The following is a 72,089-nucleotide window of genomic DNA, read 5'->3' on the forward strand; positions in this document are numbered from 1 at the left end:
AGCGTGATAAATAGTCTAGATGTAGACTTAGTCTTAGTGCCCTGTTACATGAGCCGGTGATGGTGAATGAACATTCGTAAGCCACCAATCGCCCAACAGCAAACATGTTTGTCAGGTAATTGCAGTAAAAATGTTTCCTTGCTAGCAGCACATCTTTCTGCATAAATAGAGGATGTGCAGATGATAAATGAAAACTGGTTGGGGAAAACAATCATATTACTGATCGTTCATCTACATACAAACGATAATTGCTGCATATAAATACAGATAACAAGCGCTGATATACATGCTGTTATCAGTGATAGGCGCTCATGGGCCAGAATATCTGCCCATCTAAAATGACTCTAGCAGTAAGCTCTAGGTTTAGGTAGAGGGGCAGCATAGGGGCCAGACTAATAAAACATCTAACTGTAGTACACTATCCCATACTGTGCTGTAAATTGTTATGGATTCCACAACACATTGAAATGTATTCGCTTTCTTCACACACACTTTTTTTGTGGCAATTGTTTTGGGCTTGTAAAGAATGCCATGAGATTTATGTGGGTTTTTTTTGGTCACACATTTTTTCCATGTGTTTTGTATTCAGGTGTTTTTTTTCCGTATACATAAGTCTATTGAAAACAGATTTAAAAAAAACATATTAAGATCATGCTGCTTTTTCAAGAAAAAATGCTATTCATCCAAAAAATAACAAAGTGAGAAAAAACATCATAAAATGCACCTGTTGGCTTTAAAAGTATAAGTTAGTTATAAGAAGTTATCCCATATCCACAGGAGCAGTGAAACCTCCACCAATCATGAACCCTGCTGCACCATTCAATCTCTATGGGACTACCACAGACGCATGGGCCACCCATTCTCATTATGGGTGGGGTTTCCAGCAGTCAGATCCAGCCAATTATCCCTTGTCCAGTGGATAGGAGATAACTTATCCTCACAGGAATAACCCTTTAAGCAAATATCTAGCCACAGTATTTTTTCCTAAAAAAAACAAGACAAAAAGCACAGGAAAAATGTCACAAAAAGAATTTCTGAAAAACGTTGTGTGACACAACTCTTATTCGGATTTGGTGAAAGCAGAATGCTGCTTCCTGCTACAATCCTAGAGAGTGATGTGTTCCGAACGGCTTCCTTGCGCTGGTGGTGATCGGCTGGAGCCTGCTGGAAGCTACAAGGCCTATCACAAGTATATTCTCATGGATGCTTGCAGGTGGTAGTGCTCCATAAGAATATACTGAAGAATATACTGAATCTAAAGATCAAATGTTTAAGGGGAGTGAAAAACAAAAATGTAAAAAACGAGACATCACTGCGTCATTAAAGGGCTTCTGTCACCCCCAAAACACATTTTTCATTTTTGGGCTTGTTAAAATCCTTATTTAACTACTATTCCCTATATAGGGATCTTACCTTTGGTCTGTGGCTTTGTTTCATTAAAAATCGATCTTTTAAAATATGCAAATCACTTCATTCGGCGCAGGCGCTCTGAGAGAAGGAGGCTCGTCTCCTCAGCACTCCCTCAGTGCGCCTGCGCCGATGACATCACTGAAAGACAGACGCGGGATTTGAAATGCTGACAGGGCCAGCCGGAGGAGGAGAGCGCTCGCTGGCCCTGTCAATCAACAGGAGGAGGGGGCGGTTTTTTTGCGGCGGCTACCAGCAAGTAGACGCCCTACTTGCTGGTAGTGAAGTGATTTGCATATTTTCAAAGATCGATTTTTAATGAAACGAAGCCACAGACCAAGGTAAGAGCCCTATATAGGGAATAGTCGTTCAATAAGGATTTTAACAAGCCCAAAAATGAAAAATGTGTTTTGGGGGGTGACAGAAGCCCTTTAAAGGGTTATAGACTCCTAGATGATCTTGTATACCCTTATGTAGGGGCACAAAGTGTAAAAAAAATAATAATAAAATAAACACAAAATAAAAAATAATAAAGCCCTGTGTATCACTGAAACATCACCCAAATTATTTATATCCTCAAACAGGAAAAAGTTCTGGCTTTTGTAGCTACATGTACTAAAGAAGACAAAAAGCTATCTGGTCAAAATGTGAACTGGTAACAACAAAAAGGAAACATGCCAAAATAACTTTTTAATGCTTATTGAACAAGCATACAAAACAAACATGCAATACAAATAATATGAAACCTACATATACAACACTGCTTCTTTTTTTTTTTTTAATTCAGGAGCAAAACGTAGGATTAATATTAAATATTAATAGAACTGAAGAACTGTATGAGAAAAGCAAAATATTCTATTCCTTTTCACTTTGTGCCACTTGCTCATTTAAAACCTAAGATACAAAAAAGACAAAGGGGATAAAGATTTAGTGAAAATGACTTGCTGTTAACCACTTACCGTCACGCTAACGCCGAAAGGCGTCATTTCTGCGGCGCTCCCAGGTCACACTAACGCCGATTGGCGTCATCTCGCGTGAGCCGAGATTTCCTGTGAACGCGCGCACACAGGCGCGCGCGCTCACAGGAACGGAAGGTAAGAGAGTTGATCTCCAGCCTGCCAGCGGCGATCGTTCGCTGGCAGGCTGGAGATGTGATTTTTTTTAACCCCTAACAGGTATATTAGACGCTGTTTTGATAACAGCGTCTAATATACCTGCTACCTGGTCCTCTGGTGGTCCCCTTTGTTTGGATCGACCACCAGAGGACACAGGTAGCTCAGTAAAGTAGCACCAAGCACCACTACACTACACTACACCCCCCCCCCGTCACTTATTAACCCCTTATTAGCCCCTGATCACCCCATATAGACTCCCTGATCACTCCCCTGTCATTGATTACCCCCCTGTCATTGATCACACCCCTGTAAAGCTCCATTCAGACGTCCGCATGATTTTTACGGATCCACTGATAGATGGATCGGATCCGCAAAACACATACAGGCGTCTCCCTGGAGCCTTCCAGGGGGGGTGATCACCCCATATAGACTCCCTGATCACCCCCCTGTCATTGATCACCCCCCCTGTCAGGCTGCATTCAGATGTCCGTATGATTTTTACGGATCCACGGATACATGGATCAGATCCGCAAAACACATACGGACATCTGAATGGAGCCTTACAGGAGCATGATCAATGACTGTGGTGATCACCCCATATAGACTCCCTGATCACCCCCCTGTCATTGATCACCCCCCCTGTCATTGATCACCCCCCTGTCATTGATCACACCCCTGTAAAGCTCCATTCAGACGTCCGCATGATTTTTACGGATCCACTGATAGATGGATCGGATCCGCAAAACGCATACGGACGTCTGAATGGAGCCTTACAGGGGCATGATCAATGACTGTGGTGATCACCCCATATAGACTCCCTGATCACCCCCCTGTCATTGATTACCCCCCTGTCATTGATCACCCCCCTGTAAAGCTCCATTCAGACGTCCGCATGATTTTTACGGATCCACTGATAGATGGATCGGATCCGCAAAACACATACAGGCGTCTCCCTGGAGCCTTCCAGGGGGGGTGATCACCCCATATAGACTCCCTGATCACCCCCCTGTCATTGATCACCCCCCCTGTCAGGCTGCATTCAGATGTCTGTATGATTTTTACGGATCCACGGATACATGGATCGGATCTGCAAAACACATACGGACATCTGAATGGAGCCTTATAGGGGGGTGATCAATGACAGGGGGGTGATCACCCCATATAGACTCCCTGATCACCCCCCTGTCATTGATCACCCCCCTGTAAGGCTCCATTCAGACATTTTTTTGGCCCAAGTTAGCGGAATTTTTTCTTTTTTTTTCTTACAAAGTCTCATATTCCACTAACTTGTGTCAAAAAATAAAATCTCACATGAACTCACCATACCCCTCACAGAATCCAAATGCGTAAAATTTTTTAGACATTTATATTCCAGACTTCTTCTCACGCTTTAGGGCCCCTAGAATGCCAGGGCAGTATAACTACCCCACAAGTGACCCCATTTTGGAAAGAAGACACCCCAAGGTATTCCGTGAGGGGCATGGCGAGTTCCTAGAATTTTTTATTTTTTGTCACAAGTTAGTGGAAAATGATGATTTTTTTTTTTTTTTCATACAAAGTCTCATATTCCACTAACTTGTGACAAAAAATAAAAACTTCCATGAACTCACTATGCCCATCAGCGAATACCTTGGGGTCTCTTCTTTCCAAAATGGGGTCACTTGTGGGGTAGTTATACTGCCCTGGCATTCTAGGGGCCCAAATGTGTGGTAAGGAGTTTGAAATCAAATTCTGTAAAAAATGACCAGTGAAATCCGAAAGGTGCTCTTTGGAATATGGGCCCCTTTGCCCACCTAGGCTGCAAAAAAGTGTCACACATCTGGTATCTCCGTACTCAGGAGAAGTTGGGGAATGTGTTTTGGGGTGTCATTTTACATATACCCATGCTGGGTGAGAGAAATATCTTGGCAAATGACAACTTTTCCCATTTTTTTTATACAAAGTTGGCATTTGACCAAGATATTTATCTCACCCAGCATGGGTATATGTAAAAAGACACCCCAAAACACATTCCTCAACTTCTCCTGAATACAGAGATACCAGATGTGTGACACTTTTTTGCAGCCTAGGTGGGCAAAGGGGCCCATATTCCAAAGAGCACCTTTCGGATTTCACTGGTCATTTTTTACAGAATTTGATTTCAAACTCCTTACCACACATTTGGGCCCCTAGAATGCCAGGGCAGTAGAACTACCCCACAAGTGACCCCATTTTGGAAAGAAGAGACCCCAAGGTATTTCGTGATGGGCATAGTGAGTTCATGGAAGTTTATATTTTTTGTCACAAGTTAGTGGAATATGAGACTTTGTAAGAAAAAAAAAATCAAAAAAGAAAATCATCATTTTCCGCTAACTTTTGACAAAAAATAAAAAGTTCTATGAACTCACTATGCCCATCAGCGAATACCTTAGGGTGTCTACTTTCCGAAATGGGGTCATTTGTGGGGTGTTTGTACTGTCTGGCCATTGTAGAACCTCAGGAAACATGACAGGTGCTCAGAAAGTCAGAGCTGCTTCAAAAAGCGGAAATTCACATTTTTGTACCATAGTTTGTAAACGCTATAACTTTTACCCAAACCATTTTTTTTTTTACCCAAACATTTTTTTTTTTTTATCAAAGACATGTAGAACAAAAAATTTAGAGCAAAATTTATATATGGATCTCGTTTTTTTTTGCAAAATTTTACAACTGAAAGTGAAAAATGTCATTTTTTTGCAAAAAAATCGTTAAATTTCGATTAATAACAAAAAAAGTAAAAATGTCAGCAGCAATGAAATGCCACCAAATGAAAGCTCTATTAGTGAGAAGAAAAGGAGGTAAAATTCATTTGGGTGGTAAGTTGCATGACCGAGCAATAAACCGCTAAAGTTGTGGAGTGCCGATTTGTAAAAAAGGGCCTGGTCTTTAGGGGGGTATAAACCTGTGGTCCTTAAGTGGTTAAATTTCCCTGTAGCACCACTGCATGGCAAATAAAAGGGCTTCTGTACATTTTTGATTACTAATCTATCCTTTGGATAGATCATCGGCATCTGATCAGTTGGGGTCCCACACCCGACCCCCCGCCAATTAGCCGTTTGAAAGGCAGCGGCGCTTGCAACTATTTGACATTGATGGCATATCTTAGCAAGAGACTTCTTTGTAGTAGTGTTCCACTCTGGCTGAACCCTCTCCATAAACCCATTAATACCTGTGGGCTCTTTGACAACACTTCTCCTTCTTGCACACAGTGCCATTAGCAGGACAGTAAACAGACCTTTAAATGTTATAAAGCCTCCTCCCCCAAGGAAATAGGACAAATATTAACAAAATCTATTCATCCTATTTATGCCCACCCCATGGCCTTGTCTCTGTGCCATTAGCCTGTCAGTTGATATACTTCATTGCAGTGCATGCAATGAAATTGTTGGGACTGAGCTGTCTTAGGGCTCATGCACGCGGATCCGCAAAACATGGATACCAGCCATGTACGTTCCGCAATTTGCAGAACGGAATGGGCAGCCCACGATAGAAATGCCTATTTTTGTCCGCAAAACAGACAAGAATAGCACATCTTCTATTTTTTGGGAGCAATGGATACGGACAGCACACGGAGTGCGGCTCAGATGCGGACCCAAACAACGGTCATGTGCATGAGCCCTTACTGACAGCCCAACTATTGTATGTTCTGTGTCTGTGAACAGAAATAATCAGTTCTGTTAGTACAAATCGATGGTTTCATAAGGATTTCTGATCACCTTATTAATGATGGAACACAAAGAGAAAGTAATAATTGGTGAAAGATCATAATGGCTTAGCATCAACATACCTGTAGCAACTCCTCTACATCTCTTTGTATCTCCAGGGCTTTCTGGTGAACAGTGTGATAGACGCTGTTGTACATCACAGCATTTTGGAACATTAACAGAATGTCTCTCTGGAACTCTGCACTTGTCCTTATATTTCCCTTTATTAGGCCCCGTTTTATTGTAGAAAGATCCGTAGGTCTAGAAAAACAAGCACTCATTTCAATACTTGCCTCTATGCACATATTTCATTCTAATCCTTTGTACGGTAACTGATCAAAGATGTGAACGGATGTTGGGAGGGGGAACGCATTCTTCTTTTAATTTTTCATTTCATCGGTATAAATATTCTGGTAAAGGAATTTAAACTTGTAGATGTCCAAATATTGTAAAAAAACTGAAATTCTATGTCAGTACTGGTGACTGAAGCTGGTAGTCCATCTTCACAGAAAACCATGTATGTAAAGAAAAGTGTCTCACATTACAGATTGGTAAAATGTAATAATCCGCAGCACTCGCCAGTGTGAGAAATCAGGGTGGTGATTTATTCACAAATCAGCATGGTACAAGAACAGTTGCTTGTACCATGCTGATTTGTGAATAAATCACCACCCTGATTTTCCACACTGGCGAGTGCTGCGGATTATTACATTTTACCTAGACGTTGGGACCACTGGCCAGGATCCCCATCTGCGTGCACCACCACCTTTAAAGGTATCTTTAATGACCTTCCCAATGGGATGAGTAGTGCTGCCAAAACTTTTTTGTATCCCATTACAGATTGTTACTGAAACACAGATAAGACATTTCTAATGGGGGAAAAACTGGATAATGGAAACCAGAAAAGAAACTCCATAACCATACATTATTTAGAGCACACACTTATATTATACACCTATACACTATATTGAAAAAAAAACACCTGTACTAACCGTTTAACAATCTCCTTATATCCTGGGGCCTCTTTGTCTGTCAGCGGCTTACGAAACGGTCCTGCATATCTGCAATAAAATGCGAATGAGACAGACATAATAGCTTATTGCTTGCATGGATATTAAAGGGGTTATCCTAGAAAAGATAATCATGACTAATCCTCAGGATAGGTTATCATTATCACACCAGAAGTGGTCTGAGTCCCGGCACCCCCACCGATCAGCTATTTCAGGAAGCCGCAGTACTCACCGGAGCTTCGGCAGCCTATCAAGCACAGCGCTGTACATCGTATTGTGGCTGTGCTTGGTATTGCAGCTCAGCCCCTTTGACTAGAATGGGGCAGAGTTGCAACTAGGCCATGTGAATGATATACGATGACGTCACTTGCCGAGAAGGCGGTTGTGATGCTCATGGGGCGCCCAGCCTCTTCTAACAGCTGATCAGCAGGGGTCCTGGGTGTCGGACCCCTGCAGATCTGATATTGATGAGCTATCCTGAAGATAGGTCATCAGTATCTTTTTCCAGATAACCCCTTTAGCTGTACTATTTGAATACTGTTACATAACATAGTTCAAGACATTTGTTTTATTATCTACAATTTATGTAAAATAAAATTTTTCCTATACTAGTAAAAAAATATCACTTCAATTTTTTGCAGACTATATTTTATTTCCATAAGGTCTTTGCTAGACTATGTAATTTAGTCGCAAATTACAATTTTGTCCAATTTCTGCTAATAATCACTGCTGGCTGCAAAGTTCCATAAATAGATAGTTGTGTGTATTAATTATTAGGTTATAATTTTATACACAGTGTGTATAAATGTAGATGTAGAGAATGTAGATTTAGGTAACCTAGAAGCGGTGACGGTACGACAGTATACATTTTTAACACATATGTGGATGATTACTATATATCGCATGGCCTCTGTTCCAGTGTTTGCTTTTTTAATGGTAAATTTATTTTATTTTTTAAAGGTTACAAATAATAATTAAATTTATCATATATAATAAAGAATATATGTTTCTAATTTACTACAATAAAGATTTTTCTATAACAGAATTCTTTGTGTTGTGGTTATATATGTATAAGAATAAAGTATAATTGAGGTAGGAAAAAGGATAGTGCAAATAATCAGTCTATTTTGATAATTCTAAGGTCGGGTTCACATCAGCATTAATTTGGATTAATGGATCTAAGTAAAACTTCTTCAAAAACAACTTGATAAAGGGGTCAGCAGTACCCCAAAACCCGTCATTGAATAAATTGAAATTTGTTTAACAACTGGTTGTGAAAGTGCGCCCCCTGTTGTCCACACGCTTGACTTCTATGGTCCGGCGTTTTCCTATTTCCATTTCTACTGTTTACTCAATTGGAGGTGTGGCTCCCGCCCAAGATGATTGGACAAGTTCAGGCTGCATCAACCATTAACCATCTCCATTAGGCCCACATTGTGGTTGCGCCCAATTTGGTGCAACCAAAATTGGTGAGCAAACCATTTCCCACTATTGTTGATATAGTGTTTATTTGACATACTCACCCTATGAGTGCCTTTCTCTCCTCATTGCCACTATTTGCAATCTGTCAAGGCAACTGCAACCATCTGGATATGTGCTTTCAGGAAATATATAGGTTTTGGGGGTGCACTTACTTTTCAAGGACTGTAATCCCTGTATTGTATAGGCTGCTATTTTTTCATGAAAATATGTGCATGTAAACTTAGGCCTACGGTAAGTGATATGTATGAACTCTACACATGTTGAATGTTTATTTTTAAGAGTTGTGGAACTTTCAGCTCGGGTCACACTTTTACCCACTTTTATCTCCTTTTATGCAATTTTTATGAAAAATTACATTTGATGCAAAGTTGCATGAAAGCGTCTGTGTGTATAAAGTGCTGAGTGCCATTCTGACAATGTGCCGGTGTCTACTTTTGATATATAGGTAATTAGGTTTAGTATGATTTTTTTATTTTGTAATTTAGGTTTTATTAGTATATTTTTACTGTGGATATTGTCGTGCACAATGTCCAAACACTTCTGTCAGCGAATAGGTTAAAACACACCTATGATCTCCTATCATCTTCCAAATGGATCCCAACTTCTTTCTGATGTTTTTCTGGTTGGGTTCTCTAGTATTTAAAAGCAATCTGAAAAATAGATAGATATGACTGCACATGTATACGCAAGCTGTAAATGTATGCACTGTTCAGTATCATGAAATTTCTTACATGGCCTGAGAGCTATGGACATCCACAAGTGCCATTGCCATCTAAGGAATTAGATAAAAAAGGGTTGTGCCTAGTTTTGAAGTTATCCCATATCCACAAGATAGGGGATAACTAACTGATCAGTAGGGGTCCAACTGCTGGGACACCCACGATCCTGAGAATGGGGGTTGCCCTTGCTCCCCCCCCCCCCCCCCCCCCCGATCTGATGAAGCAGCAGGTTATGTGCGTGCCCTGCTGCTCTATTCATTCCCTATGAGATTGGCTGAGATACGCAAGTACAGTCGTGGCCAAAAGTTTTGAGAATTACATAAATATTGGAAATTGGAAAAGTTGCTGCTTAAGTTTTTATAATAGCAATTTGCATATACTCCAGAATGTTATGAAGAGTGATCAGATGAATTGCATAGTCCTTCTTTGCAATGAAAATTAACTTAATCCCCAAAAAAACTTTACACTGCATTTCATTGCTGTCATTAAAGGACCTGCTGAGATCATTTCAGTAATGGTCTTGTTAACTCAGGTGAGAATGTTGACGAGCACAAGGCTGGAGATCATTATGTCAGGCTGATTGGGTTAAAATGGCAGACTTGACATGTTAAAAGGAGGGTGATGCTTGAAATCATTGTTCTTCCATTGTTAATCATGGTGACCTGCAAAGAAACGCATGCAGCCATCATTACGTTGCATAAAAATGGCTTCACAGGCAAGGATATTGTGGCTACTAAGATTGCACCTCAATCAACAATTTATAGGATCATCAAGAACTTCAAGGAAAGAGGTTAAATTCTTGTTAAGAAGGCTTCAGGGCGTCCAAGAAAGTCCATCAAGCGCCAGGATCGTCTCCTAAAGAGGATTCAGCTGCGGGATCAGAGTGCCACCAGTTCAGAGCTTGCTCAGGAATGGCAGCAGGCAGGTGTGAGCGCATCTGCACGCACAGTGAGGTGAAGACTTTTGGAAGATGGCCTGGTGTCAAGAAGGGCAGCAAAGAAGCCACTTCTCTCCCAAAAAAACATCAGGGACAGATTGATCTTCTGCAGAAAGTATGGTGAATGGACTGCTGAGGACTGGGGCAAAGTCATATTCTCCGATGAAGCCTCTTTCCGATTGTTTGGGGCATCTGAAAAAAGGCTTGTCCAGAGAAGAAAAGGTGAGCGCTACCATCAGTCCTGTGTCATGCCAACAGTAAAGCATCCTGAGACCATTCATGTGTGGGGTTGCTTCTCATTCAAGGGAGTGGGCTCACTCACAATTTTGCCCAAAAACACAGCCATGAATAAAAAATGGTACCAAAACACCCTCCAACAGCAACTTCTTCAAACAATCCAACAACAGTTTGGTGAAGAACAATGCATTTTCCAGCATGATGGAGCACCGTGCCATAAGGCAAAAGTGATAACTAAGTGGCTCGGGGACCAAAACGTTGAAATTTTGGGTCCATGGCCTGGAAACTCCCCAGATCTTAATCCCATTGAGAACTTGTGGTCAATCCTCAAGAGGCGGGTGGACAAACAAAAACACACTAATTCTGACAAACTCCAAGAAGTGATGAAAGAATGGGTTGCTATCAGTCAGGAATTGGCCCAGAAGTTGATTGAGAGCATGCCCAGTCGAATTGCAGAGGTCCTGAAAAAGAAGGGCCAACACTGCAAATACTGACTCTTTGCATAAATGTCATGTAATTGTCTATAAAATCCTTTGAAACGTATGCAGTGCGTGTAATTATATTTCACTACATCACAGAAACAACTGAAACAAAGATCTACAAGCAGTTTAGCAGCAAACTTTGTTAAAACTAATATTTTTGTCATTCTCAAAACTTTTGGCCACGACTGTACATTGCTTGACTATTTCTGCTGGTCCCATAGACCAAGGGTACTGGACCCCTTTGTTCTTGGAGTCAGTGGGCCTCCCAGCGGTCGGACGCCCGCCAATCCGGTGTCCCCTATCACAGTGATGGCGAACCTTTTAGAGACCTTGTACCCAAACTGCAAACCAAAACCCGCAAAGTGCCAACACTGCAATTTAACCTGAATACTGAAAAATACCAGCCAAGTTAAAGGGGTTGTTCAGGTTCAGAGCTGAACCCGGACATTCCCATATTTTCACCCAGGCAGCACCCCTGATGTTAGCATCGGAGCATGTATGCTCCGATACGCTCCCTTGCCCTGCGTTTGATCGCGCAGGACAAGGCCTTTTTTATTTACAATAATACACTGCTGGGCGGAAGCTTCCACCCAGCAGTGTGTTCGGTGACGTCACTGGCTCTGATCGGCTGGCTTTAGCGCTGCCCTAGTCTTTTTACAGGCTAGGGCAGCACTAAAGCCCGCAAATCAGTGCCGGTGACGTCACCGGGCTCACTGCTGGGCGGAAGCCTCCACCTGGCAGCCCTAAGGAGAGCCCGATACGTCACCAGATCTCCTGAAAATGCCTTTGCCCTGTGCGATTCAGTGCAGAGCAAAGGAGAGCATCGGAGCATGAGGGATGCCTGGGTGAAAATACGGGTATGTCCGGGTTCAGAGCTGAACCCGGACAACCCCTTTAAGCTGTGGGGGCATGACTTAACACAGGCCCCAGTAAAAATGCCCCTGTTGGTGCCCCCTAGTATCAAAAATGTCCTATTAGTGGCCCCCAGTATTAATAAGGCCCCTCATTAGTGGCCCCCAGTATTAATAATGCCCCAGTAGTGGCCCCTAGTATTAATAATAGGCCCATTAATGGCCCCCAGTAAAATAAATGCCCCCCCTAGTATTACTTTTCTTCCATTAGCTCCTAGTATTAATAATGCCCCCATTAGAGACCACAGTATAATCAATGTCCCCTTCCCCACTCTTCTTATGCTAAATAAATAAATAAATAAATAAACCTCATCCATTTGATTGTGCCGTGGTGAACACTCGCTGCGTACTGAATGTGAAGGATAAGACCTACACTCCAGCGTGATGACATTTCGCAGGTCCTGCTGCTTCCAGTCAATGCGAAACGCCATCATGCTGGAGCGCAGGTCCTGTCCTGCACATCCAGTGAGCAGTAAGTGTTCCCCACGGCAATATCAAATGGATGAGATGAGTTTTATTTATTTAACACAAGCAGAAGAGGGGTCAAAGGCTGTACTAATGAGCGCTCCACAATGGAAGCGCTCATAAGTAATAGTGCACAGGTGGCAACCCTAAGCACGGCCCACACAGAGGGCTCTGAGTGCCCCCTCTGGCACGCCTGCCATAGGTTCGCCACCACTGCCCTATCTTGTGGATAGGGGATAACGTTAAACTTGGCACAACCTCTTCATTTTATTTACTTTGTTGTGATTTACCTATAGCTTGTAAGATATCTACAAGCAGTCATGTCAGCACAGTTTAGAGAACAGTAACATACTTGTATTTCCCAAACAGGATACCAAAATCATTTTAATAGAAGGTAATAAAATGTTGTGCAGAACTTCGTTCAAGGAAACCAAGACACTCACAATTCAAGCATTGAAGTAGTCTTTGGCATGATACATTCGGTGTGCTCACAAACAGAAATCTCAGTTTCATTTTGGTTCATAGGAGGAGGAGGATCCACTTCTGATACAGGTTCATTGAAATTTGTTTCCGCCACATCCATGTCCTAAAAATAAAATGTAAATTAAATAATGGAAAACAGAATGTAGAACAGGCAAAGGAGGAGTTAAAGGGCATCTGTCAGCAGATTTGTACCTATGAAACTGACTGACCTGTTAGGGTACTTTCACACTTGCAGCAGAGGATTCCGGCAGGCAGTTCCATCGCCGAAACTGCCTGCCGGATCCGTCAAAATATATGCAAATTGATGGCATTTGTCCTGATCCGTATGACAAATGCACTGAAATGCCGGATCCGTCTCTCCAGTGTAATCCGGAAAAAACGGATCCGGAATTTATTATTTTTTCACATTTTTTGCGGTCTGAGCATATGCACTCGGGGACGGATCCGGCATTAACCCCTTAACCTCTTAAGGACACATGACGTACCGGTACGTCATGATGTCCTGGTACTTAAGGACACATGACGTACCGGTACGTCATGAATGGTTCCGATCACTGCCGCTCGGCCGGCGGTGATCGGAACCCGGTGCCTGCTCAAATCATCGAGCAGGCACCTGGGGCAAATGCGTCGGGGGGTCCTGTGACCCCCCCATGTCGGCGATCGCAGAAAACCGCAGGTCAATTCAGACCTGCGGTTTTCTGCGTTTCCGGGATATTCGGGTCTCTGAAGACCCGATAACCCGGAACAGGATGGTGATGGTGGTGTGATTTCACTCCACCAATCACCATCCAGCGATCCTGAGTGGTGATGGTGACATCACCACTCAGGATCGCTTTCTGATTGGTCTGTGGGCGGTCCGGCGGCAAATTCAAAAGAGGCAGGCGCTCCTCTCCTCCTCCTTTTGTGTTCCGGAGCCGGAGGAGAGAGGAGCTGCCTGCACGTGTCTCTGCCAGCACCCCAGGACCCGATCTGTGCCCCCAGGACCCGATCTGTGCCCCAGCACCCCCCATCAGGTACATAGGGACAGCACAGGGAAAGTTTGGTTTAGGCAGGGAAAAAAAAGAGAAAGTTAGTTTGTGAACTTTTATTGCATCACCCTAGTTAGGGTGTCTGGGGTCCACAGCACAGCTGTGTGACCCTAGACCCCCCAGGGGTGCTGCCACTTCCCCCCCCCCACCTTTTTTGGGGTGCATTTTTTTCTTTTTTTTTTTCTTTTTTGGTGTACGCTGACTGTGGCCGGCACTTAGTGTCCGGCCGCTGTTAGCGCATCGCACACCTCACCGCTGATCAACTTCGGACGGTTGATCAGCGGTTTTGATTTTTTTTTTCCCACATTTTTTGGCCTTTTTTTAGTTAGTTGTTTTTTTTTTTTTTCTGTTAGTTTTAGGGTTAAGTCCGCGAACACCCGTGCCCCCACACACACGCACACAAAATAAAGAGTTACACACACGCACATATACACGCAGACACACACTCCCCTATGGCCCGCCGGACGTTCTCGGCCGAGGAGGCATACGCCCAGCTTGCCTCTGACTCCGAGAGTCCCAGTGAGGATGAGGATGACCCCACATTCCTGTTGTCATCCGCGTCCTCCTCATCATCTAGCGATGATGATGAGCCCCCAAGGCGGCGGAGACGCCGCCAGGCGGAGCAAGGGGACCGCCATGTTAGGGACCCTGTGGCCCAGCCTGGTACGAGCAGCTCTGGGGCTCGTACTGGTTTCCCGGCCCACCAGTTAAATCCACCGGAGCCCCCTGCCGGTGAATTTGTCTGGTGTAGCCCAGAGCGATACGAGCCTGTGATTCCTGATTTTGTAGGCCAATCAGGAATCCAGATTTCCACAGTGGGCTACACTGAATATGACTTTTTTTGTCATTTTTTCAGTGACCCACTGGTAAATCTGATGGTGGAGCAGACGAATCTGTACGCCCAACAGTTCGTCGCTCAACACCCGGGCTCCTTTTTGGCCAGGCCCGGTGGCTGGACGCCGGTCAGTGCAGCCGAAATGAGGACATTTTGGGGCCTCGTGCTGCATATGGGCCTGGTCAAGAAACCCAGTGTCAGGCTGTACTGGAGTGGGGACGTCCTATACCAGACCCCACTTTACAGTACAGCCATGACACGCTCCCGGTTTGAGGCCATCCGGAAATGTCTGCATTATTCCGATAATGCAGCATGTCCACCCCGAGGTGATCCTGCCCATGACCGTCTGTATAAGATACGGCCGGTCATCGATCACTTTGGGGCCAAATTAATGGAGGCCTATGTACCTGGAAGGGAGGTCGCAGTTGATGAGTCTCTCATTGCGTTCAAGGGGAGACTCATTTTCCGCCAGTATGTGCCCTCCAAGCGGGCGAGGTATGGCGTAAAGCTATACAAAATTTGTGAGAGTACCTCAGGGTACACTTACAAATTTCGTATATACGAGGGGCGAGATTCCCGGATTCAACCACCAGAATGTCCCCCCACTCTGGGTGTTACCGGGAAACTTGTGTGGGACCTTATGTACCCACTGCTGGATAAGGGTTACCACCTGTACGTGGATAACTTTTATACCAGTATCCCCTTGTTCCAGTCCCTTGCCGCCAGATCCACGTTCGCTTGTGGGACCGTGCGGAAAAATCAACGCGGCCTCCCTGCCCTCCCCCTCCAGGTACCTATCCCCAGGGGTGAGACCCGTGCCCTTACCACTGGAAACCTGTTGCTGGTCAGGTATAAGGACAAGAGGGATGTCCTTATGCTGTCCACAATTCATGGTAACGGCATCACCCCTGTCCCTGTGCGAGGTACCGCGGCAACGGTCCTCAAGCCCGATTGTATCGTCGCCTACAATCGGTATATGGGAGGAGTTGATCTCTCGGATCAAGTCCTCAAGCCTTAACGCCATGCGCAAAACCCGGACATGGTACAAAAAAGTTGCGGTCTACTTGGTGCAGGTTGCCATGTACAACTCTTTTGTACTATCCCGAAGCGCTGGCAGCACAGGGACATTCCTGCAGTTCTATGAGGCAGTCCTCATGGCCCTGATCTTTTCGGACCGGGAAAGAGCAGGCCGGAGTACCTCGGGAACTGTAGGTGCCCGGATCGTCCCTGGCCAACACTTTCCAGGTGTGGTCCCCCATACTGGAAAGAAGGGACGAACCCAAAAAAGGTGCAGAGTGTGTCACAGGAGGGGGATACGGAAGGACACCACTACTCAATGTGACACGTGCCCCGATCATCCGGGCCTCTGCATTATTGGTTGCTTCAGGGAGTATCACACTTCCATGGAGTACTAAATTTATATCCCAATTTAGCACTGACATCGGAAAAAAAAACTGGTTCTCAGACTTGAGACACCCAAAAAAATGAAAATAATTTATTAAAAGTAGACATGTTAGGTATTGCCGCGTCGGTAATAATCTCCTCTATAAAAATACCCCATGACCTAACCCCCCAGATTAACACGGTTAAAAAAAATAAAAAAAACGGTGCCAAAAACGCAATTTTTGGCACTTTTCCATTTCAATCCGTTTTTTCCGGTAACAAAACGAGGGTTAACAACCAAACAAAAGTTAAAATTTATTACCCTGATACTGCAGTTTACAGAAATGCCACATTTGTGGTCGTAAACTGCTGTATCAGTAAAAGGGAGGCCGCAAAAGGAAAGGACCGACATGGTTTCTGGAAGGCCGATTTTGATGGCCTTTTTTATTGACACCATGTCCCTTTTGAAGACCCCCTGATGCCCCCCTAGAGTAAAAACTCCCTAAAAGTGACCCCATCTAAGAAACTACACCCCTCAAGGTATTCAAAACTGATTATACAAACTTTATTAACCCTTTAGGTGTTTCTCAACAGTTAATGGCAAATGGAGATGAAATTTCAGAATTTCAATTTTTAGTAACCTTGCCTCACAAAAATGTAATATAGAGCAACCAAAAATCATATGTACCCTAAAAATAGTCCCCCAAAAAATGCCACCTTATCCCCTAGTTTCCAAAATGGGGTCACTTTTAGGGAGTTTCTACTCCAGGGGGGCATCAGGGGGGTTGAAACAGGACACGGTGTAAATAAACCGGTCCATAAAAATCAGCCCTCCAAAAACCAAACGGCGCACCTTTCACTCTACGCCCCGCTGTGTGGCCGTACAGTAGTTTACGGCCACATATTGGGTGTTTCTGTAAACGGCAGAGTCAGGGCAATAAAGATACAGTCTTGTTTGGCTGTTAACCCTTGCTTTGTTAGTGGAAAAAATGGGTTAAAATGGAAAATTTGGCAAAAAAATGAAATTTTCAAATTTCATCCCCATTTGCCAATAACTCTTGTGCAACACCTAAAGGGTTAACGACGTATGTAAAATCAGTTTTGAATACCTTGAGGGGTGTACTTTCTTAGATGGGGTCACTTTTAGGGAGTTTCTACTCCAGGGGGGCATCAGGGGGGTTGAAACAGGACACGGTGTAAATAAACCGGTCCATAAAAATCAGCCCTCCAAAAACCAAACGGTGCACCTTTCACTCTACGCCCCGCTGTGTGGCCGTACAGTAGTTTACGGCCACATATTGGGTGTTTCTGTAAACGGCAGAGTCAGGGCAATAAAGATACAGTCTTGTTTGGCTGTTAACCCTTGCTTTGTTAGTGGAAAAAATGGGTTAAAATGGAAAATTAGACAAAAAAATGAAATTCTCAAATTTCATCCCCATTTGCCAATAACTCTTGTGCAACACCTAAAGGGTTAACGACGTATGTAAAATCAGTTTTGAATACCTTGAGGGGTGTACTTTCTTAGATGGGGTCACTTTTAGGGAGTTTCTACTCCAGGGGGGCATCAGGGGGGTTGAAACAGGACACGGTGTAAATAAACCGGTCCATAAAAATCAGCCCTCCAAAAACCAAACGGCGCACCTTTCACTCTACGCCCCGCTGTGTGGCCGTACAGTAGTTTACGGCCACATATTGGGTGTTTCTGTAAACGGCAGAGTCAGGGCAATAAAGATACAGTCTTGTTTGGCTGTTAACCCTTACTTTGTTAGTGGAAAAAATGGGTTAAAATGGAAAATTAGACAAAAAAATGAAATTCTCAAATTTCATCCCCATTTGCCAATAACTCTTGTGCAACACCTAAAGGGTTAACGACGTATGTAAAATCAGTTTTGAATACCTTGAGGGGTGTAGTTTCTTAGATGGGGTCACTTTTAGGGAGTTTCTACTCTAGGGGTGCATCAGGGGGCTTCAAATGGGACATGGTGTAAATAAACCAGTCCATAAAAATCAGCCCTCCAAAAACCAAACGGCGCACATTTCACTCTACGCCCCGCTGTGTGGCCGTACAGTAGTTTACGGCCACATATTGGGTGTTTCTGTAAACGGCAGAGTCAGGGCAATAAAGATACAGTCTTGTTTGGCTGTTAACCCTTGCTTTGTTAGTGGAAAAAATGGGTTAAAATGGAAATTTAGACAAAAAAATGAAATTCTCAAATTTCATCCCCATTTGCCAATAACTCTTGTGCAACACCTAAAGGGTTAACGACGTATGTAAAATCAGTTTTGAATACCTTGAGGGGTGTAGTTTCTTAGATGGGGTCACTTTTAGGGAGTTTCTACTCTAGGGGTGCATCAGGGGGCTTCAAATGGGACATGGTGTAAATAAACCAGTCCATAAAAATCAGCCCTCCAAAAACCAAACGGCGCACCTTTCACTCTACGCCCCGCTGTGTGGCCGTACAGTAGTTTACGGCCACATATTGGGTGTTTCTGTAAACGGCAGAGTCAGGGCAATAAAGATACAGTCTTGTTTGGCTGTTAACCCTTGCTTTGTTAGTGGAAAAAATGGGTTAAAATGGAAAATTAGACAAAAAAATGAAATTCACAAATTTCATCCCCATTTGCCAATAACTCTTGTGCAACACCTAAAGGGTTAACGACGTATGTAAAATCAGTTTTGAATACCTTGAGGGGTGTAGTTTCTTAGATGGGGTCATTTTTGGGTGGTTTCTATTATGTAAGCCTCGCAAAGTGACTTCAGACCTGAACTGGTCCCTAAAAATTTAGTTTTTGTAAATTTCGGAAAAATTTCAAGATTTGCTTCTAAACTTCTAAGCCTTATAACATCCCCAAAAAATAAAATATCATTCCCAAAACAATTCACACATGAAGTAGACATATGGGGAATGTAAAGTCATCACAATTTTTGGGGGTATTACTATGTATTACAGAAGTAGAGAAACTGAAACTTTGAAATTTGCTAAATTTTTCCAAATTTTTGTTAAATTAGGTATTTTTTGGTGCAAAAAAAAATAATTTTTTGACTTCATTTTACCAGTGTCATGAAGTACAATATGTGACGAAAAAACAATCTCAGAACGGCCTGGATAAGTCAAAGCGTTTTAAAGTTATCAGCACTTAAAGGGACTCTGGTCAGATTTGCAAAAAATGGCCTGGTCCTAAGGTGTAAAAAGGCTGTGTCCTTAAGGGGTTAAGGACTTAGGACGTACCGGTACGCCATGTTTGCCGAGTCCTTAAGGTGGTGCGATCGGGTTCCCATGGAGCTTTAGGAGGGACCCAATGGCATGGAAGGCAGCGCCGCTGCCTTCCTGTGACGTGCCTGTGAGATCCAGCCCCCTGGATCTCACAGGCCGGAAGCTGTATGAGTAATACACACAGTATTACTCATACAGACAATTCATTCCAATACAGAAGTATTGGAATGCATTGTAAAGGATTAGACCCCCAAAAGTTCAAGTCCCAAAGTGGGACAATAAATAAAGTGAAAAAAAAAAGTTTAAAAAATAAAGTTTTCCCCCCAAAAATTTAGTTTCAAGTAAAAATAAACAAAAACGTAATTTTCCCCAAATAAAGTTAATAAAATAGGTAAAAAATAGGAAAAAAAAAAAGTATACATATTAGGTATCGCCGTGTCCGTATCGACCGGCTCTATAAACATATCACATGACCTAACCCCTCAGATGAACACCGTAAAAAATAAAAACTGTGCTAAATAAACCATTTTTTTGTCACCTTACATCACAAAAAGTACAACAGCAAGCGATCAAAAAGGCGTTTGCCCACCAAAATAGTACCAATCTAACAGTCACCTCATCCCGCCAAAAATGAGCCCCTACCTTAGACAATCGCCCAAAATATAAAAAAACTATGGCTCAGAATATGGAGACACTAAAACATCATTTTTTTTGTTTTAAAAAAGCTGTTATTGTGTAAAACTTACATAAATAAAAAAAAGTATACATATTTGGTATCGCCGCGTTGGTATCGACCGGCTCTATACAAATATCACATGACCTAACCCCTCAGATGAACACCGTAAAAAATAAAAACTGTGCTAAATAAACCAATTTTTGTCACCTTACATCACAAAAAGTGTAATAGCAAGCGATCAAAAAGTCATATGCACCCTAAAATAGTGCCAATCAAACCGTAATCTCATACCGCAAAAAATGAGACCCTACCTAAGATAATCGCCCAAAAACTGAAAAACTATGGCTCTCAGAATATGGAGACACTAAAACATGATTTTTTTTTTGTTTCAAAAATGAAATCATTGTGTAAAACTTACATAAATAAAAAAAAGTATACATATTAGGTATCGCCACGTCCGTGTCGACCGGCTCTATAAAAATATCACATGACCTAACCCCTCAGGTGAACACCGTAAAAAATGTAAAATAAAAACTGTGCTAAATAAACCATTTTTTGTCACCTTACATCACAAAAAGTGTAATAGCAAGCGATCAAAAAGTCACACGCACCCCAAAATAGTGGCAATAAAAACGTCATCTCATCCTGCAAAAATCATACCCTACCCAAGGTAATTGCCCAAAAACTGAAAAAATTTAGGCTCTCAGACTATGGAAACACCAAAACATGTTTTTCTTTGCTTCAAAAAAGAAATCATTGTGTAAAACTTACATAAGTAAAAAAAAAGTATACATATTAGGTATCGCCGCATCCGTGACAACCTGGTCTATAAAAATATCACATGATCTAACCTGTCAGATGAATGTTGTAAATAACAAAAAATAAAAACTGTGCCAAAACAGCTATTTCTTGTTATCTTGCCTCAAAAAGTGTAATATAGAGGAACAAAAAATCATATGTACCCTAAACTAGTACCAACAATACTGCCACCCTATCCCGTAGTTTCTAAAATGGGGCCACTTTTTTGGAGTTTCTACTCTAGGGGTGCATCAGGGGGGCTTCAAATGGGACATGGTGTCAAAAGAAACTGTCCAGCAAAACCTGCCTTCCAAAAACCGTATGGCATTCCTTTCCTTCTGCGCCCTGCCGTGTTCCCGTACAGCGGTTTACGACCACATATTGGGTGTTTCTGTAAACTACAGAATCAGGGCCATAAATATTGAGTTTGGTTTGGCTGTTAACTCTTGCTTTGTAACTGGAAAAAAAATATTAAAATGGAAAATCTGCCAAAAAAGTGAAATTTTGAAATTGTATCTCTATTTTCCATTAATTCTTGTGGAACACCTAAAGGGTTAATAAAGTTTGTAAAATCAGTTTTGAATACCTTGAGGGGTGTAGTTTATAGAATGGGGTCATTTTTGGGTGGTTTCTATTATGTAAGCCTCGCAAAGTGACTTCAGACCTGAACTGGTCCCTAAAAATTGGGTTTTTGAAAATTTCTGAAAAATTTCAAGATTTGCTTCTAAACTAAAGCCTTGTAACATCCCCAAAAAATAAAATATCATTCCCAAAATGATTCAAACATGAAGTAGACATATGGGGAATATAAAGTAATAACAATTTTTGGAGGTATTACTATGTATTATAGAAGTAGAGAAATTGAAACTTGGAAATTTGCAATTTTTTACAAATTTTTGGTAAATTTGGTATTTTTTAATAAATAAAAATGTTTTTTTTTTTTTTTACTTCATTTTACCAGTGTCATGAAGTACAATATGTGACGAAAAAACATTCTCAGAATGGCCTGGATAAGTCAAAGCGTTTTAAAGTTATCAGCACTTAAAGTGACACTAGTCAGATTTGCAAAAAATGGCCAAGTCCTTAAGGTGAAATAGGGCTGAGTCCTTAAGGGGTTAATGTATTTCAATGGGAAAAAATGCCAGATCTGGCATTCCGGCAAGTGTTCCAGAATTTTGGACGGAGATAAAACCGCAGCATGCTGCGGTATTATCTCCGTCCTGAAAAGTCAAAAAGACTGATGCATCCTGAACAGATTGCTCTCCATTCAGAATGCATTAGGATAAAACTGATCAGTTATTTTCCGGTATTGAGCCCCTAGGACGGAACTCAATGCCGGAAAAGAATAACGCTAGTGTGAAAGTACCCTTACATGTGCACTTGGCAGCTGAAGGCATCTGTGTTGGTCCCATGTCCATATGTTCCCGCATTGCTGAGAAAAATGAAGCTTTAATATATGCAAATGAGCCTCTAGGAGCAACAGGGGCGTTGCCATTACACCTAGAGGCTCTGCTCTCTCTGCAACTGCCGTGCCCTCTGCACTTTGATTGACTTTAGGAGAAGTCAGAGCCAGGCGTGGTCACATTTAAACTGCCTGGTCCCGTCAATCAAAGTCCAGAGGGCGCAGCAGATGGAGAGAGAGCAGAGCCTCTAGGTGTAATGACAACACTCCTATTGCTCCTAAAGGCTCATTTGTATATATTATCATCATTTTTCTCTGAAATGCGGCCACATATGAACATAGATGTCGTCAGCTGCCAAGTGCACATGCAACAGGTCAGCCAGCCTCATAAGTCGAAATCTGTTCAATATTTGAAAATACTCCAGCTCACCTCGGGTAATGCAGTCCAGTGCACGGAACGGATCAAGTTAAATCCAACAAACAATAGAAAAGTAGAGTCCAGCACTTTCATTTAAATCCTCGTTAAACCAAAGCAGCTGTTCACGCGTTTCGATTAAGAACACACCTGTGTTCGAAACGCGTCAACAGCTGCTTTGGTGGAGGATTATGTCTTTGTAAGTTATTTGCTACGAAAGTGCCGGACTCTACTTTGCTATTGTACAAAAATTCAGTTTTGAATACCTTGAGGGGTGTAGTTTCTAAAATGGGGTAATTTCTGGGTGGTTTCTATTATAAGCCTCACAAAGTGACTTCAGACCTGAACTGGTCCCTAAAAAGTGGGTTTTGGATAGATTTGCTTCTAAACTTCTAAGCCTCCTAACGTCCCCAAAAAATAAAATGGCATTCGCAAAATGATCCAAACATGAAGTAGACATATGTAGAATGTAAAGTAATAACTATTTTTGGAGTTATTACTATCTATTATAAAAAGTAGAGAAATTGAAATTTGGAAATGTGCAAATTTTTCCAAATTTTTGGTAAATTTTTTAATTTTTTGTATAAATAAAAATGACATTTTTTTTTATTCAATTTTACCACTGTCACGAACTACAATATTTGACGAGAAAACAGTCTCAAAATAGCCTGGATAAGTAAAAGCGTTTTAAAGTTATTACCACGTAAAGTGACACTGGTCAGATTTGCAAAAAATGGCCTGGTCCTTAAGGTGAAAAATGGCAAGGTCCTTAAGGGGTTAAGCTTTCATTGTCTATTCCAACTGTCATCAAATTTTCTAATTGCAGCTGTTGTCATGTAAAAATTTAGAAAAGGGTTATTGCACTACACATTTCTAGGACAGGCCCCACTGAACCTAAGAATTTAGTGCTGTGGACCTTTTAAAATTCTATCCTGCATGGCCGGTGGCTGGGAGCACCACTGTTTGGGAAAAATTCCTATTCAGTTGAATGTGAACCCTTCATTCTTAAGATCAGTGGGGATCCCAGCAGTCAAACGCCCATCAATAAGAAAGTGATGTAAATTCTAAGACTTTGCCATTTCATTTTAATGGGAAACCCATTTTAAGCAAGGATGCTGTGGACTAGCATGCGGGCGTATAAAGTTTGATCAAAATGTGAACAAAGAAACCTCATGATCATTTTTGAAAAGTGTTAACTTAGCAGCAATAGACCCCTGTAAGCATTACATACAGTATGTTGACCATGTTGTCTTTTTTTCTTGCATTGTGGTTTTATTATATAATGACCATGCCACATTTTCATCAAAAATATGTTTTACCTGTGTGCAGCCCACAACAGATTCAGTTAAAAGATTGTCTGAAGATTGAATTGTGTCTATTGTCTGGTATTCTGTCTTCCCAATTTCAAGAAGACTTTTGCTTTGTACGTTATTTTCTAGTTTACTTCCTAAGAAGTCTCCATCACCCGAACTACTACTCTCCATGCAGGAAATTTCAGAGCACCTCAATAAATCATCTACACTGGCAGTAGACTGACAGGGATCTTCAACCTGCAATTGGCAAAAGAATAATAAGTGTAAACATATTCTACATAAAATATCATGAGAAGCACAGGTTATATAGATTCTTCCCCCAGCACATTTAATGCATCTCACTAAGGCTACGTTCAAATATTTAATATTTCTGGAAGATTCAAGCATTGATTCCACAGCAAAATTCCCATCAAATCTCCTTCAATTCTCTATACAATGCAACTAAATGTGGCATTTCATACTTAATTTGCATGCAGCAGAAAAAGATGTCGGCAGAATACACAGTCACATTCACTTGACCGTATGGCCGTCCATGCCTGTGTTGCAGACTGCAAACAGCGGTTCCGCAATACACGGGCACTGGCCCGGGTCCGTCATCCGCAATATACGGCAAAATATAAGAAATGTCCTATCTTTTGCAGAGCGGAGGCATGGATCGTAAGCCAACGGAAACACTCGGAAGCCCTTCCATAGGTTTTCGGGTCCGTGCCTCCGGACCACAAAAGATAAGACCTGTCCTATCTTTTGCCACATTTTGCCGATCGTGGACCTATTCTAGTCAATGGGTCTGCACTGCAGGCATGAAGTTCACACTGACCATGACTGTACATTATGGACCGCTATTTCCAGGCCACCATACAGTCGTATGAATGAGCCCTAATGCAAAGTAGACCCTTTGAATGACGAGCCACACATCCACAGCAGAAATCAGGCTTGGACTTCTGCAGCGGATTCTTTGTGAAATACATGTGAGGCTCTACCATAGGTAACATGTGGACACAGCTGTACAGAAGGAGCTTCTAAAGTTAAAGTGCATAAACAAATTACAAGATTTGTAAATGCAATCATAATTCAACATACACTGTGGCTCACTTTGGCGAATGGTTTTTGCTCTCCGTAACTCCCTTTTCCGGTCTTCTATACCAACCTCACCTGAGACTGCATTATTGTCTTCCCAGGACGTATCCAACAGATCAAAAATAGAACCTTGAAACTCTTTGCCTAAGCTATGCGACAAATAATTCCACAAAAGTGGAGACATACCGAACGGTTGCAAAGATTAACCTGGGTGTTTGGGCTAGATGCCCTCGTCCGTATAGCAGGGATCAGCAACCTTCGGCACTCCAGCTGCTGTGAAACTACAACTCGCAGCATGCAAACATGCTCAGGTTCTGTTCTAACTCCCATACAAGTGAATGAAGGAGTTGTAATTTCTGAACAGCTGGAGTGCCGTAGGTTTCTGATCCCTGGTATAGAGGGACTCAGAGTAGATCATAATACTGCATATACCTTTGCAACGGTTTGGTCAAACTGGCTACAATTTCATAGATCTCCGGCCTTTTAGACAACGGCATCCGCCCAATTCCAGGTATTTTAACTAGTCAATTCTCCCTGACCTGAACCTCTCCTTCCCAATCCCTACATTTTTACTCAGGACAGGCTGAAGGGTAGATACTGGAACTGGAAATGTTGAATCCTTCTGAACCGCAAATCTCAGATATTTTTGATGCGCTGTAAATATTGTGACATGATAATAAGTATCTTTTAAAGTGGACCTTTCACTAGTTTAAAAACTAACTATATCAGTGGGCAGAGCGGCGCCCAGGGGTCCCCCTGCACTTACTAGTATGTCTGGGCACCGCTCCGTTTGCCCGGTATAGGCTCCGGCGTCTGTAGCTCCCTGTTGTACTGGGCGGAGTTTTTGTATTAGGGTTGTCCCTTGCTGCAGCGCTGGCCAATCGTCGCGCACAGCTCATAGCCTGGGACTCCCAGGGGGGACCCCTGGGTGCCGCTCTGCCCACTGATATAGTTAGTTTTTAAACTAGTGAAAGGTCCTCTTTAAAAGATACTTATTATCATGTCACAATATTTACAGCGCATCAAAAATATCTGAGATTTGCGGTTCAGAAGGATTCATCCATTCAACATTTCCAGTTCCAGTATCTACCCTTCAGCCTGTCCTTAGCACCAAGAATCTTTTCAAAAATAGTAGCAGAAGTTGTGTCCTGGTTGAGGAAAGAAGAGGGTATAATAATTATACCTTATCTGGACGACTTCCTATTAACAGCTCCATCTGCCACCATTCTAATGAGACAGCTGGAATTCACCTTGAAGAGTCTCTCCCGCTTGGGATTAATCATATACCCAGAAAAATCAAACCTTATTCTGGAGACTAGGAATATTTTCTTAGGCACTCTATTGGACTCGGAAAAACAATGTTCATTCCTGCTGATAGAGAAACAGGCAAAGATGCGCCAGGAGATTTCCTTATTCCAAAGGAAAGAAGTCTGGTCTATAAGAACGGCCATGAAAATCCTGGGGTTAATGACGTCTTGCATCGCCACAATCCCCTGAAGCAGTGATGGTCAGTTCGCAGTGTTCGCCAGCGAACACATGCGGGCTGCCATCTGTAGTAAGGTAGACTCACCCGTCCGGCAATGCACAGGTAAGCCCTTACCTGTATAAAATAAACTTGAAAGGCAAGCACTCAAACTATCATGGAGCAGGCACACTATTTAATACTAATAGTACAGGGTATCACAATAATAACATCACTTAAAATATATAGCATATAACACTAAAACACTGGAATTCTATAAAAATTCTATAAAAAAAATCGTAGAGGGATAAGGTGCAAGATAAGTTCCTGTCGAAATTAATTATATCAGTAGATGTCCTCATTAGTGCATCTGGTATTAGCGCTGGAATACTGGCCGCCTGCACGCTTTGATATAGTATTGCATCCAAAATCACAGATAACAGTTTTGATAGCCGCAGTATATTGTACGGATAAATGATTGCTCACCGAGCACTGACCCCACCTGATGGTATGTGATGTTCACACTGACTAGCGTGCGCTCAGGTGTAGGTGTTCCGGGCAAGTCAATACCTGCGTAGCGGTAAGATTTTCTTGCAATTGCCTGGACTGTCTCTGTATCCTGCTCCGTGCACAGTTCTCGTGAGAATTTGGACTCGAATTCACGGGTGCAGATCGCTTTTTGCCTTCACTTTCCGAATTACTGAAGAGTCGTCTCACCAGATTAAATTATAGAGTTGAAATCGCATTTCTCCTCCAAGTCCTTACCTGTGCCTGTGTCGGGAGCCAGTCTGAAATCAAATGCGGTCACCGGGAGCAGGCAGTTCCGAGAACAGCCGCCGGGGGCCTTCATCGGGCTGTTCTCGGAACTGCCTGCTCCCGGTGATCGCATTTGATTTCAGACCGGCTCCTGGCACAGGTAAGGGCTTACCTGTGCATCGCCGGACGGGTGAGTCTACCTTACTAAAGATGGCAGCCCGCATGTGTTCGCTGGCGAACACTGCGAACTGACCATCACTGCCCTGAAGTCAATTCCATTCAAGACCTTTGCAGAAAACAGTTCTAACTTGTTGGAACCGAGATCTAAATTCTTTGGATCAGAAGATCCGCATTCCAAAGTCGGTAAGACGGAGTCTTTCATGGTGGATAGATCCAGATAACTTATCAGTGGGAATTCCATGTACTTTAGAATCGTTAATTTCTAACGATAATTTGTTTTCCCTTAGTCCTAACAGCAGCACAGATGGGGTTAACTGCCCCTGTGGACTAGTAGGACCGGCGGAATTTTAATGAGCCCAAGAACCAATAAACGCTCTTCAGCTCCCTGAAAGGGAGGAGATCACCCCCCAGCCCACCGTGTTTTTAACAAGCATAATGTATTTAGGGTGGGATATTTGTGTGCTGCTGTTAGGACTAAGGGAAAACAAATTATCGTTAGAAATTAACGATTCCCTTACGTCCTCAACAGCAGCACAGATGGGGAGATAGCAAGAAGAATCCCCTAGGGAGGGTCCTCATGCCTGGCAGAACTAAGAACAGTCTGCCCAAAAGCCGAAAACTCTGCCATCCTAGCATCTATCCTATAATGGGAGATGAAGGTTGACTCAGAGCTCCAGGAGGCCGCCTTACAGATCAACTCTAAGGGGAGGAGTCTTCTCTCCGCAACCGAGGTGGAGACCGCCCTAGTAGAATGGGCCCTCACAAACTCAGGAGGATCTAAGGATTGGGAGACGAAAGCTTCCATAATGGCCTCCTTGATCCAGCGACTAATGGTGGCTTTAGACGCTTTACGGCGTTTAGACTTACCGGCAAACAGGATAACAAGATTCTCATCTATCCTGAACTCACTAGATCTATCCACATAGATCTGGAGGCATCTTGAAATATCCAGCGGGTCTCTAGCTGGAGTATCAGAGGAGGAGGCTGTAAACAAAACTGGTAAAGATATTACCTGATTGATGTTCTGGAAAGTAGGCACCTTAGGCCTGAAGTAAGGTAAAAACTTCAGGAGTACTCTATCCTGTAGAAAAATAATGTACGGGTGAATTGCGGAGAAAGCCTGCAATTCAGAAACTCTTTTGGCTGAAGCTATAGCCAGAAGAAAGACCATCTTTAAAGTCAAAAATTTAAAATTTACCTCCCCCAAGGGGGGAGATGCTAGCCCCCTGAGCACTACTGAAAGATCCCACTGGGGGATAGGTTTCAGTATAGTAGGCTTTAGTCTTTCAGCTCCCTTCAGGAAGCGTTTGATGAGTGGGTCCCGAGAATGTGGCCTGTTAAGACAGGCCGAGATGGCATAAACCTGTACCTTCAAGGTAGCTGGAGATAGGCCTCTATCTAATCCATCCTGAAGAAATTGAAGTATCGCAGGAAGGGGCGGATCTGCAGACGCCACCTGTCTGGAATCACACCATGCCTCGAAGATTCTCATGATCCTGGAGTAGGCCTTCTTTGTAGACTCTGCTCGGGAATGCGACAAAGTTCTCAGGACCGACTCGGAAAGCCCTTCTATGTTGGGAAGGGACTGATCAACCTCCAGGCTGTCAGGTTGAACCTGTGCAGATCTAGGCAGAGGTGAGTGTCCCACGACACCAGTGTCTGCTCCGGGGGGAGTCTCCAGTATTGTCCCCGACTCATCTGAATGAGCTGGGTAAACCAGGATCTTCTGGGCCAAAACGGTATGATGGCTATTACCGAGGCCTGATCCTGACGGATTTTCATCAATACCCTCGGTATCATGGAAAAGGGAGGGAAGATGTAAGCCAGCCTGAACCTCCACGGTATTGACAGAGCATCTATCGCCAGGGGGTTGTCTTCCCTGTAGAGGGAACAGAACCTCATCACCTTGGCGTTGAACCTGGTTGCCATGAGATCCACTTCTGGCATACCCCATCTGTGAACTAGCTGCCTGAAGATCTCCGGATGCAGAGACCACTGCATGGTCGGTAATCCTCGACTTAAGCGGTCCGCTATCATATTGAGGGAGCCTCGAATATGAACGGCAGATAGATGGGAAAGGTTCAGCTCTGCCCATCGAAGAATTACCCCGATCTCTGACAGAAGGGGCAATGATCTTGTGCCTCCCTGTTTGTTTATATAGAGAACTGCAGTCATATTGTCTGACTGGACTTTCACTGCTTTGCCCCGGATCTGAGGCACAAAGTGAAGGAGGGCTAGCCGGATAGCTCGCATCTCGCGAAGATTGGAGGAAAGATGCCGCTCCAGAGGAGACCAAGATCCCTGAATTGGGGATCCGTCCAGGTGAGCGCCCCAGCCTACAAGGGACGTGTCTGTAGTCAATATGACCCAAGCTGGTTGGGTCATAGACTTCCCTGCTGGTTGCTGAAACCACCATCTGAGGGAATTTCGGGTTTGACCGGACAGGGAGCACAGGGAATCTAGCCCCGCAGGGCTGCCGTTCCATAGGTGTAAGACCTCCGACTGAAGAGGACGGAGGTGCCATAGCGCCCAAGGGACCGCAGCCGCTGACATGAGCCCCAGCATCTTCATGAGAGTCCGGATAGAGACTCGACGAGGGACATAAAGGACCTTTGCCAGGTCCTGAATCCGCGCTCTCCTTTCTGGAGTCAACCAGAGGGACATCTCCACAGAGTCGACCACGAATCCTAAGTAATGGATTGAAGTCGATGGGCTCACATTCAACTTCTGCCAGTAGATAATCCAGCCTAGGCGGAAGAGAAAAGAGATTGCGACCTGAAGATGGTGGGTAAGGATCGGAACTGAAGAGGCTATGAAAAGCCAATCGTCCAGATAAGGAATAATAGTCAGTCCTTGGAGTCTCAAAGCTGCCACCACCGAAACCACCACCTTGGTGAAGATAAGGGGGGCAGAAGAGATTCCGAAGGGAAGCACGGCGAACTGAAAGTGCCTGCAAACCCCTGAAATCTGGACCGCGATCCTGAGGAGTTTCCGGGAAGCGGAATGGATCGGAATGTGAAGGTACGCATCCTTGAGGTCCAGAGTAGCCATGACGTCCCCAGGATTGAGGATATGGCTGACTGACCTTATGGTTTCCATGCGAAACCTTGTTTTCCTTATAAATCGATTGAAGAATCTCAAATCGATGATCATCCGGAGATCTCCTGTCTTCTTGGGAACCAGGAACACTGGTGAATAAATCCCTAGGCCCCTCTCCCCTGCCGGTACCTCCTCTAGGGCTCCCTTGGAAATATAGTTCTGAATGTAAGATTCTAGGACCACCTGTTTGGCAGACCCGAAGTTTCGTGTGGCGATGAATCTTTCTGGGGGGAGAGAGATAAGATCTACCCGGTACCCAGCGGAAACTATGTCCTGGACCCAGGGGTCTGCAATCAACCGGCTCCAAGAGTCTTTGAAATGGGTAAGACGGCCCCCCACGGGAATCTGGGGGAGGGGTACGGGAAAATCTAGAGGAGACACTGCAGGGGCAGCAGGGCTTATCCAAGAGCCTCGAGGAGGCCCATAGTCAGGAGGGTTTTGCCTCCCTGGTGGGTTTGCGGGGGCGTCTCGGATATTTACGAGACGCCCCCCCCCCAATCTCTGCGCCTAGACTGCTGCCCAGGATGACCTCCGCCCTTCTTTTCCTGTCTGGGGCGTCCCTGAAAGGGCTGCTGGGGGAGGCTCTTCCCTTTTTTATCGGAGAGCCCCTCCATTATTTTGTCCAATTCGGACCCGAATAACCTATCTGGTTCGAAGGGGAGCCCACAAAGGTTAAACTTGGATGCATTATCCGCGATCCACGGTTTCAGCCAGAGTGGTCTGCGAGCAGCTGAAACTAGGGCCATAGTTTTGGCAGCCAGCTTCAGCTGCATCTGGGAGGAATCAACTAAAAAGTCCATAGCCAGGTTGGCTGACTTGAAGGCTGCCAGGATGTCGTCTCTTGATACGCTCTGGTCCACATCCGTCTGGATTTGATTAAGCCTAGAGCGTAGATAGGTGGCTACCTCAGTGGCCGCAATGGAAGTAGATGCGGAGGCAGCGGCCGCCGCGTAACCCCTCCTAAGGGTGCACTCTGCCCTCCGGTCTAGAGGGTCCTGCAGGCTAGACCCATCGTCTGCAGGGACTAGAGTGCGCCGGGACAACTTGGCTATAGCCATGTCCACCTTGGGAACGGAACCCCACGATTCCACCAAGGGTTTAGTCATCGGGTACATGAGTCTGAATTTTCTGGTAAGAACTGGACCCTTCTCAGGCTTTTTCCACTCTGTGCGCATCACAGAGAGGAGGGTCTCATCCGCTCTAAAGACACGCTGTGTCCGACCGGCGGGATCGGAGGACTCCCCCATGTCAACATCCTGGTCCCCCGACCTGATGGACTTGAGTAACTTCTGCGTCTTTTCTGGAGGGAAAAAGCAAGAAGTAGATTCTTCTTCCTCAGAAGAAGAAGACCCCACTGAACAGGGGGTAGGTCTTTCGACCGGTGCGACCACCTCCATGGGAGTCTGAGAGGGACCTGGTAGCCTCTCATTAAGCAGCTGAACTACTCCCTTGATGGAATCATCCACGTATGTCTTGGTCCATTGGAACATCTCCTGCATCGTGGGTTCCGTGGATGCCGTGCGACAACTCTCACATCTGGAGTAAGGACAGCTGTCATCTAGGGGTGTGTTACATTCGTAACATGCCAAATGCTTCCTCTTGGCCCCAGCCTTCCGCTGATCCTGCTCCTTAGGGGAAGCCATAGTCTGTAATGTAAGAAACAAAACAGGTCATAACACCTACAATATCAGGAGGTGGAGAAAACCAGACCTTAAGGGGGCCCACCAGCACTAGAAGAAATAGAGCTGAAAGAAGAGGAAGTACAAAACCCAAGCAAAGCAATACTGCAGGAATATCACAAAGCACAGGAGAGCTCTGGAGCTAACTTGTGAAAGCAACGCAACCAGAGCACTGACTGATGGGCTCTGGGCGCTTAAAAGGAGGAAGCCCCGCCCCCCAATGGGCGGGTTCCTGAAACGAGATCAGCACCACTCCCTTTTTTTTTTTCTTGTAGAAAAAACCAGAGCCTATACTGGCTCTACCTATACGAAAATTGTCTCCCCAGACTAATCCTAAGTCCAGGATGTCCTTCTAGGGAGCCAGTTTAAAAGAAAGGTGAGTTTTATACATCACCGCAACGCTTCGGAAAACCGGAAGTGACGTAGCGCACCTAGGGCGCGTCACTTCCGGAAAATGGCGGCGCCCATAGCGCCGCACACATGCGGTAACGGAGGGACGGAGCACCGTCTACAGATGATGAGAGAAGAGGGGAGGGGACGCCCCCCTCCCCGACGGTACCCCAGACCGAAATCGCCATGATCAGGCCTAAAATAAAGGCACTGAGATCCATAGAAAGCGAGCTAAGCTTAAGGAGGGGAAAAGAACCCCTAAGCAATCTTCAGCTCCCAGAGAGGGAGCGACACGCCAGTCCACCTGTCCAGAGGACAGAAAAAAACACGGTGGGCTGGGGGGTGATCTCCTCCCTTTCAGGGAGCTGAAGATCGTTTATTGGTTCTTGGGCTCATTAAAATTCCGCCGATCCTACCAGTCCACAGGGGCAGTTAACCCCATCTGTGCTGCTGTTGAGGACGTAAGGGAACCTCAGATTCTAGTAACAATGAATGGCAGCAAGTCAGGCTGGGGAGTCCAGGTGCAGGACTTATACTTTCAGGGTCCCTGGAGTCACAATCTCTCACAGGTCATCAAACTTTAGGGAGTTGAGAGCAGTCTTGGAAACTTTCCTAAAAGCGGAAAAACTTCTAAAGGGCCTACATGTACGGGTTCTCTCAGACAACATTGCAACAGTATAATTCCTGAAACATCAAGGGGGGGTCAAGATTTCTACCCCTTCAACATTTTTAAAACCGGATATTCAGCTGAGCAGAGAAAAATGTACTGTCAGTCTCAGCAAGCCACCTGAAAGGAGATAAAAAATGTGATTGCAGGTTTCTTAAGCAAACATTCCATATGTCCAGGGGAGTAGTGTCTCAAAAAAGAGGTATTTCATCTACTTTGCAAGAAATGGGGGACTCCTCAATTGGACCTCTTTGCCACAAGAAAAAATACTCATCTTCCCTTTTTCTTCTCACTAAATCCATGGGACAGACCAGTGGCAGTAGATGCTTTGTCTCAGAGTTGGGACATAGATATGGCATATGCCTTCCCGCCTTTTCCTGTAATTGGGCCAATCCTGAAAAAGCTGAGGTCAGAACGAGTAACTCTGGTCCTAACAAAGTTGGTTCCCAATTCTAAAGAACTTTGCATTGGAGGAACCCGTCTTTCTTACCCCAGAAGAAGACCTATTGTCTCAGGGGCCTCTTTGGCATCCACAAGTTCACAGGTTGAAGCTGGCAGCATGGAATCTGAAGAGCAGATACTAAGAGCCAGGGGCCTGTCAGTAAGAGTTATAACGAATATGCTACAAAGTCACAAGAGCGTTACTTCTGCCAGCTACGGTACGATTTGGAAAAAATTCAGTTTCTGGTTTGTTTCTCTTCAATAAGAGTCAGTTTCCCCTTCTATTCAGGACATTCTAGAATTTCTGCAGGAAGGTTTTGACATGGGTCTCAGGCCCAGTACAAAAAAAGTTCAGATTTTGGCTTTGAGTTGGTTTCTTGACTTCCCTCTAGCAGAGCACAATTGGATAAAAACATTTTCTCGTGCCATCTCCAGAATCCAGCCTCCAGTAAGAAAGTCAGTCCCGGGACTTGTCACTAGTATTGGAGCACCTATGTAAACTTCCTTTTGAACCTTTAGAAAACTGTGAAATAAAAATGCTCTCTTTCAAAACAGTATTTCTGGTGGCCATAACATCCCCAAGGAGAGTAGGAGAGATACAGGCTTTCTCTTCAAGAGAACCATATATGAGGATTCTGGATGACAGAGTAATCTTAAAATTGGACCCAGCCTTTATGCCAAAAGTCGTCTCATCTTTTCATCGTAATCAGGAAATAGTTCTACCCTCTTTTTATACAGATCAGAAGAATGCAAAACAACAACGTTTTCATACTCTAGATCAGGGATGCTCAACCTGCGGCCCTCCAGCTGTTGTAAAACTACAACTCCCACAATGCCCTTCTGTAGGATGATAGTTGTAGGCTGTAAGGGAATGATGAGAGTTGTAGTTTTGCAACAGCTGGAGGGCCGCAGGTTGAGCATGCCTGCTCTAGATGTTTGTTGTTCAGAAATACATTATTTAGAAGTCACTCGCCACTTCAGGAAAGATTCAGCTTCATTTGTACAATTCAGTGGGAAGAATATGGGGAAACAAGCTGCAAAATCAACTATTGCAAGATGGATTAAATCAACAATCCAGCAAGTTATACTTCCCGGAACAAAGACTGCCCATTCAAAGTCACAGCCCATTCTACTCGAGCAGTGGCTGTTTCTTGGGCGGAAAGAGCTAATGCCTCAGTGGAACAAATCTGCAGGGCAGCTACCTGGCCTAGTTTTCAAACCTTCTGCAAACACTACAGACTAGACCTATCCGCTAATAGAGACCTAGCCTTTGGACAGAATGCTGCTGTATTTTCTCAGTCCAAAATTCCGGAACACTTGCATTATTTTCCATTGAAATGCATTAATGCCGGATCCGGCCTCAAGTGTTCCGGAAAAACGAATCCGGTTTTGCGGTCTGCGCATGCGCAGACCTTTAAAAATGTGAAAAAGATAAATACCGGATCCGTTTTTCCAGATGACAACCGGAGAGACGGATCCGGTATTGCAATGCATTTGTGAGATGGATCCGCATCCGGATTCGTCTACAAACGGTATCCGTTTGCATACAGATTGCCAGATCTGGCAGGCAGTTCCGGCGACGGAAAGTACCCTAAGTCTAAATTCTACTTTATGGGTAGTACTGCATTAAAGAGGACCTTTTATGGGTTTGTAGTAAGTGAGATAAATATCTGTACCTGCCTCTTTTTTTTAAATAGCACTCCTGCGCCCCGTTATGGCCCCCTGCAAATTTCGCGCTCAGTATGCTAATACTGAGCATCGGCGCAATGGGGAGGAGACGCAGTCTTTCTCTGTGGGCGTCTCCTTCTCCCTGGCTGTATCGCTGTCCAATCGCAGCGCAGAGAGTCACAGACACAGGGAGGTTTTTTTGCCCTGCGCTTGGACAGCGCTACAGCCAGGGAGAAGGAGACACCCACAGAGAAAGACTGCGTCTCCTCCCCATTGCTCCGATGCTCAGTATTAGCATTCTGAGAGCGAAATTTGCGGGGGGCCATAATGGGGCGCAGGAGCGCTAAAAAAAAAAAAAAACAGGCAGGGTGGCAGCATCAGCGGGGGGTACCCCGCATGTGCAGATATTTATCTCACTTACTACAAACCCATGAAAGGTCCTCTTTAAGCTATAGCCATTGTTCCTTACAACCCTACTTGCAAGGAAGTATCCTTTTTGACTGTAATGCTTTTTCGTATTATCTTCCACTGTCAACAATTGTCGGAAATACCTAAGCTGTTTAATTAAAAGAGTTTGAACCATAATAATTTAACATACACTAGCAGAAAATAAAAAAAGAACACCTGGAAAACCTAATGTGATTGAGCTGATATTGACAAAGTAGCAGCTGCTAGTGGTGCTTGGTCAATGATCACACAACCAGGCTGGATCACCCGTTATTTTGGGTTCTTCAGAAGGTTATATGTTGAGACAGGGTCACATTAATACAGGCTACCACTCTGGCATGGTAACGGTCATACAGATGCTAGATATCCTGTGGTACGTCATTCCAAGCTCTTTCAACTTGGACCCATAGTTCAGCCAAGGTGCTTGTTGGCTCCTCTGCATAGGAGATCCGTTGTCCTATCCAGTCCCAGACATTCTCTATGGGGGAAGAGATCTGATGTGGCCATCATTAGTACCAAGGCAAAACCTGCTTTGCTATTGATGGCCGCATCATAGTTCATAGGAGGGCTAGAGGGTGCCTACAGCCATCATGCATAGTGTGGAGACACACAGGACAAACACCAGGTGTCATGCCGTGTGCCGCCATTAGCTACCATAGTGGTTCCACATGATATTCATGAGGGGAATATTGCCTAGCCTTTAGGACTCAGAAGACGTATTTTTTCAAACAAGATAATGCCTGACCACACAGTGCCCACACTACACAATGTCCTCTTCATGGTATCTAGCAGCTCCCCTGGTCAATTCAATCGACAGATCTCTCCCTCACTGAGAATGTCTGGGACTGGATGGGGCGACGGATCTCCCATACACAGCAGAAAACAACCATCATGGCTGAACTATGGGTCCAAGCTGAAAGAGTTTGGAATGACATAACACAAAAGGATATCCAGCATCTGTATGACCATTACCATGCCACAGTGGTAGCCTGTATTACCGCAAAGGAGATGCCACCCAGTATTAATGTGACCCTGCCCTGCTGTAGAACCCAAAATAAAGGGAACACCACCTTGCTTGTGTGAACTTAGACCAAGCACCACTAGTGGTTTAGACTCTGTCAGCTCAGCTCAATCGCAATGTTTTCCAAGTGTTCTTTTTTCATTTTCTGGTAGTGTATATTTAGCAAGTATTCAAAATGTTTAACTCTTTTTTTGAGAACCTTATCGATGAAAGATACAGAGACACAGAGAGAGATGGACAGAGAGTTGAGCAGATTTATGTATAGTTTTGAGGGACCAGATTCAGTATAACTTGTATTTCCTTCATTTAAAGAGGTATTCCGGTTTGCAATTTTCAGCATCAATTCACATGAAACATGATTGTTTAGCTGTTGCCCTGTATTCCTGCACTGTAGACACATCATCAATGACCTTACCGCCGTGTTCTGCTCATTCTCCTAGACCAGCTGTCTGGACTCCTGCATGTCCAGCGTTCAACTCTGTGTCCTGAGGATGCAGATACAGTTGAATACAATGGCAAAGCAGAGAACCGTCAACTCCCTGCTTCACCATTCCCGTGCTGCCAGCGAATGCAAACACAATGTACTGACATCATTGCGCCTGCTGCGCTCAGCCACATACAGCACAGCGATTCTGTTTGTCAGGGGAACATGGGATAGGTGAGTTTTTACACCAAAGGCACTACTCTGTGAGGGGTCACCACATAACCCTGTGTGTGTGTGGGGGGGGGGGGGAAGCAGGGACAGTAAAGGGGGCATAACTGTGTGGAGAACATCTAAAATGGCATAACCCTTTGAGAGAGGACATCTAAGGAGGCATAACTGTGAGGGGGCCACTAAAGGGGACATAACTCTGTGAGGTCCCTTAAGGGGAATAACTGTATGGGGGAACACCTAACCGGGCATAACGGGATGGGGGCCTCCTAAGGTGAAATAACTGTGAGGGGGCACTAAAGAGGGCATAACTGTGTGTGGGGGCCATCTAAGGGGCATAATCTATGAGGAGGACATCACAGTGTTTGGGGGCCACCTAAAGGGGCATCACTATGTGTGGAGGCAGTTGAGGGCGCAGCACTGTGGGAGCATAACTTTGTGGGAAGATGTCTAAAGGTGCATAACTCTGTGGGGGTCCACTAAAGGGGGCATAACGGTGTATGTGGGGCTATGTAAAAGGCATAACTCTGTGAGAAGGGCTACTAAAGGGTGCATAACTATTAGGGGAACATCAATGTTGGGGCCATCATCTATGAGGGGGACATCGGTGTGTGTGGGGCTACTTAAGGAGGCATCATACTGTGTGTGGATACGTGGCATCATATTGTGTGGAGTCTACTTGAGGGTACATCATGCTGTGTGGGGTACATTTAAGGGGCATCACTTTGTAAGTGGATCATTTAAAGCAACATCATACTGTGTGAGGAGGGAACGTAGAAAACATCACTTTGTTCTGGGGCCTTTTAAGAGGGCCTCATTCTGTGTGAGGGGCACCTAAGGGATCATCCTACTGTGAGGGGGCACTTAGGGGAATCATAATGCAGCACTGCAAGCCACTGGTGTTGTCCCTCCTGTTATATATTTTTTTTTGTTTTGCAGCTCATACCTGAGTCTGCTGTAGGATGAAGGTATGTGGATCTTTACAAAAAGTACTTGAGTACCCCTGTCCTAGACCCTGCCCAGTAGACGTGATATCAGCAATGATGCTGTATCTTTGTGTTGGGTTTTTCCAGCAGGGCCTCGATCAGGCTTGGATGTGTGCTGTTCCAGCTGGGAGGGGAAGGAAAGGCAAAGACCTGATGGTACAGACACTTTCTGTAAATCTTGAGCCAGGATGTAAACAATGGGTGCGGGTCACAGATTGCAATTACGCTGGAGGAGCCAAATTAACTCTGAATCCTTAAGCCCCTTGCAGACGTGCATTTGTCATGCTGTGAGTCCGCAGCGCAGCTCCCAGCACTGACTGGGTCACATAGCATTATATTGATTTATGATGCTATGTAACCCTTACAGTTCTGGGATGTATTATATAACACTGACAACATTATGTCAGTGTCATTTAATACATTCAAGAACTGTAAGGATTACATAGCATCATAAATCAATATAATGCTATGTGACCCAGTCAGTGCTGGGAGTTCACGCCAGGAGCTGCGCTGTGGACTCGCAGCGTGACAAACGCTCGTCTGCAAGGGGCCTTAGACTGATATAATGCAGTGAGGTTGAATGCTGGGGTTATTATTTTTTTTTTTGTGTGTAACCAGAAAACCCCTTTAAAACTGTTCTTTCTATGCTTAGGAGTCCAGTTGCTGGTACTTGGTGCCTGACAGCTGTCTCTGTTTGCACACTTATGCAAGGAAGGCGGTCAGTCACTGAATAAGGCCACCCATTTTACTCCTAAGCCCAGAATGACCCAGGAGTTCAGTGAATAAATTACAATTTTTACTGAATCTTTTACTATATAACCATATATCAATCTGCTCAATTGGTCCTGCTGTAAAACATGCTGCCTGCAGATCAGTCATCATGTTTAATGTTACAGGTTCCTGTGAACTCTGGTTGCAAATGTATTGTGTTGTGCTTTTCCATAAGTATATATATTTTGATTTTATTACAGCACTCAGTCTTTTTGGGTATGAGTCTATCAGCATGGCACATTTTGACTTGGCAAGATCTGCCCACTCTTCTTTGCAAAAACACTCCAAATCTGTCAGATTGCGAGGGCATCTCCTGTGCACAGCCCTCTTCAGATCACCCCACAGATTTTCAATCGGATTCAGGTCTGGGCCATTCCAAAACTTTAATCTTCTTCTGGTGGAGCCATTCCTTTGTTGATCTGGATGTATGCCTTAGAAATTCTTTTGTACCCTTCTCCTGACTGATACCTTTTAACAATGAGATCCCTCTGATGCTTTGGAAGCTCTCTGTGGACCATGGCTTTTGCTGTGGGATGCGACTAAGAAAATTTCAGAATTTCAGGAAAGATCAACTAGAGCAGCTGAACTTTATTTGGGGTTAATCAGAGGCACTTTAAATGATGGCAGGTGTATGCTGACTCTTATTTAACATGATTTTGAATGTGATTGCTTAATTCTGAACACAGCTACATCCCCACTTATTCAACCACATTATTTTATATTTATTTATTTTTCTTCCCTCCACCAAAAAAAGATTTCAGTTTGTTTTTCAATTGAGTGGTACAGTTTATAGGTCACATTAAAGGTGGAAAAAGTTCTGAAATGATTTAGCTTTGTCTAATTTTTTTACAGCACAGAAACCTGACATTTTAACAGGGGTGTGTAGACTTTTTATATCCACTGTATATCTAAATATCCTAATTATAGTGGATTTGGTATATAAGAGGCCATATTGTTATATGTTATGTATTTTAAAGATGGCCAAAAGAAGTTCATGGAAAGGACATTGTTCATAAGGTTTATTTTCTCATGGATGTACCAGTCTGAGAAGAGGCATTCTTGTCTCCTTATGGATTTATGGCTGAGATAACAATATTCTCTGGACGCAGCTGGTGCTAATTACCTCTACAGTTTGGCATCTATTAATGAAGCAGAAAATCTGTAATATCTATATACACACATGTAATCAACCTTAGTTTTTGTATAAGAAAATCAATAGGACCTATGTATTATTTTATATTGTTACGTATTATTAAGGATTATTTATGTATCTGTTATCATATATATAATTCTCAATAGGAACACATATATTCCTAGAGTATGATAAAAACAGTTTAGGTATAAACCTTGCTAATGAGTCTCTGTCTAGGGAAAGATGTGTTATTTTAACTAACCATCAATAACCCATTGGAGTGGCCGAGGAGGCACAGATATCTCTGTGAGAGAACAAGGTTCATTATATTATTATCGGTACAAAAATTTGAGAGTATGGGAAAAGTCTAAATGATGCACAAACATCTGTGTTTTAGTTGTTTTTTGTGTCAAAAACTAATCCCTGGAGCTCTGATTTAAGGTTCCATATGTCATGTGTATAGAATGTGAGATAAAGTCATACTTGGATATTTAACCCTTACTAGAATGATACTAATAGCTTAGGTAATAGTGTCACCTAGGGGTAAATGAGTAACATTACACCAACAGCAGAAATGCATTTTGGGTAATACAGTGACATCACAGTCATTATCATATGTACACGCCTAGCCTACAATGATTGGAAAACTCCAAGTTAGGAAGGTGTGTCTAACTGATAAGTTTGTGATCATAAACCACACACACATGAGGGGAAAAATAATAGCAACAGGAAAAAGACAGGGGGAACAAGGAAAACACAGAGAATCAAAGAAAGCCCAGGAGAAAGATCCAAATGATCAGGACAGACTTTGGAGCTGACTTCCCTTAGTCTCTGCACATCATCTGCATTCTTGGGTAACGTATAACTTTATTCCGTGTAGTGTTGATATAAATTAACTAGCCTGATATTTAGAAAACTCCTCGTTGTATGGAAGATGTATAGTTATTAAAAGTGCTACATCAATATTGTCACTATTCAGTAAAGATGCATATTACTGAAAAAAAGATCTAAATATTGATTTCAGAGGAAATTCTCGGATTGGAATAATTTCATTCCATAGTCAATACCAGGCTTGATAATTTATAAGTTGTGTGACAATCCTACCCGATTATCCGAGATTTGTCATAGTTTTGTGCAGAGCAAAGGTTCGTATCTATTATTAACATTATTGAGTTCTATATCTGATGATTGTGGTCGAGACGGATCGTATTACATTTTATGTTTGAGAGGTATTGTGTATACGGTGGTCTTGGTGCTAGTGGCGAATTTTGGGTACTGCATATCACGTGTGTTATTGCATATTATTGAATTTTATATTCAATAAGCTTTGATTGCATTTTAAATTATTGCATAATAAATCATTTATATTTTTGCATAGACTCTTGTACCTTATTTTACTGATTGCACAACATAATTAAATTAACAACGATCTCTTTTTGAGGTATTTTATATGTCCACCTCAAGGATCAATTCCCTTTTGAAATCCTTTGATCCTTTATTTTATATAAAGCCTTTTGCTTTATATCCCCAACAATTGATTGTAGCCCATGATGTCTTTCTAAGGCCTCATGCACACGAAAGTATTTTCTTTCCGTGTCCGTTCCATTTTTTTTGCGGAACCATTAATTTCAACGGGTCCGCAAAAAAACCAAAAGGTACTCTGTGTGCATTCCATTTCTGTATGTCCGTTCCGCAAAAAATAGAACATGTCCTATTATGGACAAGGATAGTACTGTTCTATTAGGGGCCAGCTGTTCCGTTCCACAAAATACGGAATGCACACGGATGTCATTCGCATTTTTTTGCGGACTGCAAAATACATACAGTCGTGTGCATGAGGCCTAATAAGTATATTGTTACCTGTGCACAGCCCAGAATAGGCTCTTTTATAACCAGCAGTAGGTCTGAGGACTGAAGTGTATCTGTTGGCTCTGAGTTTTCTGTTATCCCATGTTCAAGATGACTTTGGCCTTCTACATTATTTTCTAGATTGCTTCCTAAGCATGCTTCATCTCCTTCATTCCTGTCCTCTATGCAGGATTTTTCAGAGCTACGCAATAAATTATCTTTGCTCATAGTGGACTGACTCAGCCTGAAATCTTCAACCTGCAATTGGCATAAGAATTAAGTGTAAATACTTAATCTGAAGAAAAAAAATCCTACATCCGTAAAAACTTATTAGTCTGTGCTCCTCGGTCCCTCTTTTAAAGGAGCTTTTAAAGCCAAGCAGCAAGGTAGTAGTAAAGGTGGCAATACACTTTAGTCAAAAGTGATCAACAGGGACGATTTAAAAATGATCAAGGGACAATCGTTTTAGCCAAGTGATGACCCACCAGCATCATCTCAAAAGAAGTTGGCCGTAAGGAAAATTTTTATCCAGTAGTCTGTCAAAAGATCTTTCTTTGAAAGAACGTTTCCAGAAAGATCTTTAATCAAACAGCCAGATTCATCATGTATGGACAATTTGAACAATTGCAATGTCCACTATTTGTATGGCCATGTCTGCGAAACAATCGTTCACCAGATAATTGTTAAACTGCTGATAAACCATAAGCTAGTTTCTGACTAACATATATGGCCACCTTAAAGGTCATCTGTCAGCAGACTACTACCTATGAAACTGAATAACCTGTTACATGTTTGCTTGGCAGCTAAAGGCTTCTCTGTTGGTCCCATGTTCATCTGTGGCTGCATCTGAGAAATATTAAGTTTTTATATTTGCAAATGAGCCTCTAGGAGCGTTGCTGTTACACCTAAAGGGCCAGCTCTCTGCAACTATCACACCCTCTGCGCTTAGATTGAAAGGGCCAAGTAGTGTAAACATGATCACACCTGCTGGGCCCTGTCAAAGTGCAGAGGACGTGGCAGTTGCAGAGAGAGCTGAGTATCTAGGAGTAAGGGTAATGCCCCCACTGCTTCTAGAGACTCATTTGCATATATTTAGAATACATTTTTCTCAGAAGTGTGGGCACATATGTACATGGGACCAACACAGATGCCTTCAACTGGCAAGCGTACATGCAACAGGTCAGCCAGTTTCATAGCTACAAATCTGCTGACAGATGCCCTTTAAAGAGGTTGGCCATTATTTTGCAAATGATGGTCTAGCCCCAGGTCATCACTACCCGATTGGAGTCTAACACCCTGCAGCACTCTCCAGTCAGCTGTTCTGCAGTAGCTAAGGAATTACACAGCTCCATTCATTGTGCAGCACTGCAGTATCCAGCTCCGTCCTCTGCATATTAGACGGAGCTGCATAGTTCCGTCACCGGAGCTACTGCAGAACATCTGGTCAGCAGGGTGTCAGATCCCCGTTGATCAGAAAGTGATGGTCTTTCTTGAGGACAGGCCATCACTTGTAAAAAGGTGGTCAATCCTGGATAATCTGAGATGTTTTATTCTAATGTTGTGCCACAACTCATGGTCTTTTAAACACAAACCACTGTCCAAGCTGAAAATTTTGAAATGATGCCAAAAACCGAGATATTACACCAAAACTCTAGCTCACTTTTGGTAGATTCTCTAAATTAAAATTTAATAAACTAGAGAAAACACACAGGTCATAATAGCCTATGATGCCCCAATAATGTAAATACCTGTGACAGGCCATGAGAAGAACTCTGAACATCTGAATTATATCCATCCGAACTGAGCTCTGCACGCTCAGATTCCAAAGAAACTAATTCAATTTGGACTGCAAGGTCTAATACATCTTCATGTATAACTTGTTTTATTCCAACATGTTCAAAGTCACTGTGAGTTTGCCTAGAACTCATAGGGCAAATAGCAGCATGATTGGAGGTCTGACCTTCTTGCATGTTCTGTTGCAAGTGAGAACTCCTCTGCAAGAAGAAAAAGTACAACCTGAAAATGGTACAACCATTTCTTTCTAGAATTCATTTTGTATGCAGCACAGAGGATATTAATGGGTCATTTACTTGCAATTACTACAATAATCACAAAATTAAAGGAGTTCTCCAAGAGTATAAAATGTCCCCCATGTGCCGGGCACCCCACATGGAATATACTTACTCCGGTCCCCGCTGCTACTTCTCCCTGCACACAGATTAAAACATCTGGTGTCGGGGGAGGAGCAGCCAATAGCAGATGGGGACGAGCCTCCCTAGCATAACCCGCGATGCTAGGGAGGCTCGTCCCCGTCTGCCATTGGCTGCTCCCCCCAGACACCGGATGTTTTCATCCATGTGCAGGGAGAAGCAGCAGTGGTGGTGCGGGGACCAGGAGCGGCGCCGGGGTAAGTATATTCCATGTGGGGTGCCCAGCGCATCAGGGGATATTTTATACTCTTGGAGAACCCCTTTAAGTTACACCTTGTCTGTTGGTTTAAATATTTCTATATATGTCAAAAGGCACTCTAGTACAAGAGCAGCTCCAGAGGACTAGGGGAAGAAAGGGATAGGAGATGTAGAGATCGCAAGCACAGATCTGTAAGGGGAGGAGAGCATACCCGCCTCATGATCCTCCCAGCAGATGCACTCCGCCTCAGTCAGTGAAGCCGCCAGCGTCTCCACTTTCAGATGGACTGACGTTCTTAGTGCATGCGCAGTCTAAATCTGCACTGTTGGGGCAGCAGCAAATCAAGTGTGCAAGAATCAACTGGTGAACAGTGCAGGAACTAGAACACAGGGCTGGACGATATGGGTCAATCAAAGGGGAGGGGGCGTGCACAGAGCAGAGGGGCATTGTGTTAGCAGTGGTCCAAGGGCTCCAGCCCAACCCTTGGAGCTTCAAACTTCTAATTTGCATAAAAAAGGAAGATATCTCTGCAGCAGTTCATCATACAGACAAAAGAAAGCTATCATTTTAATCAGCACGATTAATACCAATAGGCAACATGTCTGGTTTAATCGGGTTGATCATGCTGACATATTCGCCTTAACCAGAAATATTGCATAACTTTTTATTATATAATTATATATATATATATATATATATATATATATATATATATATATTATAATTATTACCGCTGTCTAACATGAAAACTCCTTTACAGACCATCTCTAATATGGGAATGAGTACAGTAAAATGAAGGGCTGCTTTTTTCCCCCCTACAGTCTGCATAACGACTCTTCTAAAAGCTGCTACACAAAAAGCATCTATGTACAGCCTTGAAATATCAAAGTAATGTAAGGGAACTCCACAATGTGCCTCTACATATCAGTTTAAAATAATCTCGACTTTTCTGAGCCCCCTAGTAGACTGGTCCCAATAGCTAGAGAAAAGTTAACAACATAACAATAAGTGTGGACTTAAAAGCCAGTATCTTTTTTTTTTTCCGATCTTCTGGCTTCGTTCCAAATATCATACACAGTATAAATTTAGTAAGAAGTTTTCATTAAAAAAAGGAATCAGATTTTAAATCACTGAACTTATGTAGTAGCAGATAGAAATCTGCTGCCAAGACCTGTAGTTTATTCACTCTTTAGGTGAAAGTTGATGATTAATTGAAAAGTGTATTCCAGGTCACACAAGATAAACCCAAACCAGTGCTCTCTGAGGTAGAATTCTGCATCTATATTCAAGCTTCTTTGTGGTATCTATCTACATATTTGCAGCATATGTCCTCAAATTGATTTTGCTTTATTCGAGGTCTTACGTAGCTGTGATCCCAAAAGGTATTTATTTTTAAATGCGGATTCCATTACTCAAGATGATCAGGTAGGCTTGCTTAATGGCTGACTGAATCCAGTGGGAGATTGATGCCTTGGAGGCTGATAGACCCTTACGCAGGCCATCAGGAATGACAAATAGTCTGAACAATGGAAGGGTTCTATTAGTGCCAGATGATGAAGAGGTCGCTCTCAGGGATGAGAGAGGTTAGGACAAAAAGAAATCAACACGATGTCTTCACTGATGTGGAAGGAAGAAACCAGAAAAAGAGAAAAGACAAGACGGAAAACCCACCTTGTCCCGGTGAAGGTACAGGGATGGGATTGGTATGCCAGACCCAAACCTTTTTCTAAGGGCTCATTCAGACAGCCGTATGCTGTCCGCAAAAATACTGAATGCTATCCGTTTTTTTGCGGATCCGCAAAAAAACGGATCTGCAAAAAAACGGATAGCATTCAGTATTTTTGCGGACCCATAGACTTCAATGGGGCCATGTCCTGATTTTCACGGACAAGTATAGGACATGTTTAATTTTTTTTGCGGATCCGCAAAAAAACGGATAGCATTCAGTATTTTTGCGGACAGCATACGGCCGTCTGAATGAGCCCTAACTCCGACTGAAGAAATTAGAGAATCCTGACAATGGCGAACAGGGGGTAGAAATTATGGGACTCGCACCAGAAAAAAAGGTCTTACAGGTGCATTGGTAGAGTTTAGAGCATGGTCTGAATGACGGCCTTGAAGAAACCTAAAATCTTAAGATGCCGCTTCAACAGACACGCCATTGAAAAGAGCTAAATTAAATTGAGGTGGAGCACGCAGAGGAAGCGGCCATGGATTATCAGTGAGCAGAAAAACTAGATTTGTGTACCACGCTCTGCTGGGACAGTCTGGTGCCAATATGGCCCGAACCCCTTCCAGTTTGAGGACGTGAGGGAGAAACGGAAGAGTAGTAAAGAGATACAGAAGAGCAAGCTGGGTCCAGGGGACCACCTGTGCGTTGAAGGCTAGAGCCCAAAGATCCTGGGACCTGGCGACGTAAGTTGGAAGCTTGTGGTTCAGACAGGAGGCGAAAAGGTCCATGTCTAGGAGGCCCCAACAATGGCAGAGCTAGAGAAAAACCTCAGGATGGAGGGACCACCCACCTGGATTAAGATTGTGACAACTGAGGAAGACAGCTGCCCAACTGTCAACTCTGGGTATGTGAAAGGCAGAGTGGGTGTGGACATTCCTATCTGCCCACTGCCAAACTTCTGGTGCCCCCTAGTGGTTCAAGTAAGCAACCACAGTGGAGTAGTTGTTTGGCTCCTGAAGGAGGGCCGCCTAATGATAGAGAGCCATGAAAATGGGATGGGAAGATAAATATAAGGGAAAAGGGAAATATACTCACTAGTGGGGTCACCCCTTTGTTAAACTTGCACCTGAGTGAGATCACCTGTATTCCACTGCATATGCAGTAAGAGGGGGAATGGGTGACTGGCGAGTTACACACCCAAAAGGTGTGCTACTAAAATCTAAAACTCGTAGAGTGAGAAAAAAATAAAAATAAAAAAAGGAAAAAACTAAAAGCAGCAAGACTTGCAGAAAAAAAAACAGCAGGTCATGTCTGCCTCCAATGGACATTAGACTAAAAGTGGTTGTTATTTTTCTTGTAGTTTCAGCTGGGCACATATCTATGGTGGTATTTCCCCAATGCATTCATGAGAAATTGACAGTTTCTTTAAAAATATTTAAAATAACAGTCATACTGTTAGGGCTCATGCACATTAATGTATTTTTCGTCTGCATCCTATCCGCATTTTTTGTGGATCAGATGCGGATCCTTTCACTTCAATGGGGCAGCAAAAAATCGTGTGCTGTTCGCATCCGTTTGTCCGTTCTGTTCAGTCCGCTGAATTACAGAACATGTCCTATTCTTGTATGAATTACGGACAAGGATAGGACTGTTCTATTAGGGGCCGCCCATTCCATTCCACAAAATGCAGAATGCACTCGGCCGGTAGCCGTGTTTTGCAAATTCGTCATTTGCGGACCACAAAACAATCGTGTGTATGAGCCCTTATTTTGTAGTGATTAGTATGAGCTGCACTTCTATACTGTGGCTAACACCATCACTGGTTGCGCAGCATTGTACACGATTATTAGAGAGTTATATCCATAACAATGAGTTGTTCCTTCACACTGAAAGCTTTGTGCCTCCTCTCTGTGGAGCATTGCCTTTTCTATATCCAACAAGGTTTGTCATACAGCACTAGGTCACATAATACACTTCTAGGTCTATGTAGGGAGGCTTCTAAAGAACCTATCAAAGACATTAATCACTTAAGTGAAATTTAGGGCTTGTTCTATTTTGCTGAGCAATCCATTGGCAGACCAGATTCCAAGCACAGATATTAGTGAAGTGACACTGGGGAGGCTCGCCCCCATGGCCGTGCGGGGATCAGGAGCGACGCGGGTGCCACGGAGCGTGTTTTAGACATTGGATAACCCCTTCAAGAGTCTGAATTGGTTATTGCACAGTGCACAAGTGTTACATCCAAATATGCTGGTAGTCAGACATCGACCATTTGGAGAGATGGCCTATATACTAGGTGGTCTGATGAACTATGAAATATGAGAAGAGGCAGCAACATACATTTTCAGTTATACTTACATTCGTAATCATTTGCATTTACCACATCAATATCTTATTTTTCAATACCCTTCTTACATTTTAACATCCAAACAAGGTACCTTTATTTTGTATTCATCAACACATACACAATAAACATAAATTACACTTAAGTTTATACGTTTATACAATTTACAAAGTTCTATGATCCTTCTGTGAGCTACTTACAATATATCTGCAAATATCTTTCCAAAAAAATGTCAGGAAAGATATTCAGACAATTAAACCATTATTCCTTACAATATACGACAATGTTTTCTTTAAATCTGAAGGATAATATTACAATACACTGATATACTCCATAGCTCTGTCCATTCAAGTGAGTGGGAGAGGCACTGCAGTAACCAGCTCCGGCCACTACACAATGAATGGAGCTATGTAGTTCCGATGCCTTTTTTCAGCACTGGAGCCAGAGCTGATCAGTGGGGGTTCCAGGAGTAAGACCTCCACTGATCTGATATTGATATTAACTTGGGAAAACATGAGCTTACAAAAGAACAATGTAAATTAAGTTAAAAAGTACTAATTTTAACAATTTCTCATGATTGCCATAAAAAAGATGTTCAAAGATCAAAATGCTGGTAAATATCATGTGTATGTTGCTCTAGTACAAAATTCCACATACATCAAAAGCCAGTTTTTCTATAACTTTTGTTGCATCTTTTTAAAGCCCAAACCAAGAGTGGATCCAAAACAGAGGAGAAAACTACAACTTTTTGGATCCAGTCTCATTTCTGGCTAAAAAAAAGTACTTGAAACACCTTTATGGGTAGCTACCTTGCAGAATATATCTACAAATAAGTAAGGGTACTTTCACACTAGCGAGCCTCATTTTAGTGCCCCCTGGAGCACCCCAAGCCGCCGGACATATATCATCAGATGAGTATAGCGTTGTTTATCTCTAAATATGTTGATACTTGCATTTTACGCCGCATGCTCTGTTTTCTTAGCTGCATCATCTCTGTGCAACTCTGTGTATATCTGACGGCTGGATACCATCCTGTGGGTGCTCCAGCATTTTGGTTTATTTTTGTTTTCTATTTTTGATCGCCAATATATATTCGCTGTGGAGGGGCAGCGTCTTACTTGGTTGTTTTCTAGTTGTCTCCCGACGAACCTTATCCATGAGGGGAAAGGCGTCGAGACTAGAACCATCTATTTTGACAATCATTGTGTAGCGATTATATTGAACGACCCGGGCATCCATAAGGGTCTATTTGTGTTGTAGGGGTGCTTTAAGGACAGATAGGTTAGGCACGGGGGCAGAGTGCTCCCACCATCTGGGTGCATCTCTGGGCAGAGAATAGTTAAGGGATACCCTAGGGACCCCTTTGGCCCTGCCCCCACTCCGTCACCAATATACATCCTTCGGTCCTGGTTCAAGCCCCCCATTGTCTGTCTGTCTGTTTGTATATTAGTCCCCGTGTGAGGGGCTCATTGTTATTTTTTTGTATTTTCTATTAAAAGTTAGATTTTAGGTGGTTGACCTCAGTGATATTTAATTTTGTACACAACTAACAATTACGTATTTTTCACCGCTGTGAAAATACTTTCACACTAGCGTTTTTGTTTTCTGGTATTGAGTTCCGTCCTAGGGGCTCAATACCGGAAAAAAACTGATCAGTTTTATCCTAATGCATTCTGAATGGAGAGCAATCCGTTCAGGATGCATCAGTTCAGTCCCTCTTACGTTTTTTGGCCGGAGAAAATACCGCAGCATGCTGCAGTTTTCTCTCCGGCCAAAAATCCTGAACACTTGTCGGAATGCCGGATCCGGCATTAATTTCCATTGAAATGCATTAATGCCGGATCCGGCCCCAAGTGTTCCGGCAAAACGGATCCGTTCTTTACATCCGCGCATGCGCAGACCATTAAATTTGCGAAGAAAAAAAAATACCGGATCCGTTTTTACAGATGACAACCGGAAAGACGGATCCGGTATTGCAATGCATTTGTGAGACGGATCCGGATCCGTCTCACAAATGCATCAGTTTGCGTCCAGATTGCTGAATCCTCTGCCGCAAGTGTGAAAGTACCCTAATGCTGCTTGTATCAACACTTCATGGAAGGCAAACAGAAATGAAACCCAGATACTGGGGTTTTATAAATTGGCTTTCCAAAGACAACATCAATTCATTAAATCATACAATTTATACATAAAACTGTACTGCTATTGCAATGTATTGCACATAGCAGACCCCTCATTTTTTCATCTTCATATCGGCTTCGATTGCACACCGGCGGCCTCGCGTGCCTCCATCCTATGACACAACAAAAAAACAAAACGTGTCATTAGAAAGTACAGATAATGGGATACCCTACAGTACTGTCTAAGAGATGGGACAGCTATATACTCTTACAGATATAACTTTAGGGTTCACACTGCGATCCAGATGAAAGAGTCACATACCTGAAACACTAAGCAGTGACCTTCTGCCTTCTCATCCTAGTGCTGTCCTAACCCTGTCAAATTGAAAGCTCTGAACTGCTGATCTGACTGAATGCACTCTACTCTGCGGAGTGAACACATCTTTATTATCATGCACTAAATATCAGAGAACGTAACCTTGCTAGATTGGGCGTGGACAGTTTTCACAAACATTAATATCAGTTTGAAGGACAGAAAGAAGCGCCGAGGTAGCAATGCACAGGAAACACACAGCAGACAGTAATAACATTCACAGTACATAGTCAAACAGCTGTAATGGACGGATGGAGGGTGCTGGAACACATATCCTCCAATACAATGCAGCTATTCAATACTTACAAAGAGAGAGAGAAGGAAGGCAGGAGAGCCCATGGGGACACTGTCCTGTTAAAGGACAAACAGAAAAACAGGTCAGATTCCAAGGAGACTCTCCTCCGACACAAGACATTAGGAAGCTGGCAACACAAAAGCAAAAGAGAAGCCAGGACCTTGCCAATAATCTCATAGAGGGGCAGGGAGGTTTGAGCATTCATACTAGAGGTTTTCCAACTTTTTTTTTTTTAAAGATATAGCTCAATAATTCTAGTACTGGCTTCCCCTTGCTACCCCAAGGACAAGACAAATCCTAAGTTAAAAAAAATATTCACATTTGGATGCAATATGACCCATAAAGCTATGGAACTGCAGGATAAGCAATTCTCTAATATACCTCTAAATAATTTTCTAGTAAAGAGCATGCTTTCTCTAATATGGGCACTCAAGGCACCAGCAGATGAAGTTTCAGAATCTTTATTCTGTCAATGAAGAGAGCAAAGGAGCTGTCCTGATGGCCATATACACAACACTGCCAATCCATTAGTAAGCCAACTGAAAGTGGGCTCAAACAACAGGTAATAGTGACCTAAGCCTAGAAACATCGATAGTACAACTTATAACACAATACCAGTTAATGACAACATACGGGTGTATTTTTATTGATATTCCAAATGATAAAAAGCCATGCTAAGGATGCTTCCAAAGAAACATGGTATCACATAATACAAGTAAGGGAGCATACTAGAATTAAACAATGCAAGTCCTCTCCAATACAATCACTGTACAAATAAACAGTAATATACCAAACTTGCGTTATAATTTGTACTATCAGCACATACAATGCCTGGAATCTGCTGATGGTACCAGGAGATGTGATTTCCCTATACCTACATGGACTCGTCTTATAAATAGAATGATCTGGGTAAAAAATAAAAATAAAAAAATACTACAGAAAGTGCTGAAAATGTACAAGCGCGTACAAGGTATGTTTTACCAAAGGTACCCCCATCTACACTATATCTATTTACATTTGAAAAACACATTCTAGCTAAAAGTATTCGTTCATAAAAAAATACAATTTGCTTGTCTCTTAAAGGGGTAGTCGAGGATTTTACTATAGATAACATATCCTCTGGATAGGTCTTCAATATCTGATTGGTGATATCAGATACCAAGACCCATGCCTCCTGCCGATTAGCCGTTTCAGATTAATGTTCCATCCATTGTGTAGTGGATAGAGCTGGTTACTGCAGAGCTGCTCCCATTCACCTCAGTAACCAGCTACGTCTAGAGAACAGAGCTGCTTGGAAACAGCTGGTCACAGTTTTGCACCCCCACCTATATCGATGGCCTGTCCTGACGATTGGGCATTAAATGATAAAATCCTGGAATTCCTATTTAATTCCTTATGCTATTGCAGGTATTAACAGTGATAAGCATCCTGACAAATTTACAATTATTTATTGTATACATTATGCATTGTATTCTTTAGTATTTTACTACGAACTATGAAAACCCTTTCATCTGTTCTTTCTGCTGCAACTGGACAGGAAGGAGTGAATACATAAAATATGTTATATGGTTATTCTATTATTAAAACTGCTCCACAAAAAAAATTACATTTCTCACAGATTGCCTACAAGCATTGTCTTTTAAATGGTAAATCTCTCTAGTTATTTGTGTTAGACTGGGAGTGGTGGATGCATTGCTGCATAGCTAGATAGATTTACCATTCAGAACTGTAAAAAAGCAGTGTAAACTCCACTGTGGGATTGTATCTGGATTGTCTGCCACCCATCTTTGCTACAAAGAGATTTAAAGGGGTAATCCGGTTAGAGAAAGTTACCCCGTGTCCACAGGACAGGGAATAACTACACGATCAGAACAGGGGCCCCATACCCAGTGGAGCCCATCTCAAATGGACGATGCAGCTGTTTAGAATTGTGCGCCACTGATCCACACATTTCTACGGGAGCGTGGGAGATGGCGGAGTGCTGTACTTTGCTATCTCTGGCGCAGTGGAGCAGCAACTCGCATTTCTGACCAGCGTGGGGGGCTCCACTGGGTACAGGGTCCCCAGTTCTTATGATCAGTGGGAGTCCCAGTGGTAGGACCCCAATGATCTAACAGTTATCCCCCTATCCTTTGGATAGGAGATACTTTTATCTAACTGGAATACTCTTTAAGGGTACTTTCACACTTGCGGCAGAGGATTCTGGCAGCAGTTCAGTCGCTGGAACTGCCTGCTGGATCCGTCAAAACGCATGCAAACTGATGGCATTTGTCAGACGGATCAGGATTCTGATCCGTATGACAAATGCATTGAAATGCCGGATCCGTCTCTCCGGTGTCAGCCGGAAAAATGGATCCGGCATTAAATTTTTTCACATTTGTTTAGGTCTGAGCATGCGCAGACTGAAAGGATGGATCTGGCATTTATTTTTTTTCAAATTTTTTGAGGTCTGAGCATGCGCAGACCACAATGCCGGATCCGTTTTGCCGGAACACTCGGGGCAAAATGCATGTCAATGGGAAAAAACGCTGTTGGGAAATGGTCCGGAATTTTGGACGGAGATAAAACCGCAGTATTATCTCCGTCCTGAAAAGTCAAAAAGACTGAACTGAAGACATCCTGAACAGATTGCTCTCCATTCAGAATGCATTAGGATAAAACTGATCAGTTCTTTTCCAGTATTGAGCCCCTAGGACGGAACTCAATGCCGGAAAAGAATAACGCAAGTATGAAAGCACCCTAAGATAAGATAACTGCTAAAACCAAATCCTTTTTTTAACCTTACAAATAAAATTACCTTTTCAGAGGCATCTTGCTTGCGTGTGGAATCTCGGCCCCTTAGACTTTTTGCACTGATGCCTGATTCAGATGTCTGCATAATCAGCTGTGTGGCTAGGAATTGCTACAGTATGTAAAACAGACAGATTATGTTGAAAACGAGAAAAAAATTCAAATAACGAAATCTATGTATCTAACAGCTTCTAAATATCTATAACATGAAAGGCATTTAGTGCATTTCATCTAGTAGTTACACTAATAACCATACCTGGATTTGTTCCAGCACATCACGCTGCATCTCTACAGCCATGTGGTAGACATCATGATCAGAGCTATTATACATTACAGCATTCTGGAACATAAGCATGATGTCCCTTTGGAATTCCGCTGTACTCCGAATTAGACCAGTCTCAATGTTTTTCTTTATAGTGGATAGGTCCATGGGTCTAAAATAAAAAATGATGCATAAGGAGTACTGCGACAAATTACCCTCAATATGTTAAACCAATTAATAAAAGGTAGTTCAATGCTCATGAATAACTGTGAAAAATCTAACACATCCTAAATCCATCAACTTCAATGAGGCAATTATTTTCTCTCTCCTATCTTGAATGCATCTGTAATTATGTATTGAAAATATAGTAATACACCTTAGACTACAGTTATTCTTACCTCTGCACAATACTATGATAACCAGGAGCAATGTCATCTGTCACAGGCTGAAGAAAGACATTGGCATACCTAGACAGAAAGAAATCACCATATTATTTAGCTACAAAATTTTCCATAGGAAATTCATGGTTCAAGTGGTGGGCTCATGAAGACCCTGACATTGTCCAGTTGTAATGTTTAATAAATGGCAGATTATCAACACAGGAGACTTGTGAGAGATTTTATCTGGCTTCAGAATTAAGTCTATATTAATAAAATTATTTCATATGAGGTAAACTATTAAATACATTACTTCTACTTCACCGGTATTACAAAGAATAAAGGAAATATACAACCTGCTGAAGCAGATGTCACGGACACCTCAAAAACATGTTAAAAAGGGGTTATGCAAGCATATTCTCCTGCCTGACCTGACATCAGGTGGAGGGATGCCACTGAATGTTAGGCAGAACGGTTGCTGAGGCAAACATCTGATGCACAGAGAGTATTGTGCATGGGTCCCATTAATTAGAATAGGACCATGCAACTTTCCTGCCCAGCATGGTGTCTCTCGATGTCAGATTGGGCAGGGGAAGAAGCCTGACAACCACTTTAAAGTAGTAAGGCACAGACATAGAATCAGCAGAGATAGTTACAAAAGATGTCAGACCTGTGATTGGCTGCTGCTCTCCAAACCAACATAATAGCTTTTTTCCAGATTTTCTGGGCTTGTATGGCCTCCTGATCTTCACTGCAGACCGAACTGAAATTATAGAGATGTGTGTTATTTTAAACACACAGAACAACGTTTTATCTGCCTTATCTGCCAAAATTCTGAAAACTAAAAACACACTTATATAGAACCTCTCCTGACATGTCTGTTTTAGGAACTACATGCATTCTCCATGTAATAACAATTATGGAGCATCTGTTCTTATGACTCTGTGTTGTGCCATTCTTCTGTTATACTTGCTGGAAGCTTATGGATAAAGGTACAGATGCGAGTTACCAATGTGTGGCATGTCCCTGCACAGTCTGACACTATCCAATCAGTGCTGCCTCTGTTGAGCCTCATTCACACGTCAGTGTTTCACGGATGTGCGCTGTACGTGTTCTTCACAAACAGCACACGTCCCTATTCATTTTAATGTGTGTATTCGCAGTGTTTTAGCACTGTCCATGGGTCCGTTTTTTTTTTTAGCACGGATGCAAGTTCTATTTTGTCCGTGTTCACGGATCCATCATGCCCGTTATAGTCTATGGCTCCGTGAAAACCACGGATGCCATCTGTGTTTCACGGATCATTATGAAGAGATTCTTTGAAAATTATTTTTCAGCTGTTCAGTTTCAGTGAAACACGGACAGCAAAAAAACGGACACACAGACTCAACACGGATCCTTCATGGACAGCTTCACAGATGCATCACTGTCTACCTGCTCACGGATTTGAGCACGGACACATGAATGAGGCTTTAGACTATACAAGGACACCCCAGCAACAGGTGACTCCCGTCTGTATGTACCTTTATCCATAAACTTCTAGCAAAAATAAGAATGGCACAACATATAGTCATAAGAATAGATGCTCCAGAATTGTTATTACATGGAGAACGCAAGTTGTTCCTAAAACAGACATGTCAGGAGAGGTCCTCTTTAAACATGTACATAAATGTACTCACAATTGGGAGGATGCTGGACTGCTGGGAATAGAATCTGCAAGTGTGTGGGACTGAAGCTGAGCATTATGAATACTGAATCCGTCATCACTCTCACTGATTGGAGGTTCATTATCCATTTCAGATAGATATTCCTCCCCGGCTTCTTCTTCTTTGGGCTCTTCAGGACTACCAACCTCACTTGTGACATCCTCCTCTTCCTCATCTTCCTCTCCTTGAGAGTCCTGGATAAAAGTATTTGCATAACTTCCCTTCCAAAATACAAGGCTACATCTTACAAATTTCAGAAAAACTGTAGGACAGAATACCTTGTTCTGATTGGCAGCTGGAGGCTCGGATTTCACTGGCTCTGGAAATAGGAGCAGAACAATGAAAGTATGCAGTGCTAAGTAATACCGCACCCCTTGTAAACCCAGCTGTTGTAAATCTTCGTTATAACCCCAAGGCTGGCATATAAATTACTACAGTTCTCAGTGCGCACCAGTTAAAGACGGACTCTCCTCTGATGGTATCCCTCTTTCTTCTTCATTCAGAAATGCGTCACTGTGAGAAGTCTCACATTCTGGTTCCTTGAGGTAAGAGAAAAATATTACTTTACCTACTTTACACACCCTTTAACCCCTTTATGCCACAGGGATTTTACAAGTTTCAAATTTTTTTGCTCCAGAGCTTCCTGGAGCCATAACACTTTTTTTTTTTTTTTTTTACATCTATTTATTTTGTGGTTAATATGTGGAAAGGGGGGGGGGGGGGGCTGATTAGAATTTTTTTTTAAACATTTATTTTTAGTTCCCCTCGGGAAATGAAACATGCGATCTTTTGATCACTTATGCCATAGACTGCAATGGTTTACCATTGCTGTCTATGGAAGAATTAGTCCGTTCCTATCATGCTTTCCCAGATCTCCTAAGCGGACATCATTTTCAAAGACCCAGCAAGTCGTAAATGGTTAAAGATATACCTCCGTTTTCACTTGGTGATCACTTGTTTCCTCTTCTTTGACTGGTTCTTTTACACTAGCTTCACTTAACTCTTCTTCAGGGGGTTCAAGCTGAAAGGTTGAAAGAGATGTCAGGGGGGCCCCATCTGACTGGGCAGGTTCCACCTCTGGTTCAGAAGGTTCTGCTTTTATATCAGCCAACTCCATGATATTCATTATTGTATCTGTATCCTTGGGCCCCGGAATGAGAGACTTTGGAAGTGTCTCTTGTTTCACTGTGTGTTCCTGAACAGCTTGATCCCAGGGCCCACCAAGGGCTTGGGGGTCATCATTCTCTTCACAAAAAGAAAGGGCTGCCTCAACTGCAGCTACATCCAGCACTTCAGGATGGTCATCAACCTATTCAGAGAATGATTTGATTACAAAGCAATATAAACAGTACATCTATTAGTTAATTTAACTAGCAAGCATTCCATATTATACTTGGATTACAAAGTTTTCCACTCTCCATCACATGACCATATCGTCCAATGACTAAAAGGTGGCCATACACAGCTCGGGCATAAAGTGGAGGGGAAGGGGGCTGCTTTAGCTGCTGATATCTCCTCAATGGTAGCAGCTAGAAGCCTGCAACTGGTCTTGTGACAGCATTCGTCCAAGCAAGAGAGGAGATATCAGTGTTAGAAATCGAGTCGGGAATAATTACGGGTAAAACTTGCTTTTACTTTCAGCTGCATTCACAGTATCCCGATTTCTATCAGTGATATCTTCCCCTGTATTGAAGATATTGCTGTCATTCTGTCTGTCATTTATGGTCTGAAAGTTGGAATGTCAGCTTTCAAATAATACAAAGCACATATCTCTAGCTGGTACCAAACCACAGATATGAGCAGTTAAAGCAGCCGCCCCTCTCCCTATCAGTCTGCAGGAGAATGAGGGAGCAGAGGCAGAGCTGACAGGCTGCAGGAGGTGAAAAAATATATACAGAAATGTGACTATCATTTTAGTGACCCAGATAATAAAATTATATTATTTTTACCACCATAAATATAATTCCAAAATAATGTTGTTTTTTTTTTATCCCTAACAATAAAATAATAAAAGTTATTTAATGCACTATATATACAAAAATGGTTCCTAAAAAACCTACAACTAATCCCGCAAAATAAAAATAAAACATTTAGAAGAAATTTTTTTTTAAGTTATGACTACTACAACACAAAGGGGGGAAATATTATTGGTCCTTAATGCTAAAATTAATGATGCTACTAAGGGGTTAAAAATGCAATAATGTCTCCTGAGTTCGCACCAACAAGACTTACTGCAGACACACATTAAAAATCTACAATAAAAAAAGTGACATTTTTGGGAGGGTTTTCCTAATTTTAACGTAACTGTTAAGAGGTTAAATAAATGTGCTTTACCTGTAAAAACCATGCTTGCATTTTTTTGCTTTGCATTTTTTTTCCCCATGGACAACCAGTGTTCTAACCATCGCCACCCTGGCTTGGAAAAAGATTCAAGGATGCCTGAGAAGAGTCACAGTTATTCATGATCCCCCTGTTGTCCATGTCCACCTACTGATGATTGCCAGTTTTCTCATAGGGCGACAACTACCAGTTATTAGCAGTTGGGTGAGAAGAGCAGGGGGATTAAGAATAAACATGACTCTTCTCAGGTAGTCAAGACTGTTTTCCAGGCCAGGGTGCAAAGGTTATAATACCGGTTCTCAGCAAACACTATTAGACCCTGCATGACACTGCTTTCTGTCTGTACTTTATGCTTCTCTCAGTGAGGGCAGTATAAAGTTGATGAGTGGTTCCCTATATTGGGAGTCTGTCACCAGGAAATTCATTTAGCGATCTGTTGTGGCATTCTAGAGGGGCTGGCAGAGGTTGCACAGAATTGCTCGAGCCCACCCTCAGTGAATTTAACTGCTTATCTTCATATAGATTAACAGCACTTTTTCTTCAGAATAAAGCAGCAGATCGCTGAGTGAAAAGTAGCAATACATTCAGCTGAGCTAGCCCTACATAGCATTGTGCCTGGTTTAACAGTGAATTAGCTGGTGACAGACTCCCTTAAACCGTAGGACAGGAACGTCTCATCCTTACCTTGTCTTCAATTATTGCAATGATATCTCCAACAGTTTCAAAGTCTAACTCCTCTCCAGTGTAAGATACAGCAATGTCCATTTTCTCTGCTAGATCCAGGTCTCCCTTGCTGTCTGAAGACTCATCCTTTGATTGTGCACTACTATCTCCAGTTCCCAGACATTCCTTGTTGATAGAATCTATGATCATGGAGATGTCACTACTGTCCATGGACACGGTAACTGTGTGTGGATCAGAAGCATTTTCACTGTCCTCCTGCTGGGTCACTATATGGGCAAATCAAAACTGCTTTGAGGATCATGGACTATTTCCCCCTATATCTGCAAAATTACATTTCTGTTTATCTGGAATAATAAATCATTTTATATTTAATTTTAAAACATATCTTAATCCAAATTTACAACTAAGGGGCTAAAAGGGTATCCATGTCTCCCTAAACAAGCAAAGAATTCAAGATTAAGAAATAATTAATGCAACCATGAAACCCAAGGCAGAAGTTACCTGGGACAGCTGCAGTCATTGGAAGTGCTGACATCATAATAATGGTAGCCTGGGACTCTACTGGGGTCAGCAAAGATTTAGATGGCGATTCACTTGTAGCAGCAGAGAAGGAAGCAAGAGGTGCAGTAAAGTGTGCAGGACCAGCTTCTAGAAGCCGTGACAGAGTAGGAGCACCTAGCAGGGTAAGAACAGGAAGGGACAAAACACAACAAGAGGCCAGAAACAGGAAAAGGTAATGAAGCAAAAAACAGAAACAAGAGAGAAAAAAGCGTAGAAGAAAAAAAAAAAAAAAAAAAAAAGGTATTTACTAGTGTTGCCCGAACTTGTGTTTTAAGTTCTGCGTCTAAAGTTCAGGTTATCGAAGAATCCCGATATGGATTCCGCTACCACGGACCATAATGGAATTTAGAATCCATAACGGGATTCTTCGATAACCCGAACCCGAACTTTAGACGCCAAACTTAAAAAACAAGTTCACTTAACACTAGTATTTACATAATCAGAAATAAGAGGCAAGGACCAAGTGACAGAAGAAAATGAATCACCAAAAGAAAGTCTTAAAGGGAACCTGTCACCAAAAAAACGCTTAGTAAGCTGTTAATAGTACCTTATAGTGCTGCATAGTAGTTTCCTAATGCACTTTTTCATAGTTTAGCCGCATCTAGCCTCCTTCAGAAATCGATGTTTTATTCAGCCGCTGCCCCCTGCTTCAAGTCAGGTTTGAAGTCAAGGGGGCAGCGGCCTAGGCGTCTCCAATGCTGCTCTCCCCGCCTCCCGCCGCCTTTATTGACAAGCCGGATCTCAGTGCTGGGACCGCGCTCCGAGCCCGCATGCGCAGTAAAGGGCTGCTGTAGCGCGATCCCGGCTCCGGCTCGTACACTCAGCCGGCTTCAGTTTCACTACTGCGCATGCGCCCGCCAGCCTTACATACTAGCGCAGTTACAGAAGATGTCGGGCGCATGCGCAGTAGCGAAACTGAAGCCGGCTGAGTGTACGAGCCGGAGCCAGGATCGCGCTACAGCAGCCCTTTACTGCGCATGCGGGCTCGGAGCACGGTCCCAGCACTGAGATCCGGCTTGTCAATAAAGGCGGCGGGAGGCGGGGAGAGCAGCATTGGAGACGCCTAGGCCGCTGACCCCTTGACTTCAAACCTGACTTGAAGCAGGGGGCAGCGGCTGAATAAAACATCGATTTCTGAAGGAGGCTAGATGCGGCTAAACTATGAAAAAGTGCATTAGGAAACTACTATGCAGCACTATAAGGTACTATTAACAGCTTAGTAAGAGTTTTTTTGTGACAGGTTCCCTTTAAGAAGATTTTGACAAATAAATAGCATTTGATAACTATCGTTTTGTCCATTTGTCATTCTACATACCTGATGCTGCCGGAGATGCTGGAATTGTGCCTGCAATAGGGTGCAGCTCACCTCCATGAAGACTTGGAAGTAACCCAACATCCATTAAGACACTAGAGCCGGTAATGTTATTAGTTCCTAAAGTCATTTCACTCTCACTGACCTGTGGAAAAAGAAACAGATATGGCAAGAAACTTGACTACGGACAGATTTTACCTCCATTGGCAGGACTATAGGTAGTGTTGGGACACCCTCCATGAGAACCAGGGGGGATCCATACCAGACGGGGACTTGTGGGCAACACACTTCCTTTCTTCAGGAGCTCCGATAACAGCGGGGAGGGGGGTGGAGTTGCTTTCTGTCCCACCATCTTTTTCTGGGGAGAGTCGTCCATCACAGGGGTCAATGGGGACTCCAAAGGGGTTGGAGGAGGAGGAGGGGTGTCAGGAATGCCAATGAAGGAGGAGACTGGGGTGTTTGGTAAAGACCCCACACTTACCTAAAGACATAATTTAGCAAACATGCATGAGTTAAACATATGCAAGGCAAACCCATATCTAAAAGAACAGTGTAAGAAGTAAACTTACCCCCATGTTTGCCTCCTCGGTGCTATTCGGTGTCAGGTCTCCTAAACCAAACTCTCCACCTGGAGATGAAGATCCAACAGATGAGCGTCCTATTGTGCTTGAACTTCTGCGAGGAATATTCTTAGCTGCCTGTCGTGCTGAAAAAGATAAAACATTACTGTAAAATGATGAAAATCTTTCATATTCATACACAAGCTGTAAAGTAAAAGAACATAAGCCACACTTCACATTAACTTACAAAGGTTTTCATCGTTAGGGATCTGATTGCTGAGACCCCTACTGATACCTAGAACAACCATATCCTGCAGCAAGGAGAGAGTGTGCTGCTATGTGAGCGCTTCTCTCTCCTCGTTCAAGTGATCAATCTCAACACTCAACCCCCACCAAGCAAAACCTTTGATATCTCACTGTGACTTAAACTAGATGCACACGACCGTATGTGTTTTGCGGTCCACAAAAAAAAAAAACGGTTGACATCCGTATGGCATTAGTTTTTTTTGCGGATCGATTCTAACATTGCCTATCCTTGTCTGCAAAACAGACAAGAATAGGACATGTTCTATTTTTTTTTGCGGGGCTACAGAAGGGAGCAACGGATGCGGACAGCACACGGAGTGCTGTCCGCATCTTTTGCAGCCCCATTGAAGTGAATGGGTCCACACCAGAGCCGCAAAAAATGCGGCTCAGATGCGGAACCAAACCAGGGTTGTGTGCATGCAGCCTTAGCAAAAGTTTTATGAAAGCTTAGATGCAGGGTAACTTCGTAAGTGCAATAATGGTACAGCTGTGAGCCAAGAACTAACAGAATTTTATATGGAAACGGACAGGAAGCTACTGAGAAGAATTTGCTGCAGAAGGAAGGAGAATACTTCCCCATCATGTATTACTCCTGGATTTCTCTACAAATGTATTTGTAGTCATGCTTGATATTTTGGCTTGTGTTACAGCCTAACCTTGATAAGCAGCATCTGTTGCCTTCTTTTTCATCTCGGCTTCCTCCTCTTCCTGTTTCTTCTTGCTACAAGATGTGGAGAAAAATGTTGGTACACAAAGTGAGTATTTTGCTGGTTATGTCTTATGGAAAAAGATAAAATGGAAAATAAAACAAAACATACGCCACAATATCGTTCCACAGTTCCTCCAATTTGCTGTCCATGTGGCCACTCTGAATCAGTTCTGCTTCCTTCTTCAATTTTCTATAAAAATAAATAAAGCTCTTACTAAAGATTAATATATTTTATTTTAAACCGTACCTACACTTTCAAAATAAGCTGCCAAGTGTGTATACATGAGTGAAAACATCTGACCATAGCTGTGTTCTCCTCTGCTACCAACATCTGTAATTCTAAGTTGGTGGGTGGAGACTAGTGATGAGTAGCAGGGGTCACATTCGAATTTGCGATATTTCGCGAATATTTTGTAGAATATTCGGCGCATATTCACGAATTTGAATATTCGTTATACTCTACGATTTTTTTTACTCGAAAAATCGACAAGCTAATGATCGCGTAATATGCGAATTTTCGTAATGTGAATTTTTATCCCAAATTTTTCAATTGCCGAGCAAAAACATGATTCCTCCCTGCTTCTTGCTTGTGGGCCAATGAGTCATAGCACTATATCGAATATATAATTTTTTTCGAATATTCGTAATATTCTAAAACAAGAATATATAGCAATACAGCGAATATTCGAAAAATACGAATGTAGAGCAATTTAGCTAATATAGTGCTATAATCTTTTTTTTATAGTTGTAATTTTTTTTTCAGACTGGACTACAGATGAGAAAAAAATTACAACTATTAGATAAAGAAGATTATAGCACTATATTAGCTAATTTGCTCTATATTCGTTTTTTTCGAATATTCGCTATATATTCTTGTTTTAGAATATTTACGAATATTCGAAAAAACAAATATATTCGATATAGTGCTATATATTCATTTTTTTAGAATATTCATCATTTTTCCCATTTAAAGTCATGATTCCTCCCTGCTTCTTGCTTGTCTCGAATTTTCGAAGTACCTATATTTGCGATAAAAATTTGCAATTCGAATATTCGTGATCAACACTAGTGGAGACTAGCTGCTATGATGTCTCCCTGTACAATACACAGAGAAAGGAGATTCTGCCCTCCAACTCGCTCAGACTCACTAAAAAGCACCATACAGAATATTATAGAGAAGTACTGAACAGTAGCGATGTGAATTAGGCTTCCTTTCACATATGCATTTTGGCATTCTGGTTTTGAGATCTGACAGAGGATCTCAAAACCGGGCCAAAACGGTTCAGTTTTCTCCACATGCATTCTGAATGGAAAGAGATCCGTTCAGGATGCATCAGGTTGTCTTCTGTTCCGGCAGCATTTTGTTTTGTGACCGGACACAAAACCGCTGCAAGCTGCAGTTTTGTGTCCAGTCATCGAAATGGAACAAAGCGGATCCGTCACTAAAAACAATGTAAGTCAATGGTGATTGATCCGTTTTTTTAGGATCCTAAAAAAAAATATCAGTCAATGTATTTAGTGAGGGATCAAGTTTGTTCTATTTTGATGTCACACAACCGCATCCTAATGGAACAGATGCATCCTGATGTGTAATCAAAACGGAACCGTTTAATTCCGGTGTTGAGATCCTATGCTGGATCTAAAAACCTGAAACCAAAACGCATACCGTATTTTTCGCCCTATAAGACGCACCTAGGTTTTTGAGGAGGAAAATAAGAAAAAAAATTTTTTTAACCAAAAGGTGTGCTTTTGGTGGGTTTTGAATTAATGGTGGTCTGTCATGTGGGGGATCTGTGGATGGCGCTGTTTGGTGGGGATCTGTGGATGGCGCTGTTTGGTGGGGATCTGTGGATGGCGCTGTTTGGTGGGGATCTGTGGATGGCGCTGTTTGGTGGGGATCTGTGGATGGCGGTGTTTGGTGGGGATCTGTGGATGGCGCTGTTTGGTGGGGATCTGTGGATGGCGCTGTTTGGTGGGGATCTGTGGATGGCGCTGTTTGGTGGGGATCTGTGGATGGCGCTGTTTGGTGGGGATCTGTGGATGGCGCTGTTTGGTGGGGATCTGTGGATGGCGCTGTTTGGTGGGGATCTGTGGATGGCGCTGTTGTGGGGGATCTGTGGATGGCGCTGTTGTGGGGGATCTGTGGATGGCGCTGTTGTGGGGGATCTGTGGATGGCGCTGTTGTGGGGGATCTGTGGATGGCGCTGTTGTGGGGGAATTTGTCACCTCTCCTGACATAAAATATTTTTGTCCTCCATTAAATTTAAATTCTGAATTATCTTTTCTTAGAACTTCCTCATAGATATTTATGAATAAACTGACAAATGAACGCTATGTTTCCTCTTATGTAATGTATGTCCATATACAGATTATTGTAGTCTCTTCTGCTCTAATACTATCCATTGAGTTGATAACCTAACAATTATAAGTCTGTATGAAAAAGACTACACCATAATTTAGAGGTACATATCAATGCAGGGTGTGCCCGATATCCATCCATACTGTAATGTCAAAATTACACAAATAGAGGTTATGTTCTAATATAGGTCAAAAACAGGGTCTGAATACACCTATTAAATATACCCTGGACAATTTATTATTTTTCTGGGTCAATGATAATAACCATATACAGTCTGACACTAGGAGGACTGATTGCATAGTGTCAGTGTGTTGAAGGACACACCCCAACTGGTAAATAGCATCACATATACATTTCTAGGAAAAATAACAGAAAAAAAAAAAACAAAGAACAGATTTTTAAGAAAAGATGCTCCAGAACTGCAGTAAGGGAGTAAGAACATTTACCAAGTTAAACATGTCAGGAGAGCAGATAGGTCCTCTTTAACAGGGGCGGACTGGGAACTTAAAGTGGCCCTGGAAAAAAACTAAAAGTGGCCCAAATGATATAGGTGGGTCCAAACTGACAGAAGGAGGGGCAACACAAGTAGATGGGTCAGAGGGGCGTCACTCTTGCTGGAAGGAGCCCAGGCACGCCTCCTGCTAGTGCCCAAGCCCGCCCTCATGCTGGGAGCAGAGAAAAGGGGGGCAGAGTTATGGCTTGAATGTGATGTAGGAGGGGTGGGTAGGCACATTGTGGCAGGGGGCTTGTCTGGGCTCCTTCCTGCAAGAGTGACGCCCCTCTGGGCACCTTACTGGCTCATTTGCATACCAAATAAACTGGATTTTCAGAGGATAAAAACGTCTATTGCTGGAACAAAGGCACATCTTGAAATAAGATACTAAATGCTATTAGGCCATGGCTTTACTTCAATAGCGATTATCCTGGTGACAGATTTTCTTTAAATGGGACAGTAAGGCCCCTTTCACACGGGCGAGTATTCCGCGCGGATGCCATGCGCGAGTTGAACGCATTGCACCCGCACTGAATACCGACCCATTCATTTCTATGGGGCTGTTCACATGAGCAGTGATTTTCACGCATCACTTGTGCGTTGCGTGAAAATCGCACCATGCTCTATATTCTGCGTTTTTCACGCAACGCATGCCCCATAGAAGTGAATGGGGTTGCGTGAAAATCGCAAGCATCCGCAAGCAAGTGCGGATGCGGTGCGATTTTCACGCACGGTTGCTAGGAGACGATCGGGATGGAGACCCGATCATTATTATTTTCACTTATAACATGGTTATAAGGGAAAATAATAGCATTCTGAATACAGAATGCATAGTAAAATAGCGCTGGGGGGGTTAAAAAAATAATAATAATAATTTAACTCACCTTAATCCACTTGCTGCCGGCATCTCGTCTGTCTCCTCCTTTGCTGAACAGGACCTGTGGTGAGCATTCATTCCAGGAACAGGACCTGTGGTGACGTCACTCCGGTCATCACATGATCTTTTACCATGGTGATGGATCATGTGATGGGTCATTTGATGACCGGAGTGACGTCACCACAGGTCCTGTTCAGCAAAGAAGGAGACAGACGAGATGCCGGCTGCGCGAGCAAGTGGATTAAGGTGAGTTAAAAAATAATAATAATAATTTAACCCCTCCAGCGCTATCTTACTATGCATTCTGTATTCAGAATGCTATTATTTTCCCTTATAACCATGTTATAAGGGAAAATAATACAATCTACAGAACACCGATCCCAAGCCCGAACTTCTGTGAAGAAGTTCGGGTTCGGGTACCAAACATGCGCGATTTTTCTCACGCGAGTGCAAAACGCATTACAATGTTTTGCACACGCGCGGAAAAATCGCGCATGTTCCCACAACGCACCCGCATTTTTTTGCCCACAACGCCCGTGTGAACTCAGCCTAAAAGAACACATGTCCCCTCTGTCAAGAGGGTTGAGGACTGTGTTCACTTCTTGTATGTCCCCACAAAGGGGGCGAGAGAGATGACAGTGACAAGCTGTGATTTTTCTTCATGTCTCTTGCTGCTTTTTTTAAATATATAAAAAGGTGGATCTCACCTGGTATGGGTCATGGATTAAACATTTTTACGAGTTACAAATTTAAAAGATTTACCTATACTTTTCTTGTGTTTCTTTAATTAATTTCTTCAGTTCTTCAATTCTTTCGGCTGTCAGTTTACGCACAATTACATCTTCAACTGTCTCTACAACTTCTCCTCGTTCGCCTCTTTTTCGTCTTAAACAATTTGAAATAAGAGAAATGCTTAGATTTCAGAAGATGCAGGTAATATAATAAAATATAGCATTTCCATGAGATGTAATAAAGTTATTTACATGAAATGTCCCATTACAACAACATATCTCCTATCCAGAGAATAAGGGATGTGTCTGATTGGTGGGGGACTGACCACTGAGAATGGGGTCCCGTGTTCTCCTTTATTCTCTCCATTCAACTCCATTGGACAGCCAGAGATAGTTGAGTGTCAGTGCTCGGCTATCTCTGGCAGTCCCAAAAAGATGAATGGGGCAGAAGACAAATATGCATGTCTTCAACTCCATTTAGATGACGACGGAACACGGGCCACTGTTCTCACGATTGGCGGAGGCCCCAATGGTTAACTCTCACTGATCAGTCACTTATGCCCTTTTCTGTGGACAAGAGCATGCTAGGGAGGCTCATCCCATCGTGGCCTGCTATTGGCTGCCTCTCTCCCCATCATCGGATGTTTTGATCCGCACGACAGGGAGATGCAGCTGCGGCCGAGCAGGGATTAGAAGCGACGCGCGTGCCAGGGAACGGAGTAAGTATAAGCCATATGAGGGGGACAGGCATTGGGGGTCCTTTTAGGGGTTGCATAATCCCTTTAAAGTCCATCAAAAGGCTATATAAACTGTGCAACAATTAGGGCTGGGCGATTAATTGAACATGTAACCAGACCGCAAAAACGGATACAGTTGTCTGAATGAGCCTTAAACAATGCTCTCTTCAGGCAGGAGGTGGTATAGCTGGCAGGAGGAGCTAACTCGTTTTCTAGCTTAGTGTCGCCTCCTAGTGGCAGCAGCAGCAGCTATACCCACGGTCCTGTGTCCCCCCATGATACGAGCGAGAAATAAGTTTGGACCCAAATATATACTCACTTTGGAGTTTCTGTAGTTTCCAAAAGCTCAGAATACTGTGAGGCACAATGCTGAGAATAAAACAGAGTTAACACTGATATTGCTTCAAGAAACAAAATGTGGATTGATGTTCCAACATAACGGATATCAATTTCAACTTTTGATATGTTAAGGTACAGTCCACGATGGACGTAAATTGCAGAGACAAATTCAATTCAAAATCTAGATGACCTAAGGATTTCATGCATTTGCAAAGGGTGAAATCCACTGTGGAAATCCGCAGCATAAATAGTCATGGTGCAGATTTAAAGGGGTTGTCTGACTGAAAAAGAATTCTCCCGAAGACAGCAAATGTCCTAAAATAATAAAAGAAAGTCGACTCACCAATGTCATCTCTTGCCACTTCCTGTGTCACCTCTCTGATCTGATCCCCCCCTGTGCTCCAGCCATTAAGTTTTATCCCGTATAGAAAAGACCCATCTGTTATATGGGTCCATCTGTTCACTTTTTATTGGGCAGAACTTTGCACAAAAATCTGAAGAGGCATGCTGTTGTCGTGTGTACTTCTCTGGATTATTTGGCATACTGGCATCCATTGAAGGGGTTGTCCACTTTTTTATATTGATGAGCTATGCTCTGGATAGGTCATCGATATCAGATTGGTTATTTGAAGAGAATGATCGTATGAGCGCTGCCTTCTCTTCACTGTTTAACTGCTCGTTGTCGCAACTGCAGCGGTGAGCAGGTGCGATTACAACTGCTTCATCCCCATTTACTTCTACGGGAAGGCTCTGTAGATGTACATGGGGACGGAGCAGTTGTAATTATACTTACTCCCTGCTACATATGAGCGCTGCCTTCTCTTCAAGCAGCTGATTGAGGATAGGTCTTCAATAGTAAAAAAAAAAAAAAAGCGGTGGTATTTTTCACCTGCCCATAAGGTTTTAGAGGAGGAAAATAAGGAAAAAAATATTTTAAACCAAAGGTGTGTTAAAATAATTTGGACACATTATGGGGGGGGGGGGGGATTTGCTACTGACACAATGTTACGGGGGATCTGCTGCTGACACCCTGCTGTGGGGATCTGCTGCTGACACTAAATTATGGGAGGGATCTGCTGAGATACACTTATAGGGGATCTGCTGCGACGTACTGTTATGACGGGATCTGCTATCATGCGCTGTTATGAGGGGGAATCTGCTGTTATGCACTGTTATGGGGGGGGGGGGGAATCTGCTGCTGACACACTAGTGGGAGGGGGCTGTCCAGTGATAGGCTTTTGGGGGGACACTTTAGGTACCTTTTGTTAGTAGTTTAGCTGCACTCCAGAGGAGCAGGCATGTGGGAAGACGTAAGGGCAGAGCAGCCATGTGTGACAGGAAAGCCTGCTCCCGCCCATCGTCTGCCTGCTCCAGGGCACCAGCCCCTGGTCTCCCTTCTACTGTGCATCTGCCAGACATGTGCTCTCCTGCCTTCAGCCTCACCCCACCGTGAGGGCTGCTATCCCTATGCTGCACAGTCTGCGATGTGCCGGCAAAATGCAATGCACCGGCCATTATTTCCCCCCTGCACTGTATTCGCCCTATAAGACGCATTAACAATTCCCCCCCCCCTCCCCACTTTGGGGGGGGGGGGGGTGCGTCTTATGGAGCGAAAAAGACGGTAATAGATGCCACTATTCTTTTTTTACAAAATCACAGCTTTTGTTGTTTTTACTCTTCTTTGGCAAAAATACAGTGGTCAAATGCTACATGAAATGTTACAGGACATTAAAAATGCTCAACACACAGTTTTTTTTGAGTAGCGTTTTAATAAAGTTTCCTTGCTTCCTTTGCATTTTTTTTTTTTTTAATCTCAGCATGTTCTGGGAGTGGCATATTCTCAGGCATTTTTCCTTAGGGTTCTTTCACAGAAGCGGATGCCGTGCGAGTAATCCGCTGCGTGAAAGAGAGCCAAGCCCTGTTCCGGGCAGCAGAGACATGGAGCATTAACATGATTGATAATGCTCCGTGCCGCTCTGTGATCTTTTCACAAAATGGCTGGGTCAATTTAAGAAAGTCACCCAGCATTTTGCCAAGGTTTTCTGTCACTAGTTTATGTCGCCCTTAGAGCAGCAAAAAACTAGAGACAGATTCTCCTTAAATGGACTTTCCAGCTCAACAAATAAATTGGTGGTAGCAGGCTGAATGGTTTAAAGTACCCTCATAGCCAAACCCTGGTCATAGTGGTGGGACCAACAACTCGATAACAGGTCCTCTGAAATAAATGGAGAGCAACCGCATGTGTGCGGTCACCCTCCATTCACCACTATGGAAGTTCAGAAAATAGGCGAGCGCTGGCTGGGCTATTTCCAGTATTCCTGTGGCAGTGAATGGAGCGGTGGCTAAGTTTGCGTAGCTTGCTCTCCATTCACTGCTATGGGACCTTGGAAAATAGCCTCGTCCATTCTGAGTCCCCCTAGCCCCACCAATTGTGGAAAGCCCCTTTAAAGCCTTTGTTCTGCAGAATTACTTTTATACTTTATTTATTAAGTACTGGTCCTTTTTTACAGCTGTATTCACATTGCTGCAGGCTTCAGAGCTGGAATATCCCAGCATGCTTTTCTAGACTAATATTCTGAACTTAGTCTGGTATTCTGTACTCTGTATGTTTTGTGTATTAATGTACAGCTGTATACTACCACTCCATCACAGAAACTCAATGAAACCTTAGGATACCAGAGGATTTTTTGTTTTTGCGTTTTCATTTTTCATACATATCTTCCTTAAGCCATAACTTTTTTATATTTCCGTTCACATAGCTCTATGAGGGCTTATTTTTTGTGGGACAAGTTGTACTTTCTAATGCCACCATTAATTATGGCATATAATGTAGTGAGAAGTGGTAAAAAAATTCCAAATGGGGCGGAATTGAAAAATAAATGCAATTCCTCCACCATTTTACGCGTTTTGTTCGCATGGCATTCCGTTTGAGACAAAACTGACCCATGCCCTTTATTCTCTGTATGAGAATACCATATATATGTTTTTTATGTCTAAATAGTGTAAAAATAAATTTAAACTTTGAAAATGTTTTTTTTTTTTTTTTTATATATATATCTCCATATTCTGACCCCATAACTTTTTTTTATAGTTATATCTACTGAGCTGTGTCTGGGCTGACTTTTTGCTGGACAATCTGTAGTTTTTATTGATACTATTTTGGAGTGCGTGTGAATTTTTTATATATTATTAAATTTTTCCGGGTAAGAGAAGCAATGAAAAAATGGCAAATTGGCCATTTTGACCCTATTTTCTGTTACGCCATTCGCCGTATTGGAAAAATATTTTTATATTTTAATAGTACGGGCATGTTCAGTCACGGTGATACCTATGATGTTTATATTTTTTGTTATTTAGGTATTTATATTTTTACGGAAAGGGGGATGATTTAAACTTTTTTTTATATATATATATTTTTTAAC

The 72,089-nt window shown here is 42.9% G+C and overlaps 2 protein-coding genes across 5 annotated transcripts in view; both read right to left on the reverse strand.

The window, feature by feature from the left end:
* Nucleotides 1-2,190: 2,190 nt before the first annotated feature.
* On the reverse strand, nucleotides 2,191-44,467 carry LOC120978662 (bromodomain-containing protein 8-like). The gene is made up of 8 exons (XM_040406924.1): nucleotides 44,060-44,467; nucleotides 42,324-42,569; nucleotides 24,042-24,272; nucleotides 12,931-13,073; nucleotides 9,303-9,386; nucleotides 7,237-7,305; nucleotides 6,328-6,505; nucleotides 2,191-2,301 (listed from the first exon to the last, which is right to left on the reverse strand). The coding sequence occupies exons 1-8, from the start codon at nucleotides 44,279-44,281 to the stop codon at nucleotides 2,263-2,265; spliced, it is 1,212 nt and encodes a 403-aa protein (XP_040262858.1). The 5' UTR covers nucleotides 44,282-44,467; the 3' UTR covers nucleotides 2,191-2,262.
* A 6,232-nt stretch (nucleotides 44,468-50,699) lies between these two features.
* The window catches only part of BRD8 (bromodomain containing 8), a 30,920-nt gene continuing 9,530 nt past the window's right edge, over nucleotides 50,700-72,089 (reverse strand). For 2 of the 4 annotated variants that reach the window (XM_040406894.1, XM_040406910.1), the window contains 18 exons: nucleotides 68,648-68,697; nucleotides 67,623-67,745; nucleotides 63,241-63,321; nucleotides 63,079-63,143; nucleotides 62,126-62,262; nucleotides 61,819-62,037; nucleotides 61,560-61,701; nucleotides 59,684-59,949; nucleotides 57,591-57,968; nucleotides 57,111-57,198; nucleotides 56,938-56,978; nucleotides 56,633-56,853; nucleotides 55,624-55,716; nucleotides 54,975-55,043; nucleotides 54,571-54,748; nucleotides 54,322-54,426; nucleotides 51,536-51,580; nucleotides 50,700-51,029 (listed from right to left, as the gene is read on the reverse strand). In XM_040406894.1, the coding sequence (XP_040262828.1) occupies nucleotides 50,970-51,029; nucleotides 51,536-51,580; nucleotides 54,322-54,426; nucleotides 54,571-54,748; nucleotides 54,975-55,043; nucleotides 55,624-55,716; nucleotides 56,633-56,853; nucleotides 56,938-56,978; nucleotides 57,111-57,198; nucleotides 57,591-57,968; nucleotides 59,684-59,949; nucleotides 61,560-61,701; nucleotides 61,819-62,037; nucleotides 62,126-62,262; nucleotides 63,079-63,143; nucleotides 63,241-63,321; nucleotides 67,623-67,745; nucleotides 68,648-68,697 (2,361 nt within the window). In that variant the 3' untranslated portion in view covers nucleotides 50,700-50,969. The remainder of the gene's footprint in view (nucleotides 51,030-51,535; nucleotides 51,581-54,321; nucleotides 54,427-54,570; nucleotides 54,749-54,974; nucleotides 55,044-55,623; nucleotides 55,717-56,632; nucleotides 56,854-56,937; nucleotides 56,979-57,110; nucleotides 57,199-57,590; nucleotides 57,969-59,683; nucleotides 59,950-61,559; nucleotides 61,702-61,818; nucleotides 62,038-62,125; nucleotides 62,263-63,078; nucleotides 63,144-63,240; nucleotides 63,322-67,622; nucleotides 67,746-68,647; nucleotides 68,698-72,089) is intronic. The other 2 variants (XM_040406915.1, XM_040406901.1) reach the window with 2 other exon arrangements.

Source organism: Bufo bufo, chromosome 1, assembly GCF_905171765.1.
Source record: "Bufo bufo chromosome 1, aBufBuf1.1, whole genome shotgun sequence".
NCBI lineage: Eukaryota > Metazoa > Chordata > Amphibia > Anura > Bufonidae > Bufo > Bufo bufo.

Coding starts and splice junctions, on each gene's coding strand:
- LOC120978662 (XM_040406924.1), bottom strand. CDS start 44,281: ATGCAAGAAGGTCAGACCTCCAATCATGCTGCTATTTGCCCTATGAGT. Junction 42,570..44,059: donor CTTCTCATGGCCTGTCACAG/GTATTTACATTA, acceptor TGCCAATTGCAG/GTTGAAGATTTCAGGCTGAG. Junction 7,306..9,302: donor AAGATGATAGGAGATCATAG/GTGTGTTTTAAC, acceptor ATTTTATTGCAG/ATATGCAGGACCGTTTCGTA.